Source organism: Gigantopelta aegis, chromosome 5 (assembly GCF_016097555.1).
Source record: "Gigantopelta aegis isolate Gae_Host chromosome 5, Gae_host_genome, whole genome shotgun sequence".
In the NCBI taxonomy this organism is placed as follows: domain Eukaryota; kingdom Metazoa; phylum Mollusca; class Gastropoda; order Neomphalida; family Peltospiridae; genus Gigantopelta; species Gigantopelta aegis.
This window is the reverse complement of record NC_054703.1, coordinates 15,952,606-16,024,694: the sequence shown is the minus strand read 5'-3', so window position 1 is coordinate 16,024,694 and position 72,089 is coordinate 15,952,606. Positions and strand designations below refer to the sequence as shown.

Here is a 72,089-nt window from a genome sequence, read left to right as displayed (position 1 = left end):
GTTCACTCGATAACTGATTTCCACAGGGCTCCAACAACTGATCGATTATGTACAGTTATGAGTTTGGAGATTGTCTATAAATCGCCTGAACGCTCTCCACTTGGTGAAGTCATGTTCACAATTTGGAAAATGAATTCATGATATTCACAAGCATCAAATGAATGCAGTATAAATTAATGCCAGAAGAAAAGTCTGTATGTTAAAAATGCAAATAAGCTGGGACAGTATCTACATCAAAGAAAGATGCGTGAGTTTTCTAGAGAGGGGGAGTAATGTTAACAAGGGCACTTACAGTGAGTATTCAGGTAGAGAGAGAGAGAGAGAGAGAGAGAGAGAGAGAGAGAGAGAGAGAGAGAGAGAGGGAGGGAGGGAGGGGAGGGAGAGAGAGGGGAGAGTGAGAGAGAGAGAGGGAGGGAGTGAGGGAGGAGAGAGAGAGAGAGAGAGAGAGAGAGTTTTTAAGCGTTATTAATTACTTTATTAATTTTAGCAGTAATATCATCTTAAGTGGCTCACTACCTTATTCACTTTAGTGATTTTCACTCTAAAATCGCTTCGTAGAATGGGGCATAGGCATACAGCTGTAGGATTTCAGAGATGTGATTTTCAGATTTTTACCCGATTTCAGTGCTTCTGATATACATGTATGTAAAATAAATTTCACAACTTAGCCTGAATGTGATGTGTAATTCTCAGTAACGGACTTATTAATGTATGGAGTAGTGTTTTCAGCTCTTTAAAGACCTCTTCAGCTTTCTGCTATTTTTAAATGGGTATCCAGGGATATGATTTTCAGTTTTCTATCGGATTTCTGTCTTTTCTTTTTTTTTTTTTTTTTGGTGTAAAATAAATTTCACAAAATAGATTTGATTTGATCTGAAAATGCTAAAAAAAAAGAAGGCCTTTATTTTAGCAGGGGTCGAAATTGACTGAAATTCCTATCAGACATTTGTTCTGGAAAGCTACAAATTCTGCTGACCTAATCAAAACCTGCCGGACCAATCATGATCTTAAAGTCTAAACACAAAATACTTGCCAGTCCGATGGGATGGCAGGCAAAAATGTCTCCAAGCCTGTTGTGATGTTGACCGTTTAAAAAGTCGGGACAGCAGTATTTCGACCACTGTTTATGTATTATGTTAGTCAGGCATAGAACAACTATTTAGCCTGATTCGCCCTGTAACATAGTCCTTGGGTATAGTATAGAACTTTTCATATCAGTTTTTATTTTTCAATGGATATCACATTCCAGGGGTATTCATTATCTTTGAAAAGTAGACCGCTATATATCTTCTGAATGCAGTGAGGTGTTTAACTGGAAGCTTGAAAAATAGGTTTTATACATGTAGCAGTGTTGTAAAACGTTTCCTGTAGATGTCCGTGTCGTGTTAACTATGGTACTAGGTTGTTGTCCATGTAGAAATGCAGTTATTGTAAAGCTGAGCTGTAGGGTATGTTCTCTGAACATTGAAGGGTTTTGATTCTATTTTGTAGGGCAGTAATCTGCACATCATCAAATAGTCTTGGCTGGACATAGGATTTTAAATCTAATCTGTGCAATACTTTCAAGGTTTAAATCAAAATTAGGATTCATTTGCAAAGTACTCCGGCTGGTAGTGCTGGGGTTCGCACCCCAATACCGGCTCCCACTCAGAACGATACTTACCTGTAATGTCTCAATAGGGAGCAGACACATCTCCAGGAATTGTAGAGGTGGGGTCTAGAATGGCGAGCAACGTTCACAGGGGGTAGCGTCGTGCTCCCCTGGAAAATGTATTGAACAAACAAAAAAAAGAACACAAGACATGCCTGGGAGAAAGACAACTGTATTGACTTATCTCTCACTAAGCAGTACCAACTAATCATAAACGATTTAACTACTGTCCCCAACAGACGGCTAACATGTGAAATGCGTTGCCAGGAAAGCATGCTAGAGTGTTCTAGAGTGTTAATTTGATACATATAAGCCCCAAAACAATATTGTAAGTAAACTGAACGAGAATGGGGTCTGTATCTCAAGTAACGGTCTATGCACTATATACTGGAATTGTAACAATTGTGCCACTTGTGTACCTTGTTGTAACTGTTGTGCGTATGTTTGTCACTAATAATCCTGAAATTGACCCCTTGAAATTACCTACATCGTCAGTGGTGGATCCAGAGGGTGCAGTGCATAAACACCTACATGTAGGCAATGTAAAATCAGGAAAATGTCACTTGAAAAACAATAATGTGGGGTGGTGGGTTAGAATCCCCCTACAAGTAACCTTACTACTAACAGAATTTAGCAACCCTGCAATACTCCCCCCCCCCCCTCCAAATTTTTCTGGATCTGCCACTGAAAATTGTTAACAGTTGAAAATACAGCTGCTTGTATCAACAGTAATAATCATGCAAATAAGACTTTGTAAATGTGATCTTTATACTTTGTGTTTAACACTCAAAACTTTATAGCACGCTTCATTTCAAGTTGTAACTGCATTTTCTATTTAATAGCTTTTTAAATAAACTATCTTTAGAAAATAATTGTGGTGTTCTTGTGTTTTACTGGTGGGTTGCAAAGGAAGGAAGGAAATGTTTTATTTAACGACGCACTCAACACATTTTAATTACGGTTATATGACGTCGGACATATGTTTACGGTTGCAAAGGAGCCGTGTGGTGCAGCCTAAGATGGGGTGGTGAACACTCACGTGCACGTGCAGTGGTGGATGTTATTATGCCAGTGCTGGCTCAGAGTGAGTGCACGGCTAAGCTCAATGTGGAGCATCAATCCACACACAGTTTCACCCATTTTTTTCACTGTGTGATTACGGATATGTCTCCCAAGTGTATGACCCTACATGGGCAATGAAAGTTAAAGGTATATTGCCACAGACCACTGACCTATTTAACGGCCTAACAAAGTATTACCTGAACAAAAAATAATTTGATTTGTCCCTAAACGTACTTTATTCAACCATCTTTATAATCGCCATACTCCACTTATTAATGATATTTTGTAAAAACAAAGATAATAATTGAATTATGGCAATGGTCCATAATCCAAAAACTAAAATTGCTGAGAGGGTTGACATGGATTTCACTCCCATCATGGTTCGATTAAGGTGTTGTCATATTTTTATTTGTATTCCAACAATTAATGGTAGTACTTCAAATTAAATTACACGAATTTACTGGCCAGATAAAAGAACATTTTATGACAAGAAACATTCACATTTTTAACCACATTTACACTGACTGAGATTCCTATAGTGTTTATTCCTGTTTTAAAAGCGCCAGGCATCTCCGTAATAAAACATTAATATCAATTGCGGAAATGAATGCAAATATATGTACAGATGTGTCTTTGTTGCTGAAATAGAAAGGGAAGAAAAATTATATACAAGTTATATACATTGTGCATATTGGATATTTTATATGTTTATTTGTGCGTCTGTGATGGTAGTACGAAATTTAATATTCTAAATAATAGAATGTCAGTATGTGTATTTTACACAAATGTTTCCTAAAGTTTCGCGAGTTAGTTGTATCGTATTTTAATTTCCATGTCTTTGGCGGGTATAGCTATCCACGAGTATTCTAGCAGGCCTATCCCAAATGAACTAGCTATCTAAAACTTGTTCTTTGATTACTGGTTACGTCGGCCATTTTGATTTCCAGTTTCGGCACCTATAAATAAAATCATGCATTATTTTGACGAAAATGTCAAATTCACGACTTAATACATAATCAACGAGCTCAAAATAATGAATAAGAACTTGTGTTGTTAGGTCTCACTACACAGATGCTATATGCCATTGAAACCTATGTTAAACTGCCCAACTTCAAATCCAAATTGCTAATAGAATGGGTTCTCGTTCACACTAATGACATATACCATTTTAAAGGTGTTTTTTTTTTTTTTTATACCTTTACTTATTTTTGCTCCAAAGTAGAGAACATTTCCGTCTAATGTTTTTGCTACATGGCCCACTGTGAGAGTACCATGTGTTTTTAGGCATGTCAGAGTAACCGGATCACTCCGGGCACCTGGTCTTGTAAAATGCAGCCAGAGGACATGGTATCTGAAATAACCAGTCCCTCTAATTCTTCTGTAAGTACTAACAGTGAACATGTACAACACAACATGTTACAATTAGGAACTATAGTAGACCGTGATTCATCACCTTTCCCCCGGAAGTGAACCGTGTAGGTTGGACTATACCAATTCAAATCCCATAGGCGACCATGTTAACGTTTGTGTTTAAAAACACTATATGCAATATATCAACCAAACTGTGACCCATAAATATCAGTACTACAACCCCTACCTCAAAGTATTAACTGCAGAAAATGGTACCTTTCATGGCTCATTTTCGGTGTAACCAGATGTTTCTGCAACACCCCTAGTTTCGCACAAAATTTTAGTACTTTTTTTTACAGGTACCCCATACATGTTCCAAGCACAAGGCTACTTGACACGGTGGTACTACATCAAATAAAATTGCATACATTTTTAGCCCAGATGAAACTAATTTTTTTTACAACCAACACACTCACATTTATAACCAATCACAGGACTTGTGGTGTTAACTTCTCTATCAAAACTTCGGTACACCTCGAACTTCGACCCAGCCGGAAATTAATTGGTATAGTGCAACCTGTAGTGAGAGCTTAGGTCTCACTACACAGATCACTTCCGGGTGAGAGTTCATTCATCACTGTCCACTATAGTTCCTAATTGTGACACATGTTATGGTTCACATATTCACTTCTAGGAAATGGTGAAGAATTAAAACAATATGTATGTTTAATGGTAAGCCTTCTGGCTGTATTTTGCCCATGCTATTTTGTAATATTGTGCATCGACCTTTTGGGACATGGGTATATAGCGCAAGTGACAGCCGGAGTGAATCGGTTAATGAACCACCTGTTCGGACCGGTACTACAGCCGGATGCGGTCATATAGCAAAAAACTGAGACGGAAATGTTCTCAATTTTGGAGTGAAAATAAATGCTTATATAATGTATGTTCGCAATGGTGTATGTTGTTGGTGCCAACGAGAACCCGTTCTATGGGCAATCAACGCTTGAAGTTGGGCAGTTTAACATGGGTTTCAATGGCAGATGACATCTGTGTAGTGAGACCTTACCTTTTAAAAATTAGTTTCGAATGTCCACAATTTTGTGGAAGGTGTCAAAACCTGGGTGGGGGGGTGGGGGGGGGGACACACACAGACACACACACACACACACACACATATATATATATATATTATATAACACAGAAAAAACACCGATGCTGCTACAAAATGGGGGTCGACGTGCCCCCCTTGCCCACCCTACATCCCGCTTCCTACGCCAGTGTTACTTAATAAAACCAGAACAGGCAAATTCTACTATCTAGTTCATTGACATGAACCTGGAGCGCCGAGATATATATTAATGAACTAATTCTACTCCTACACTGGTTTCTCAGTTTGTGATCAAGAGAAATGCCTCCCGCTAACATACAACAAATCTATGACAAAATATCGGTATATTTAACACACACACCCCTCTCCGACATCACGCCAATCCCGATTTTGACAGTTTGGAGCTGTGGGAAGGTTTACGGTTGTGACGTCATAGACAATGTACGCAACGTTAGCAGGTTCCATTAGACCAAATCAATTCCTATGACTTATTATCCTAAATAAGATTAGTGTTATATGACATGTCCATCACCTTGGATAAATAAGCTTTAAAATATTTTAAGTAAAAAATATGGGCCAAAATCTCCAATTGGTCAGCACAGACTTTTTTTCAAACTCTATTCTCAGCAGTGCACAGTAAATTAATGCCAAGGTCAAGGTCATTATGAACTCCCATGCCTGAGTGTAACCTAATTAAGCCATAATGACTGTCAAATAACAGTAAATGGCACACAATATAAAATAATGATAATATAGTGAATATATGCTATAGGTTCCATTAGACCAAATCAATTCCTATTTCCGATAATGTTAACGTTTACTAATAAAACTGATATAAGCAGCGTTTCAACACACCCAGGATGTACAGCAATAGAAAGTGTGGCACCTCACATCTAATCTAGCTGCAAGAAAATGGGGGGTCACGTATCATTTAAGAGATTTAATTTATGTTTTTAATAGCAACCGTCATTTTTGCTGAAAATTGCAGTTCCATTTTTGGGGGTACCCCGCATTAGTTTCAACCTCGGGTATATACTACATAACAACTATATAACAAATAAAAGTGTATTTATTTATTGTCAATGGATAATAGTATTTGCACAAATAATCAATGTCACATATTACTACCAATCACACCCACAGCTGCTTTTACTGCGTAAATATTTCACGGTGCACGTCGAACTTTGACACGGTACTCTTTTCTTTGGTACTATGCAACCAGCACATCACAGCGGTTAGTATTAAATCTATATAGTTATTATCGTTTTTGTTTTCATTGTTAATATATGTATACATCTTGAAATCTTTCTTCTTCTAATAGTCTTTCAAATTACAGTTTAAAATAGTTCATTCTTTTTGTGTTTCAGAGACGGGAAAATGTTTTGATGATACAGCAAAAGAAGTCAACAGACTGTGTGTACTCAAAACAACTAAAGACAATTTCAAAGAATGGCGTGTACTTCCAAAAACATTCAACACCAACAATCGAATGATTGTGAGCGCGCCAAAAATATTAACAAGGAAAGGACGGTGCGCACCCCCAAAAAACAACTATCAATATCCACCATCAAAGGATAGTACGCACCCCAAAAAACCCCATTCTGTATCAACAACGAATGGATGTGTGCACCAACAAATATATACAATTTCAATTAATTAAAAAGGAATGGTGCGTACCCCCAAAAATATTCAGTATCAAAAAGCAAACGAAGGCTGCGCACCCGAAAGACATTCACCATTAACAATCAAGGGATGGTGCATACCCTTACAAATATTCAATACCAATAAGCAAACGAAGGGGAGCACTTCATAAACGTTCAACATCAACAAAAGGACGGTGTGCAGCAAAATATCATCCAACATTAACAATCAAAGGTTGGTGCACACCCATAAAATATTCAACATCAACAATCAAAGGTTGGTGCGCACGACTAAAATATTCAACACCAACAATCAAAGGACGGGTATGTACCCCAAAAATATTCAACATCAACAATCAAAGAATGGGAGCGCACCCCAAAAACATTCAAAATTAATAATCAAAGAATGGGTGCGCACCCCAAATATATTCAACATTAACAAAAAAGGAAGGTGCGCACCTACAAAACAAATATACAATATAAACAATCAAAGGACAGGTGCGCACCACAAAAACATTCAACATCAACAATCAAAGAATGGGTGCGCACCCCAAATATATTCAACATTAACAAAAAAGGAAGGTGCGCACCTACAAAAAAATGTTCAACATAAACAATCAAAGAATGGGTGCGCAACACAAACATATTCAAGATTAACAATCAGTGGAAGGTGCGCACCCCAAAAACATTCAACATCAATAATCAAAGAATGGGTGCGCACACAAAAAAACAATAAACCACAATAATCCGAGGATGGGTGCACACACAAAAAAACAATAAACCACAATAATCCGAGGATGGTGCGCACCCCAAAAAACATTCAACATTAACAGTCAAAGGATGGTGTGTACCCGAATATTGCCTGAAATATTCACACACACACACACACACACACACACACACACACACACACACACACACATTTTATAACAATTTCTGTTGGTTAATAATATTGCTGTAATAAACACAACAGTGTTGTTTCTTAATCAAAGTATTTGGTGTTGGGGTTGTTTTTTTTACATTGTAATTTATAAAGGCCTTTTTTCTTGTTTAGATTAGTAGTAGTAGTAGTCGTGGACGTGGTTGTTGTTTCTTTCATGTCATGAAACAACCAGTCCGGTTGAAATGAAGACACATCCGTGGAAAGCCAGCGAAATAAGAAAAAACAAACTAGGTCGCCTTAAGATAGGGGAATAGGGTGTGGTGGGTAGGTGTCCGGGGAAATTGTAGACAAAAGGGTCAATTTCGTTCGTATTTACACATTAATTGCTGGAGAATTATTGGGTTCGGGACGCATTGTTATCGTTAGTCAATGTACCCTATGTTTGATGCGTGTTGTTATTTGGTTACCAGCTGCCTTTGTATTTACTTATAAATTTAATGCAGGGGCGTCGGAAGCGCCACGGCCCTAATCATTAATTTATATATTAATTGCTAGGCCATTATTGGGTTTCGGATGCATTGTTATCATTAGTCAAGGGATGGGATATAGGACCGTGATAAAGTGCTCGATTGATGCGCGGTCGGTTTGCGATCAATCCATTAGATTATTTCTGTTTCAAGCCAGTGCACCACGACTGGTATATCAAAGGCTGTGGTATGTCTTTTTAAGCGTTATTAATTACTTTATTAATTTTAGCAGTAATATCATCTTAAGTGGCTCACTACCTTATTCACTTTAGTGATTTTCACTCTAAAATCGCTTCGTAGAATGGGGCATAGGCATACAGCTGTAGGATTTCAGAGATGTGATTTTCAGATTTTTACCCGATTTCAGTGCTTCTGATATACATGTATGTAAAATAAATTTCACAACTTAGCCTGAATGTGATGTGTAATTCTCAGTAACGGACTTATTAATGTATGGAGTAGTGTTTTCAGCTCTTTAAAGACCTCTTCAGCTTTCTGCTATTTTTAAATGGGTATCCAGGGATATGATTTTCAGTTTTCTATCGGATTTCTGTCTTTTCTTTTTTTTTCTTTTTTGGTGTAAAATAAATTTCACAAAATAGATTTGATTTGATCTGAAAATGCTAAAAAAAAAGAAGGCCTTTATTTTAGCAGGGGTCGAAATTGACTGAAATTCCTATCAGACATTTGTTCTGGAAAGCTACAAATTCTGCTGACCTAATCAAAACCTGCCGGACCAATCATGATCTTAAAGTCTAAACACAAAATACTTGCCAGTCCGATGGGATGGCAGGCAAAAATGTCTCCAAGCCTGTTGTGATGTTGACCGTTTAAAAAGTCGGGACAGCAGTATTTCGACCACTGTTTATGTATTATGTTAGTCAGGCATAGAACAACTATTTAGCCTGATTCGCCCTGTAACATAGTCCTTGGGTATAGTATAGAACTTTTCATATCAGTTTTTATTTTTCAATGGATATCACATTCCAGGGGTATTCATTATCTTTGAAAAGTAGACCGCTATATATCTTCTGAATGCAGTGAGGTGTTTAACTGGAAGCTTGAAAAATAGGTTTTATACATGTAGCAGTGTTGTAAAACGTTTCCTGTAGATGTCCGTGTCGTGTTAACTATGGTACTAGGTTGTTGTCCATGTAGAAATGCAGTTATTGTAAAGCTGAGCTGTAGGGTATGTTCTCTGAACATTGAAGGGTTTTGATTCTATTTTGTAGGGCAGTAATCTGCACATCATCAAATAGTCTTGGCTGGACATAGGATTTTAAATCTAATCTGTGCATACTTTCAAGGTTTAAATCAAAATTAGGATTCATTTGCAAAGTACTCCGGCTGGTAGTGCTGGGGTTCGCACCCCAATACCGGCTCCCACTCAGAACGATACTTACCTGTAATGTCTCAATAGGGAGCAGACACATCTCCAGGAATTGTAGAGGTGGGGTCTAGAATGGCGAGCAACGTTCACAGGGGGTAGCGTCGTGCTCCCCTGGAAAATGTATTGAACAAACAAAAAAAAGAACACAAGACATGCCTGGGAGAAAGACAACTGTATTGACTTATCTCTCACTAAGCAGTACCAACTAATCATAAACGATTTAACTACTGTCCCCAACAGACGGCTAACATGTGAAATGCGTTGCCAGGAAAGCATGCTAGAGTGTTCTAGAGTGTTAATTTGATACATATAAGCCCCAAAACAATATTGTAAGTAAACTGAACGAGAATGGGGTCTGTATCTCAAGTAACGGTCTATGCACTATATACTGGAATTGTAACAATTGTGCCACTTGTGTACCTTGTTGTAACTGTTGTGCGTATGTTTGTCACTAATAATCCTGAAATTGACCCCTTGAAATTACCTACATCGTCAGTGGTGGATCCAGAGGGTGCAGTGCATAAACACCTACATGTAGGCAATGTAAAATCAGGAAAATGTCACTTGAAAAACAATAATGTGGGGTGGTGGGTTAGAATCCCCCTACAAGTAACCTTACTACTAACAGAATTTAGCAACCCTGCAATACTCCCCCCCCCCCTCCAAATTTTTCTGGATCTGCCACTGAAAATTGTTAACAGTTGAAAATACAGCTGCTTGTATCAACAGTAATAATCATGCAAATAAGACTTTGTAAATGTGATTTCTGTAGGAGCAGCCTGTGTTATAGCAGCAGGTTTCTTCTCTCATTCTAAAACAAGTGTTGAAATAACCAGACACCAAACAGCTTAGCTGTGACTTAATTAAAAAGTGCTGACATGTGAAAGTAACATTCCTTTCTATTCTGTTAGAAACGAGCAAAAACAACAAACTCATCATTTAGCCGATCGTTTTCTTTCTTTTCTTAACATCGCATCAGTAGTGAAATACAAAACTGGATGTATTTATTATGAATACCGTACATCATTGAGTATCGAAAAACAAAACTGATCTTGGATGGGTTTACTATAAATGCATCTTTGAGGAGGTTCACAAAACAGTGCAACTTTACAGTTTGTGTTAGCAGTCGTACATTTACAAATATCTGCTATCTGTTAAATGCACAATATTTTGTCAGTATGGAATATAAGTTCTGGTAACTTAAAGGGACAGACCCTTGTTTTTTTAACACTACGGCATATTTTTTCACTATTAGAGCCATTTATGATCACAAACAATACTTAGATAAATTTTTCTTGAGATGAGCGTCAACACCCCCCCCCCCCCCCCCCCACGATCTACAAAAGGACAAGTGCCAGAAATATTTTCTAGCTGAATCATACTTATAATTTTAGTATAATTATTATAAAATTGACTGTATTTTATTTTTGTACTGTGACATCAGTCCTTCTCTCAGCTGATGTATACTAAGTCACTCGCAAAAAAATGCATGCAGTGTTATATATACTGTGATGTCACACACTACTTTTGTTTACATAATGACGTAAACAAAGGTAGCAACAATCGTCTACCTCCCAAACAACAAGACCAACTGACCACTGAAAAGGAAGGAAATGTTTTATTTAACGATGCACTCAACACATTTTATTTCAGGTTATATCGCGTCGGACATATGGTTAAGGACTACACAGATATGGAGGGAGGAAACCTGTTGCCACTCATGGGTTACGCTTTTCAATTAGCAGCAAGGGATCTTTTATATGCATAGACAGGATAGCACATACCATGGCCTTTGATGTACCAGTCGTGGTGCTCTGGCTGGAGCGAGAAATGGCCCAGTGGGGCCATCGATGGGGATCGATCCCAAACCGCCCACTGTCTAGGGAACATATGCTAGACAGTTTATCTAGCACATTTTTCTGGCAACTTTCAACCAGTTTAGCTGAATAAGAATACAGCTTGTCATCTATGCCTAGCCGACTTTATTGTCGGTTTGCACAGTGTAACTGTTTTAAGTAATAACAAACCGTGCAATAACACAAGGATTTCAACATATTAAATATAACCAACTGAATATATTTCACTGCACACTTCAACACTTTCATGGCTACCACACAAATAGGTATTAAATGTATACTGAAAACAAACACAAGCATTATAGGTGGATGTTTTCTTTTCTCTATAAAATATTTGGTTTGTACTTGTAAATCGTTAAGAGATAATGTTTGCTATAGAAATATTTTTTTGTAAATATGCCATTATGTAATACTGTTGCCACAAACACATGTAATAATAATATCTGTATACATATAAAAGGGCTTCATATGTTAGAAAACTAATCTGTTGTTCTTTGTGCAATGTTTTTTTTCAAGCAATAACACATATACAAATACAAAGTGATAAGGATTTCATTATATTAACATTATATTATATGTATGCATGCATGTTTTCTCCCTCACCACAAACACACCACACACACACACACACACACACACACACACCTCACTGCAAACATGAAATATTTTAATTTCCACACAGTTCATGAGAATGTACAATGCAACCTGTGAAAACCAGATGTTGAATAAACCAGAGGTTGAATAAACCAGATGTTGAATAAACCAGATTGTAATTAAACTGATTAAACCGATGCCAACTATCTGCATTATCAAAAACGTCTTTCATATAGTCTTCCAGACAGGACAGCACATACCATGGCTTGTGATAAACAAACCCAGGATCAGGTATCACTGTGCCAATTAACATCTGGCTGGATCAAAGTCTGAAGTGCACCCAACTTTTAATAGTGCAGTTAATACTACCAATCCAGCTATTGGTGATAAATGTGATTGTATGTATGTGATTGTATGTATGCAATTGTATTTCATCCAGTACCACTGTGTCTAGTGGTCTTTTGCTTGAAACATATATGATGTTTAACTTGATTTCCATGAAAACCTGTATGTCAATTAAGGTTCAAGCATGCTGTCGTGGGCACACACCTCAGCCACAGGGACTTGTTGCGATCTGTACAGAATTGCAGCAAGTCTATCCATACAATACATATATGTATTTGTAGCTAGACTTGCTGAAGTGTTGTAAAGATCACTATATAATACAATATGTTCCTTTTATGAGGGATGTCTTTACAGAACTGCAGCAAGTCTATCTATACAATACATACATGTATTTGTAGGTAGACTTGCTGAAATGTTGTAAAGACCGATATATCAGTACGAGTTCCTTTACAGAACTGCAGTAAGTCTATCTATACAATATGTAGCTAGACTTGCCAAGTGTTGTAAAGATCGCTATATAATACTTTAAGTTCCTTTTATGTGGGCCGTCTGTCCAGAATGGGCTATTGGTTACACCTCCCCAGAGATGAAACCTCCACTTGGTAACTATCCCTGCAGGGTCATATCCTCCGGGGGGCAGTGGGGCACAGTGAGAATCTCACTTTTTTTTTCTTTCCTTTTTTACTCCAGAAAATAGCATACACATCTCAGGGTTTAATTTGTATAGTGTTTCATTTGTTTATAAAAAGTAGTGCACCCCCCCCCCCCCCCCCAGGATTTTGATCAGGATACGACCCTGCCCTGATGTACATGGAAAGGTGATCTGGTTTGGACAGGTTACACTGTAACCATGGCAACTTAACATCCATTCAACACACTTTAAAAAAAAAAAATAAAAAAAAAAAAATCACTAACTTGCTCATTTAAGCTCTGAAAATATTATGTACAGACATGAAAGGTATATTGTTACGTGTTTTGTGAATACAAACTTAATTATTACTCTAAGAACAATATTGAACACTAAAAGGAAAAGAAGAACATACTAACAATGTCACTTGCAATGTCAACAAACACCAGGGGGTAATGCTGCATTCATTAGAAGTGATAAATATCGTATTTCCCCCCAATTCACAAGTTGTGAAGAGCGTTTGTTTGGCGAAATAACCCATGAACACAACTTGTGAACTGGGGTAGGATTGTATATCTTAATCTTCACAACTTGTGAAAAAAAATGACGGAACAAAAATCATTTGTGGTAAATCTTGAAAAAGACTTGCAATTTTTTGTTGATATTCGTTTGTAGGCCTATCTGACAGTGATTGTAGGTTCGATATGTGGAGCAGAGTTGAATTTTAAAAATATTTCACTGCTGAATGTTTCTAATTAATCCATTATCGTTCACTTGATAACGGATTTTCACATGGCTCCAACAATTGATCGATGAGTTGGGGGTGTATGAGTTGGAGGTGTACGAGTTGGGGGTGTATGAGCTGGGGGTGTATGAGATTGGATTAAGAGTGCAGATTGTCTATAAATCATCTGAACTCTCTCCACTTGGTGAAGTCGTGTTCACAATTTTGAAAATGAATTCATGATATTCACAAGCACCAAATGAATGTAGCCATAAATTAATGCCCACAGAAAAGTCTGTATGTTCAACATGCAAATAAGCTGTGACGGTATCTACATCAAAGAAAGATGCTGGATTTTTCTAGGGAGGGGGAGTAATGTTAACAAGGGCACATACAACAAGTATTTAGGGAGGGGTGTAACATTTACAAAGAGCACCAACATGTACACGATTACAATATTGAAAACCACACTAACATCTTTGACTGAAATAGAAATAAAACAGCTAAAGAGGCAGTAAACAGAATCTGGGAACAGTATTAATATTATAGGGTATACGTCATTAAAAACAAATGTTTAATAATACTGCAGCACATTTTAAATTACAGCTATTTATTGTCTGACATATGTTGTTGTTTTTATACTGGAGAGGTATAAGAGAGAGAGAGAGAGAGAGAGAGAGAGAGAGAGAGAGAGAGAGAGAGAGAGAGAGAGAGAGAGAGAAAACCCACTGCTGCCTTGTATGTTACATGCACTATTTAAAAACAACAAAGGATCTTTTTACTATACTTTCCATACACACAACAATACATACCATGGCTTTTGATATACCATGGCCTTTTATGTAAAGAAGATCAATATATCCTACAAGCTGTTGCACCTCAGACAAGTGCTCTAACACCCGACACTGAACATCATACATATTCGTGTACATTTTATACATGCATGTAGCTATGAAATACACACATGTGTATAGATTTACAGAAACCATAAAAGTGATATTAGGTGAAAATGCATTTATTTCCACACTAACATTGCTATTAGAGTCCCCTACAAGGGAACTATTCAGTATTTAAGCTACAATATGTTTCGGCCATAAAATTATTTCTGGCTGCTGTATAATTTCATTGTAGAAGAAATACTGAGTCAATATTATTTGTTCAATTTCGAAAATGAGGGTTTGGGTTGGGGGTTAGTGATAGTTTTGGAATAAAACTGAATGTTCTGCAATTCCTTAAGATTCTTGCATATGCGCCCAGAACATATATCTAGGCCGGTTCAATATACCATGACAACAACACAAGTGAAGCTGTTATTTCTCTAACAATTGTCCTATATGAATAGAAGTTAAATGGTAAAATATATTCCATAGCAAATTTGCATTTACATCTGCGTTACACAGCTACATAAAAGAAAAGATAAAAAAATTAATGTTTTTAATCTTTGAAACAAAAGAAAGAAATGTTTTATTTAACAAAACACATAACATATTTTTATCTAAGGTTATATGGCATCTGACACATGGTTAAGGAGCACACAAATAATAAGAGAAGAAACCCACTGCTGCCACTCATGGGCTTCTTTTTGATTAGCAGCAAGGGGTCTTTTATTTACAAACAGGATATAGTACGTACTATGGCCTTTGTTACACCCATTACAGAGCACTGGCTACAATGAGAAATAGCCCAATGGGTCGACCAGTAGGGATTAATTCTAGACTGACGGCCATCATGCAAGAGCTTTATCACTGGACTACATTTATGTCTCACTCTCAATCTTTGAAAACCAAGGCCCCATGTATTGTATATATGTTGACTCAGAACAAAATACATTTTGTCACAACCAAGTAAATAACACAGATATTCATTTTTATTTTCTCCTCATCACCACCACCCCACCCCCCACCCCCGCGCCCCCATTAAAAAATAAATAAACAAATAAAAATAAATTAACAAATAAAATATATATTAAAAAAGTAAGTACATGTATATATTGTTACGATTCTAGTGATTTCTATCTTTATTTTCTATGAACCTTATAATCTTAAAATAGTTGTCTAATAGTTATGGATCATCAATAGCCTTACAGATTTATATCTGTGGGGATCAAAAAGGCTTCCGTTTTGATCCTTCAGATTACAAAAGGAAACTGAAGGGTGGGTTAAAATTTCAAGTAAACTAAATTATTTTAAGGCCAGATCTGCTGCTTGTTACACTTTTAGAGTCTGAACTTGAGACTCTAATAGTCTGGGATTGTATGCATGTGATGTCATTAAAGATTGAGTCTGGACTCTTAAAAGTTTTATAAGCACCGGCCTAGGACTGGTGCTTGTTACACTATTAGAGTCTGAACTCGAGACTCTAATAGAGTCTGACCGGCCTTGGTGGCGTCGTGGTTAGGCCATCGGTCTACAGACTGGTAGGTACTGGGTTCGGATCCCAGTTGAGGCATGGGACTTTTAATCCAGATACCGACTCCAAACCCCGAGTGAGTGCTCCGCAAGGCTCAATGGGTAAAACCACTTACACCGACCAGTGATCCATAACTGGTTCAACAAAGGCCATGGTTTGTGCTATCCTGTCTGTGAAAAGTGCAAATAAAAGATCCCTTGCTGCCTGTCATAAAAGAATAGCCTATGTGGTGACAGCGGGTTTCCTCTAAAAAAACAGTGTCAGAATGACTATATGTTTGACGTCCAATAGCCGATGATAAGATAAAAAATCAATGTGCTCCAGTGGTGTCGTTAAATAAAACAAACTTTACTAATAGAGTCTGAGATTGTATGCATGTGATGTCATTAAAGATTGAGTCACCCAGAACTGGTGCTTGATAAACTTTTAGCGTCTCAACTCAAGACTAATAGAGTCTGAGAGCCTATTGTCATGGCAATGTCAAACAAATTGTATGAATGTGGCATCGTTAAAGATTGAGTCTAGAAGCATGGACCTGGTGGGGTTTTCTGAGTTGATTTAAAAAAAAAAAGATTATTTATTTGTTTTACTCTACTGAGACTAGAGGAAAATAAAACAATAACTAGGTATACACATATGTACTATACTACCTGTATGTTGTGCTTTGCAGCTGAGGTAAATTTATGTTGTGCATTCAGATATTTTGTGATGAAGATTGGGTTGTTATATATATATATTAAGTGCCTATTCTTTGATTCCTGTTCACATGGGTTATTTAAAAATATTTAATAAACTATAACCACCAGTTTTTCAAGTTTTATAGAAACTACATGTATACAAGAAACACAATAAAATTATAAGTTTGGTTTTTTTTTTTTTTTTTTTTCGCAACCGTTATAAAAAGAAATGTAAGACAAAAGACAATGCACGATTATTGTTAGTTCTGTTTGTTTTGGTTTTTAAAATTTTATGGTGATATTGAACATTACAAAACTGATCAATTGTGACCTGAATGGACACAATTTTAAATGCACACCAACTGTTAAACTGTACAAAACAGTTCATCCCAGAAGACTTTTTACAGTTTAAACAGTGACAGCACTGGACAGAGATGAAAATAACAGTGGGGGAAAATGTGGGTAATTTTTGCAGGGTCTTAAAAAGCAGGGGACTACTGTAAGCAATTTTCACCACAGAACAAGGGACAATATTTGACAAACATTCTGAGTGCTGCTAGAGCGGCGTTCTCATTATGCGATTAGTCACACACAAATTGTTGTGAGAAATACAAATGTAGGACATGTTCTAATCGGTAGAACTCTGACATGACTTGTCGCATAAGGGGCCGTCCATAATTTTCAAAATTTTCACGAGCGTACAAACCGTACGCGGTGGGGAGTGGGTTACGGGGCCAGCGTACACTTTTTTTGAAAATGAAAAATGTCGATCAACATTTTTCATTTGGGGATGTACACTTTTAGGGGGGGGGGGAGAGGGGGGGTGGTCAAAAGTGTACTCTTTGTACACTTGTGAAAATGTTGAAAATTATGGACGGCCCCTAAGACTGATGTTGTTCCAGTATAGGTGTTCTCACACTACGATTCGATGGCATGTGACAAGTCAGTGCGACTAATCGCATAATGAGAAAGCCCCTTGAAGCAATAAAGTACGATTCGATGGCATGTGACAAGTCAGTGCGACTAATCGCATTATGAGAACGCCCCTTAAAGCAATACAGTACGATTCGATGGCATGCAACAAGTCAGTGTGACTAATCGCATTATGAGAACGCCCCTTAAAGCAATACAGTACGATTCGATGGCATGCGACAAGTCAGTGCGACTAATCGCATTATGAGAATGCCCTTCAAGCAATAAAGTACAATTCGATGGCATGTGACAAGTCAGTGCGACTAATCGCATTATGAGAATGCCCCTTAAAGCAATAAAGTACGATTCGATGGCATGTGACAAGTCAGTGCGACTAATCGCATTATGAGAACGCCCCTTAAAGCAATAAAGTACAATTCGATGGCATGCGACAAGTCAGTGCGACTAATCGCATTATGAGAATGCCCCTTAAAGCAATAAAGTACGATTCGATCGCATGTGACAAGTCAGTGTGACTAATCGCATTATGAGAATGCCCCTTAAAGCAATAAAGTACAATTCGATCACATGTGACAAGTCAGTGTGACTAATCGCATTATGAGAATGCCCCTTAAAGCAATAAAGTACGATTCGATGGCATGTGACAAGTCAGTGTGACTAATCGCATTATGAGAATGCCCTTCAAGCAATAAAGTACAATTCGATCGCATGTGACAAGTCAGTTTGACCAATTGTATAATGAGAATGCCCCTTAAAGCAATACATGTCCCCTACCGGACCCTACAAATATTCTTATCTCCCAAGTTCAAGGGCCATAAATAAATTAATCACCTAATCGACTGGCAATTTATGACTAATGGCAGTTCATGACTATTGGCAGTCCACAAGACTTTAAAATTGCACAACCACCATGAGAAAAAAAAAATGTTCACATGAATGACTGTTTCCTGAAGAAAAAGGAAAATAACAGTTTATGGGTGGTGCTAAAATTCTGGTATTGTGGAGGCTTTTCATCCTTGAAAGGTGAAAATCTGTGAAGTACATGTAACTAGAGTAGAATCGGATGGGTTGAATACACTGTAACAATCAAAGGAAAAACAAAGTCTTGAGACACACTTACACCGTGGTGACCGAATAGTTAGGTCGAACTACCCGATGGGTCGAACACTTTCTCAAGCACCGACGGGGTTCGAGCCAAATGTATATTATAAATCCACACAATTTGACAGCATAAACTGAAGAGTACATTTTCCAAACCCAACATATCCATTTCATTATTTTGAAGAAGAAACCCATGGTTTTGCAATGTAACATAGTATATATCACACATGAAGCACTGTTTCAACATCCTGTTCAATGAACGAAAGGGGGGAAAATGCCAAAGGTCAGAGGTCAGGATAGAGTATAAAGAAATGGGTTTTGACGGACTCTTTATTGCCACATTGTTGAGTCTTACTAACATACACATGAAGCACTGTTTCAACATCCTGTTCAATGAACGAAAGGGGGGAAAATGCCAAAGGTCAGAGGTCAGGATAGAGTATAAAGAAATGGGTTTTGACGGACTCTTTATTGCCGCATTGTTGAGTCTTACTCACACTGCTAACTCCAAAAACTGAAAACTGGTCTAAATCATGTTTAAGAAATGAATTCTTCAATTGATCATCACAGATTGTCTAGCTGACCAGAACTGGATCAGTAGTATCATGTGTGAAACTTGTTTAGTGGTAAGTAACTTCAAGAAGCACTTTGATGACTGTTTTGATATCAAATTTGTCTGGCGTTACACACTCATTGAACAGTTTCAAGAATATATTCAGAGATAACACACGCAGCAAGACGTAATTTGTTCCGTGCAAAATAACCACACACAACACTTTTTCAAATCCATGTAAACTGACGGCTCTCATTAGAATTTATCCAGTTTGTTACTTCGTTTATGGAAACATAATCATACTCAGCACTTTTTCAAATGCACATGTAAACCATAGAACTTATCCAGTGTGATACTTTACTTATAGCAAAATAAACATACACTGCATTTTTTCAAATACACATAAACTGACGATTCAACTTTGGCATTGGTCCACTTTGATACTTCGTTTATGGAAAAATAATCACACACAGTACTTTTTCAAATTCACATAAACTGACGGTTCACTTTGTTCAGTATAAAATGACTGCACTCAACACTTCCTAAATCCAAAGCAAAATATTTTATGTTGATGAAAACTGCCAGAAAGTCTGTAATCATCAAAGTTAAAAAAAAAAGAGAGTCTAACACGCTTGTTGGTGAGAACACCATTCGTTATTTATAATAACACACAGTAATAACACATATATGTGTGATAATAATATAAATACATACGACTGGCTGCTCCTAGGTGATGACCCAGTTGCAACAGCCATACCATCCAATGAAAAACAAGCATGATCAATTTAGATTGACCTGTGACGTACAGGTTAACCTGAAACTGACGCATAAGTTAGCTACAAGCAAAAGAACAGTAAATAAAATAAGTTTGTTGGAAAAGATGTTTAAATTTGTTCTAAACCTGGTTTTTGAGTATATGTAAGAAATAGAAACTAAATTCACGTCTGTAAGATACCATTTGTCTTACAACTCACTGTTTAAAAATGTACAGTGTGTGATTTTGAGGACAGTCCGGGAGCCCGAGACTCGCCAAAATCATATAGGACTCTCTAGCTTGGCTTGCAATCGAAAACGTTATTTGTACAAATTACACTGATTCTTCAAAATGACACAGTCAACATATATTTCAAAATCCTGGGAAAAGACAGTCTTGAATAGCGATCTTTTTCATGATTTCATGCACGACATGTAGTGTATCTTCTGTTCTACTGGAGCTACATGGCAGGGCTCGCTGGGTTGGTGGCAGGCTCTAAAGATTTGCAAACAGGGAGTCCTTATAACACTTAGATTTTTTAAACCAAAATGGCACACTGATGTATCCAACTTGCTTTTGTTCATTAGAAACATTTTAAAGACTTGCTGTAAAATAAATGGTATCCAACAGCCGGTCATGTACTTTATATAGCCATTTGCTTTGAGTTTAGAATATGTGTTTTACATAGTTAATTTGCAGTCGGTAGTAACTGTTTGAATTTATTCTCACCAGCTGTGAATCATAGAGCAATGAAAGGAAATGTTTTATTTAATGACGCTCTTAACACATTTTATTTATGGCTATATGGCATCGGCATAGTGCATTGAATGCAAATGAGTAACAATAAGTGATCATTTATATAGACAGGTACTTTGTAGTCAATTCACCACTGACAGAAAAATTCAAAGATCTGAATGGACTGAAAATTAACAGTACAAACATTGTGTAATATACTTGTCATATGAATGATCACCAACTTCTAATGTTTGTTTTTGAAATCGGATTAGATCCAAAATATTAAGGCGACTTCGACTTCTCATTACTGCTAATAACTCGGTGACTTGAGCTGACTTTTGGGAAAATAAAAATACCCATTTCGCTAGCTAGATTATGGCCTGCAACGTCTAGCGGATGTTTTCAATATGTTACGATTGACGAATGATATGGACAAATTCAAACAATGAAATCGAGCACAAACTAACAGTATAAAACATGACATAATTTAATACTTTTTACATTGATGATCACAAAGATTGTATCAGTTGTTTTCTATACACTACAACTGAACACCGACATGGACAACTTCAATGAAAGCAAAAAAATAATGGTTTATTTAATGGTGCACTCAACACATTTTATTTACGGTTATATGGCATCGGACATATGGTTAAGGATCACACAGATATTGAGGTAGGAACCCTGCTGTCGCCACTTCATGGGCTACTCTTTTCGATTAGCAACAAGGGATCTTTTATATGCACCATCCCATAGACAAGATAGCATATACCACGGCCTTTGATGTACCAGTTGTGGTGCACTGACTAGAGCGAGAAATAGAACTGAAATAAAACCAACTGCAAATTAACTATACACAATATTGTATAACATACTTTTTACATTGATGATCCCCCCCAAATAATATAATTTTTTAACTGTTATTTAACTGTTACCAATTGTTGTCAATACACTATAACTATCCACTGACATGGACAGTGATACCATCTGTAAAAAAAACTATCATGAAAACCATCTGTATATATCACAGACTTTCTACTATATTTCTTTAATACTGCAATTCACACTGTTACCAATTGCTGTCAATACACTATAACTCTCTAATGATATGGACAAACACTCAAACAGTGATACCATCTGAAAAACCATCTGTATATATCACAGACTTTCTACTATATTTCTAATATACTGTGATTCACTACCAATATGGACAGATTCAATAAAATTGACTTCAAACCACTGTACAGACATTGTATATAAAATACTATTTACATCGATGATCACCCTAGTTTTTTCACCAATAGTTTATCGGTTGATTTAGCATCTGATTTCACAATGCTACGACTCGTATTTGATTTCCCAATGCTACGACTCGTCTTTCATTTCACAGTGCTATGACTCCTATTTAATTTCCCAATGCTACGACTCGTCGTCTATATGGAAGAACTCGAACGACCTCAGCCACCGCACGGTGATATCAAACGTGGTGAAGCTGAGGCCGACGGCGATCGGTCCTTTGATCCAGTTCATACTGAGCCCCTTGTACATGCCGCGGATGAAGCCCTCATCTCGTATCACACGCGTGGCCGTTCCAATAATACTCGTATAGTCGTTGGCATGCCCGGTCACTCCTGTAGACAAAACAAAAACAACATATAATATGTGTGAGCCATAACATGAGAAAACCTACAACATAGCATGACATCAGAAACAAGGGTAAATGTGGCTCAAAGTTTTATCTTGTTTACTTTGATGTTGATGAAAAGAACAGGGCTCGAACTTAAGAATTTGTCTCCCTCAGCAATTTTTAAAAGAATTGCAATGGGTGAAACTGTCCTCCAATGGCAATTTTGAGCCTGCCTATGGCAATTGTTTTAAAAGTGACATTTGCAGCAAATAAACCTGACTGAAAGGCTATCTTGTTATATGTAGACATCTTTTAAATGCGCAAATGTTAAATATTGGCAGATAATGTACACCAGGTGTATACATTTCACCATTGTTGAGGAGCTTTACCGACGGCACAAAAGTGCCATCGGTGATGCTCTCTACCTATGGCAATTTATATCTCAACGACGGCAATTGCCGTCGGTACCGCCGTTAGGTTTGAACCCTGAAAGAAGGAAGAGGGAAATGCTTTATTTAACGACACATTCAACACATTTTATTTACGGTTATATGGCGTCAGTGATGTTGATGAAGTGCAGTCATAGATACTGTATTTTTCATCGAACCGTAAGTTGACAAAAAGAATTATGAAAAAACCCGAGTTTGTACCCTTCTAAGAAAACCATCATCTAACTTTCATCTGACATCTACTTTGTAAATATATTTATAGCAATATATACTAGTATAACGGAATAAGAAATCTCACTCAAATAACATCTAGCAGAAATGAAACTGTTTCTAATAATTTATCTTTAATTATTTTATGAAACGGTTTCCACTAATTAACAATATTATTCTGTGTCGTATGATGTTGTGCGGAATTTGAAACTGTGTGTTTGTAACAATGAACAATATTATTCTGTGTCGTATGATGTTGTGCGGAATTTGAAACTGTGTTTGTAACAATGAACAATATTATTCTGTGTCGTATGATGTTGTGTGGAATTTGAAACTGTGTGTTTGTAACAATGAACAATATTATTCTGTGTCGTATGATGTTGTGCGGAATTTGAAACTGTGTGTTTGTAACAATGAACAATATTATTCTGTGTCGTATGATGTTGTGCGGAATTTGAAACTGTGTGTTTGTAACAATGAACAATATTATTCTGTGTCGTATGATGTTGTGCGGAATTTGAAACTGTGTGTTTGTAACAATGAACAATATTATTCTGTGTCGTATGATGTTGTGCGGAATTTGAAACTGTGTGTTTGTAACAATGAACAATATTATTTAAGTAATTTACAGGGCTTCTAGAATTTTTATAAAATCCACTAGCCATGGGATCAGTGCTTTCAAAAATTTACTAGCCACGTTTAAAAATTCACTAGCCCTACTTTACTTTAAGTTAATACAGTTTTACTAAATAATAGTAATAATCAGATATGTCACCTAAAGAGGGAGATCGAGCTTAAAAACACTAACATTAGGAGGTGGGGTGGGGACAGGATATTCATATTTACAAAATAAGACTTAACTGCAATATTGAACAAAAAAACATATCACTAGCCATCGGGGATGGCAATAATAGTTAATTACTAGCCCAACATTGAATATCACTAGCCATGGGAGTGGGGCTACCATAATCTAGAAGCCCCGTCGGTCATGGCAATAGTAGTTATTCACTAGCCCAACACTGAATATCACTAGCCATGGGAGTGGGGCTACCATAATCTAGAAGCCCTGTAACTTACCGGCAGTCTGCATTCTGCGTCGTATGATGTCGAGCGGATACGAAGCCGACTGACCGAGGAGACCAGCAGTAGCACCAAAACACAATCTCTCCATAGGAGACGGGTCCTTGCCCTTGTTATACTCTGAAATATACATGTAATAGTTAATATCACACACCAAAACAAAATCTTTCCATAGGAGACGGGTCCTTGCCCTTGTTATACTCTGAAATATAACAGTTAATATCACACACCAAAACAAAATCTCTCCATAGGAGACGTGTCCTTGCCCTTGTTATACTCTGAAATATAACAGTTAATATCACACACCAAAACATAATCTCTCCATAGGAGACGGGTTCTTGCCCTTGTTATACTCTGAAATATAACAGTTAATATCACACACCAAAACATAATCTCTCCATAGGAGACGGGACTTTGCCCTTGTTATACTCTGAAATATAACAGTTAATATCACACACCAAAACATAATCTCTCCATAGGAGACGGGACTTTGCCCTTGTTATACTCTGAAATATAACAGTTAATATCACACACCAAAACACAATCTCTCCATAGGAGACGGGTTCTTGCCCTTGTTATACTCTGAAATATTACAGTTAATATCACACACCAAAACATAATCTCTCCATAGGAGATGGGACTTTGCCCTTGTTATACTCTGAAATATAACAGTTAATATCACACACCAAAACATAATCTCTCCATAGGAGACGGGCCCTTGTTATACTCTGAAATATAACGGTTAATATCACACCAAAACATTAAAATTATTAAATCATAAAAAATAATTCTGGAGAATCAATTGTCTTGTCTACTTATTCATTATCACCAATAGCTGCATCTCAATGCATGCTTTATAAAATAAGTTTTAAAAAAATAAACTTTAAAAAAAGTATAATTTAAATTTAAATTTCCAACAAGCACTGGGATGAACATAACTATAAACCAAGTTTCATCAACGTGAGATTTATAGAGCTAAAAGCAAATGGTGATGTCATCACCACTGCCAAAAATATAACACCTACATGCAGGGATGTGAGAGGGGCTGGAACACAAACACTTTACTGCGGCCGGGGTCCAGGGGCCGCTCAAGGGCCCCTGAAGGAAAATTGTTGTTTACAACCCCTGGAACTGCCAAAAATTGCATTTAATGCTAACAAATCTAAACTGGTTATAACTTATAATATAAGGTACACATCATAAATATGAAACCGTGAAACCATGCAAATGAACCTTGTGTGATCAACGGTATTGAACATCATGTTTTGGTGGGGTTTTTTTAATAGACGAAATGGAATTTAAGCGCATTTACACGTTTCCATGTAGCTCTCACATCCCCATCCCCATACATGTAAATCTCATCCTTTCACTTCATACAGGTGGGGGGCGGGATGTACAATGTAGGCTAGTGGTAAAGCGCTCGCTTGATGTGCGGTCGGTTTGGGATCGATCCCTGTTGGTGGGCCCACTGGGCTATTTCTTGTTCCAGCCAGTGCACCACGACTGGTATAGCAAAGACTGTGGTATGTGCTATCATGTCTGTGGAATGGTGCATATAAAAGATCCCTTGCTACTAATGGGAAAAAAAATGTAGCGGGTTTCCTCTCTATGACTGTCAAAATTACCACATGTTTGACAGCCAATGGCCGATGATTAATAAATCAATGTGCTCTAGTGGTGTCATTAAACAAAACAAACTTTGTACAGGTGAGACAAACTGCCAATTTAAAAATCATATACTAGTAAATACAATGCTTTTAAAGAGCCCCCGTTTTATCGGACTCAACTCGAATTCGGTTATATATTTCCTTACTAAATTTTCCAAACTGTAAATAGTATTTATAATCCAAACGTTTAATATAAAGTATTTAACAACATTGAAGAGAGAGATCTTTCCCTTGCTGATTCATTTGTATGACACAATCAGATCATACTAAAATCCATGATTTGGAATAAATAGATGGGATGGATGGACAGACAGGAAGATATAGGGATGGACGGATGAACTGATGATAGGTTAACGGATAGACAGATGGAAAGATGGTTGGACGGACAGGTGAATGGATGAATGGACGGACAGATGGGTGGATAACAGATGGAAAGATGGATGGGTGAATGGATGGATGAGTTGGTGGGTTTGGATGGATGGATGGACATATGGATGAGAAGATATATGGAGAGACGAATGAATGGATGTATGGAGGGATGGATTGATGATAAGATAACGGATGGACATACGGAAAAATAGATTGTTGGACGGGTGGGTGAACGGATGGATGGACAGACGGGTGGATGATAGGATAATAAATGGAAAGATGAATGGATGAATGGATGGATGGGTGGGTTTTGGATGGACGGATGGATGGATGGATGGGTGAACTGATGTGTTTAACGACAAACCCTAACATGCATAAAATGCTCTTAACCAATAGCAAATTTGTTAAGCTATAAAATTGTTACAATTAAAATGCGCAGCCAACACATTTTTAAATATCAGTAAATCATTAAATGTATACCTGCATGCATTTTCTTCAGTGACTCGTACGTGAAGAAACTCGTGCCAGAATACGGGATGGATCCGAGGATTGTGGGAGTGAATCCGCGATACAGCGTCCGAATTCCTTCCTCTTTGTATATCTTCCAGAATATCTCCTTCAGATTGTGATACCTTAAAAAATATATTTAGTATTAACAACTTACGAGTAATTAAAAATCAACAAGACTGTTGCAGGAAAATTGTACGATAAAAAACATATTCACAAAAAATTAATAGGGAGTGGAAAAATCTTTAGTTTACTGTAAACAGGAAAAAAATGTTTGCATATAAACAGGGTTGAAAATTAACAGTTGCTCGGCCCCCCATGGGGACCTTTATCGGCTAAGGGCGATTACGACTTTTACAAAGATAGAAATATACAGCTGTATGTAACTTTCCTACTCTTAATTATTTAGCCTGAAAACCTCCTACAAAACAAAAAATCCCCATTAAAACCCCCCCAAAAAACAACAATTTATTGTTATTTTTTTAATTAACATGAAATGCCACATTATGTTAGGTATTCACCAGAGGTATATGTATTTTAAAACATTCCTTTCTTTTATATATACATCACGTTCTAGAGCTTTTCATGTTAAGCTAGAATGTAACAGTTAGTTGTTGATTCTAGCAATTTTAAAAACATTTTTGCCATAGGCAAAATGCTCACCTACAGCAATTGTGAGCCTACAATATGTATATACAGCAATTTTGAGCCTACATTATGTATATGCAGCAATTTTGAGCCTACAATATGTATATACAGCAATTTTAAACCAGTAACCTGTAGTAAGTAGACAGAAGCTAAAAGGAAAAATTATCCAGAAGAATAAAACTGTCAAAATTTAAAGTCTCTTGATCTATGGGAGTTCATATCATAATTAAAGCCTAGATCACAGTATACGACGCGACTCAACTGGACGGTCGCGGGTCACGATCGCTGACCAATCGGTCGTGTCTAAAATCCGTTCACACTATATGACGCGACTCAACTCAACTGAAAAAGAAAGGTCTTGTTAATAGACCTCTATCACATTCCCATTGTGCATGTGCGCGAAGAGTACCGTCCCTTGCCGAATTGGACGGTATCAAGGCTATATACAAATTAGGGCACATGATCGACAGTTGTCATGAGCGTCGTGAGTACATTTAGCTTCGTAGGAGCTGTGAATCTCTAGTGACTAATGTACATATTTTGTATAAGATGTTAAAATGGCTGCAAAAAACGGTCTACTAAAGTTTACATCGGAATGGTTTAAGACCAAAAGCAATGAAACATTAACTTAGACGAAGTCTCTTGGAGCTGCCTGTCAAGGGTATTTTAACAATGCAAAATTAAAAGATTCATAAAATAAAATTAAGTTTAGTGAAATGTGTTTGCTACTTTTAATAAATTAGAATTATAGTTAAATATTCATGCGAATTTCCAGTGATGTTTAATTCTCCACATGTATCAGTATTTAAAATTTAATCAAATATGCCTCCCCTTCCCCCTAAAACCCCCAACAAAACCCATAAGTTAGAACCAAATTGTTAACAACTACGATAAATTACTCTGTTACCTTTAATTACCATTTCCAGACACAAGTTGTGAAAAAACCATTACAATGACACAGATTCCACATATAGACTGTAGGTAGTACTATACCAAATAACTTCCGGCTGGGTCAAAGTTCGAGGTGCACCGAACTTTTGATAGAGAAGTGAACACCACAAGTCCTGTGGTTGGTTATAAATGTGAGTGTGTTGGTTGTAAAAAATAATAGTTTCATCTGGGTAAAATAAATGTGCAATTTTATTTCATCTAGTACCAATGTGTCAGGTAGCCTTGTGCTTGAAACATGTATGGGGTACCTGTAAAAAAAAGTACTCAAATTTTGTGCGAAACTAGGGTAGTCATAGACGCTACCCGTTATCTCAGAAACGAGCAGCTTGACCCCCATTTTTTTCTGATTCACTTTGAGTGTAAGGGGTGGTAGTATTTATATCCGTGGCGTTTATGTCGGTTGATACGTTGCAGGTAGGAGTTTTAGATGTTACTATTGTCGTCTATGGGATTTGATTTGGTAGTATACACCCTATAGCACATATTCAGTTCATAATAAAAAATATTATGATTTTGTCATTTTATTTAATTAAACTATACTGGTTGATTAATTAGCCATCACTCGATCATGTAAGTTCACAATGACCTTGACCTTGACAATAATCTCTGTACCTGGCTCTGAATGGAGTTTGAATCAAAGTTAGCACTGAAGAAAAGTTGGTTTTGGCCTATAATTCATACTGTAAAGATTTCAATAATTTCTTTTTACATGGTATTTGACTTGCCATATGCAACTGCTCTTAAATATGGTATTATATATAGGCAACCTGAACTAAGATTTTAATAGCAATTTATTTTTATATTAAAAATAGCATGTGCCAATAGTGGGTTAATGTCTTTAGTTTCCATTAACATTGTTAATTTTTTATGTATGAAATTCTGAAAACTCAAATTTGTAAAGAAGTTGATTTTTATTGTCATTTTGACATATTTATAGGGTGCTAAGTCATATTTTAGACAAATTTGTAGTTTTATGGAAAATTTAAAGTAAATTTGAAGAAAAACTTTACCAAAAACATAATTAAATTTGTTGTCACTATTGTGCCTTCTGTTCTTATTTGTACATAACAGTAAGGTTGTTAAACATATACTTAGATCTCCAGATAATTTTTGTTTCTTAATAATCACTTAGTTAGCTCTCATGGAAAGCATTTTGAGTTTATACTAGATTCAGAACCAATTTTTTCAGATTTGATTATCTGCCTTGGATTAAGTTGATAATTTATTTTATTGTTAAAGCTGTATTACCTAATGTTACTAGCTAAATAAATTGCTGGATTACAGATTGTAGGAATACATCTAATGTACATATTGTATTCATCCGGATTAGAAACTAATGCAAGAAAATAGATGTTCGGGTAATTTTGTCATTTAAAAATAGTTTTTTTCAGTAATTAATCAAAAATAAATGTGTTAAAGCTGCATGATTATTCCAGATATCACAACTATTAAAACCTCCAACTACAGTAGGCTATAAATAAAATATAGTCAGGAATATTGGTGGCTGCCAATGGTTTTGATGGTTCATTATGAAAATCAGCATGGCCGATGGATTTGAAATTCCCACACCTGGTAACTTGAAGACACCCACACCCAGCATACAGGATTTCCTCCCAACACTAATGTTCAGGACATTAAGTCATTACTTCATACAGGTACAGTCATGTTTGTGTTTCCTTCCTCAGACAGTGTATTTTTTTAATACTGATATTTCTTTGATGTGCCTGTCAAGGTCTTCATAATCTAGGGGTCAATCAAGTGCATATGTTTTAATGGAATTCTTTAAAGGGGTAGAGGTACTCTGACTATCTTTGTTGTCTCTACATATATACCTGAGTACACACACCCAACTGAAAGTAAATATCTTCAGGAGTTTTATTTTAAAACATTTTGTTGTTTAATATGACATATTGCATTTGTACAAAACTATATGCAATATATCTGCTTTTTGAGGTGTACATTATATTAGGTTGCACTGTAGAAACAAGAGTTTCAGTGAGGTTGTCAGTTTATGTCAGAATACACCAGATCCTGGTTGTCATAAAGACACATAGCTGGACACTTTTTGAAAAATGTATGTTATCAGTATAGGTAGTACTATACCAAATAACTTCCGGCTGGGTCAAAGTTCGAGGTGCACCGAACTTTTGATAGAGAAGTGAACACCACAAGTCCTGTGATTGGTTATAAATGTGAGTGTGTTGGTTGTAAAAAATAATAGTTTCATCTGGGTAAAATAAATGTGCAATTTTATTTCATCTAGTACCAATGTGTCAGGTAGCATTGTGCTTGAAACATGTATGGGGTACCTGTAAAAGAAAGTACTCAAATTTTGTGTGAAACTAGGGTAGTCATAGATGCAACCCGTTATCTCAGAAACGAGCAGCTTGACCCCCATTTTTTTCTGATTCACTTTGAGTGTAAGGGGTGGTAGTATTTATATCCGTGGCGTTTATGTCGGTTGATACGTTGCAGGTAGGAGTTTTAGCCGTATATGTTACTATTGTCGTCTATGGGATTTGATTTGGTAGTATACACCCTGTAATGAAGTCGCCAGTATCAACTTCGCTGAGATCGCATAGGGCAAAATACATGCAGTTTTCTGCCGTCTGCCATTTTGCCTTTTTATGGAATACTCTTCAAGAGGGGTGAAAGCCTCCAAAGTATGTAACACAATTAATATGAAATCTCTACTGGTAAACAAATAAAAAAAAATAATAATAATTTTTTTTAATAATATGACATCATCACGTTTGCTTTTATATTATAACATGTTATGACGTTGTTAGATTAAGTCATATCCTTTCACCCCTCTTAGAGAGTATTCCATAAAAAGTCAAAATGGCAGACGGCACAAATTTATATGCTTTTTGCCCTATGCGATCTTAGCGAAGTCGATATAGATGACATGCTTATCATCTAGTATGTGGAATCTGTGTCATTGTAATGTTTTTTTCGAGATTTCTGTCTGGACAAAATGTCAGTAAAATCTAACGAAAAATAGAGGTAGGAGAGCAATTTATAGTAGTTGTTAACATTTTGGTTCAGACTTTAACTCACACAGACCTTTATCACAGCTCTATTTTCCCATTATCGTTTCATTAAAAAAACAGACAGTTGTACAACTACTAATCAATGTTACATGTCTATCCACAAAGTATTTATTTATGTATTAATTTATTTTACTTATTTATCTATCTTAATTTATTTACTATTTCATTTTATTTTCACTATCATTTATATCAGATACATACAACTTCACTTGAAATAATATTTGATATTTACAAAGTTTTAAAACATATATGAGCCGTCACAAGCGAAAACCTACAACTTGGCATGACGTCAGAAACCAAGTAAACGTGGCTCAAAGTTTGACATCACATTTAAATGCGGAAGTAAAAGTTGACATGCTGTTTGCGTTGTTTGTTTTGAAGAATTTAGAAGATGACATCTTCTTCTTTACATGAAGATCAGTTTGAAGTAAACATATATCTGTATGTACAACAGTGTTTGGTTACTATTTTGTATTTTGTACCCGAGAACCGTGGTCGAGATCGTTAGCGATACCATCAATACTTTGATACACATTTACAATCATTGGGAGAAGTCCTACATACCGATATGGTATGCAAGTATCACACGATTTTATAATATACATGATTATACATAACATAAAGTTCAGCAACTTTTCCAGAGTGGTAGACCCATGCAACCCGATACAATCCTAATTTGATGTTTGGTCTAACTTATGAATATTGTATATAACTTCAGGCCTGTAGCCAGCATGATTAGCAGGGGTGGGGGGTGGGGGTGGGGATCACAATTTCATGTAAATGTAATTTATCAACCGTTAGCGCCGAAGGCACGTAGCCATAGACAGTGGGGGGAGGGAGTTCCCCCAGATTTATATATATATACATGTACAGTGGACTCTGTCTAAACGGGACTCACTTCGTACCGTCGAAACAGTCCAGTTTACATAGAGGCCCGGTTTAGACAGAGTTCATCCAGAATTATGGTTCTTGAATGATCGATAACTCGCGATCAACAATGACATTTGAACCCAAGGATGGTTGGAAAACACAGTCATACAAGCCAGACTTGCAATTGATTATTTCGCAGACATAAAAATATACTTAAAGGGACATTTCTGAGTTTGCTGCAATTTTTAAGATGTTATCAACTAACAGACTTTTTAACGATTGTAATTACATATCAAATATATTTTTCTGCATAAAATATTAGTGGCTGCATATTAAACGTGTTTCTGGTCGTTCTAATATTTGTACTAGGTTAAATTTCATTTTATTTCCTAAAACATTATTAAATTTATTCGTATGTTCGAAATTACATGTATTTGAATACAAAATCCAGATCTAACGGCCTACCGCAATAAGAGTAAACTTCACACGAGTGCGATTACATTTTGTATTTGATCTTGCGACAACGTCCTGATTATTTGGCAATTGACGATCATTGTTCAACTAATTTAGCAGCCGGTCGTTCAGTCAAATCCCAATCCGGTGTAGACAGAGATAATTAATGCATGAACGTTTTTTTCGTTCTTGATTTTTGATCAGGAGTAGACAGAGTACGGATTAGGCAGAGATTTATACCTAAGAGATAAACGGTAGCTGGATGGGACTTTAGAAATGGACCGGTTTATGCAAAGATCCGGATTACACAGAATCCAGTTTAGACAGAGTCCACTGTATATATATATATACTGATAGATAGATAGATAGATAGAAAGAAACCCTTGCCAAACAATGAGATGACGCCGGTTACACTCGAGAATAATACACAAGTTGCATTAAGTTGTGGTATGCATGTAAAATGGCCTGGTCACAGAGCCACGACAAGAAACGGTTTGTTTTCAGTCGTACCAATGTATTTATAATAAATGATACATGGCATACTTCTCACATCCCACAAACAGGATAGCATACACGACGTCCTTTGATGGGTCATTGGTTGGGACGGGAAATAATTAAACGGGCCCACTGAGGAAAATCAAACTTTCAGCAAATGGAAACTCAGACAGATGTTCTTGCTATGTTATTCTGGTTATCTGGGGACAAGGACTTTTATATGTAAAATCCGATTGATTTATTTTTCATTTGAGCAGAACTACCGGCCTCGGTGGAGTCGTGGTAAGGCCATCGGTCTACAGGCTGGTAGGTACTGGGTTCGCATCCCAGTCGAGGCATGGGATTTTTAATCCAGATACCGCCTTCAAACCCTGAGTGAGTGCTCCGCAAGGCGCAATGGGTAGGTGTAAACCACTTGCACCGACCAGTGATCCATAACTGGTTCAACAAAGGCCATGGTTTGTGCTATCCTGCCTGTGGGAAGTGCAAATAAAAGATCCCTTGCTGCCTGTCGTAAAAGAGTAGCCTATATGGAGACAGCGGATTTCCTCTAAAAAAACAGTGTCCGAATGATCATATGTTTGACGTCCAATAGCCGATGATAAGATAAAAAATCAATGTGCTCTAGTGGTGTCGTTAAATAAAACAAACTTTACTTTACTTTACTTTGAGCAGAACTCTCAATCCCCCCCCCGGCTACGGGCCTGACATGGTACTTAATATGTTTGCTTCAAACATTCAAACGAAGTACCTTATGACTGCGCATAATAAACCCTCATGAGTTGATAATATAGCTACAAACTCAGGATGGTCTCTTTATTATAAAGCTGGCGGCTAGTCTAATCTGTTATAAATAAAACTTACATCTTTCTTAGGTTAAGTCATCTTGCTTCGAATTTAAATAGCTGTATATGCAATACAGTTACATTTCTGACCATTCTCAGGTCGGTAGCAACCGATTTCAAATTTCAAATTTCATATGTATCATTTAATTTTATTCCAAATACTGAACAAAAATTTAAATAACTTGGTGAAAAGAAATCCCGACAAGAATCCTGAATGTATTTATCTGTATAATGCTTTATAAATATTTAAATCATGTTAAATACAATAAATATCTGCATACATACACGCGCGCACACATTAATATTATTTCAGTCCATATCCGATATTTATTGCGTACGAATCCGAACTGATGGTTTTTGGGGTGTTAACAACCAAATATTTTTTATTTCATGATAAACAATAATTCACAAATGTCACCAATAAGTCTTGTTGGATGTCGACAGAATTTTTGGGTTCCCTACTGATAGAATAATTAATCATGGAGATATTCACATTCTTACTGCGTGGCCTCCCATTTTCTATGCCCCCCAACTTGTTCCCAGGTCTATTTTTGCGAGATCTCGCGTGAGTTCGCGGTTTGCGTCCTCAAGTTACCACGCAATGGGCACATGCGCAGTGGAATGTGAGAGAGGTCTATTATCCCCCTTTTAAAAATCTAAGACGGGTCCAACACGGCACTGGTCTCGCTACACAGATCACTTCCTGGTGAGAGTTATTGTGACACAAGTTATGGTTTACATATTCACTTCTAGGATATGATGATGAATTAAAACAATATGTATGCTTAATGGTAAGCCTTCTGGCTGTATTTTGCCCATGCTATTTTGTAATATTGTGATTTGACATTTTGGGACATGGGTGTATAGTGCAAGAGACAGCCGGAGTGAATCGGTTAATGAACCACCTGTTCGGACCGGTACTACAGCCAGATGCGGTCATATAGCAAAAAACTGAGACGGAAATGTTTTCAATTTTTGAGTGAAAATAAATGCTTATATAATGTATGTTCACAATGGTGTATGTTGTTAGTGCCAACGAGAACCCATTCTATTGGCAATCTTCATTTGAAGTTGAGAGAGAGATAGATAGAGAGAGAGAGAATGAGAGAGAGAGAGAGAGAGAGAGAGAGAGAGAGAGAGAGAGAGAGAGAGAGAGAGAGAGAGAGAGAGAGAGAGAGAGAGAGAGAGATTGAGAGAGTGAGTGAGTGAGTGAGAAAGAGGGGGGGGGGGGGGAGGGAGAGTCAGTCACAATGCGCCTGAAGTGAGTAGCAGGAATCTGAAAATAATAGGAGGGACAATTAATATATTACTGGCACATCCAATTGTTGGCATCTTCCGACAAGACTAATTTTCTTCTGATGATCATGCTAACCAGTGATGTATTTCATTCATGACACAATACTTTTAAAATGCTTTACATTCACCACTTGAGATCTCTCTAAGTAATAAGAACCTCCAACTATTCACTAGTAGGAAAAAGTATTTTAAAAGCTCCTTTTCAGATGACCTCCTCCCATAATCATGTGACCTTCTGTAACGCTAAGGCTACTACTCGAAAATTATGTAACATTCAATACATAACCTCTCCCAAGACATATTTTCACTAATATTATAAGATTTTGTATTAATGTTTGTGTGGTAATAATACCACTGGAGAGAAAATCATCAGTTAAAAAACACAACAGCAATGATTAGCTGCATTTTAATTTATAAATAAACATGATATATAACTCTTGACAAACACCTCCCTCATTCCCATGTTTCATAACACCCCTATGAAATCCCTTTCCCTCCCCACTAGAATGTTACTTAGCCTAATTCATGAACGAACCGTGGTACGAGGGTCTGAGAGATGGGACTACGGAATAAAAAAGTAAAGTTTGTTTTATTTAACGACGCCGCTAGAGCACATTGATTTTTTATCTTATCATCGGCTATTGGACGTCAAACATATGGTCATTCTGACACTTTTTGGACTACGGAATAAGTAACAAGTTAGTATTTACCGGTAAATATGACTGGGTGTTTGCCATATGCATACTTATCCACAAATAGGTTTACTCCCCCCCCCACATACACAACACACAAAATTCCAAACAGAAGATATATATATATATATATATATATATATATATATATATATATATATATATATATATATATATATATATAATTCATATAAATTTATTACATGATCTGACATTTAACAGCTGCCTTCTCCCTCAGATGCTTTCTGTTTATTAGCAATGATCTGGAATAAGGAGTTACATGGGATGGAAATCTGGGGGATATAAAGAATTTGAGACATGCTCCCTCAGCAAATGTTTGACTTTCAGACGTTCTAGTACAGCATTTACAGCCAGAGAACAATAACGGGGGAAATGCGGGCGAGAGGGCATGGGTCCTGCCCCCTACCACGTTCTGCACCTATAACTTCTTCTTTTCAAATCTGATGGTTTATAAAAATGACGACAACATGAACTGTATATTTATCAGAATTCCTTTATGGTTTCCATGGATGCTTTAAAAAATGTTTTAACAATACTGATTGACACGGCGTAAATACCAGCCTCAATAGGCCTAAAATGTTATATCTTTAGAAAATGTATAAAAAGCAGTACAGTCCACTCTACGACTCCTCTGGTGACCACAATTAAACACAGAACCAATGTTGTGAACCATTCTGAATTGTGTTCTTAATTTTAGAAAAAACCAAAATCTCACATCCCATGTTAATCAACGGCAATAATTGTTTGTTTACAGCGCCCAGCCTCGTTTTCATAGCTATGCAGGTGGCGCTACAGACTGCGAAATGGTCTATTTCTCTGTCCTGAATAAATCCGCCATTGTAACTTTTATGTCACATGATGAAATGTAGACATTCCATTGGATACCGGTAGACATAGTCTCGTGTAAACCGTTCACACTACACGACGCAACAGTCGCAGACCCGTTCACACTATACAACGGCCGTTGTCTGCGACTGAACATGTTCGGTCGTGTCAAATGCAGTCAGGCCAACTAAAAATCTGTCGCCGATGGATGGTTTTTCAATACACACTACATGAATGCGACTTAACTGTTGAGTTGAGTTGTGTCGCGTCATATAATGTGATATAGGCTTAACATGGAGGTCCACCCTGTATGGAAATCTTACTTCTCTGGCCCAACCTACAATAAAATCTTACTTTTCAGGCACATCCATCCTATAACAAAATCTTACTTTTCACAGGTCCACCCTACAATACAATCTTTCTTTTCAGTCTCATCCTATAATAAAATATTTCTTTCAGGCCCAACCTATAAAAACTTACTTTTCAGGCCTATAATAAAATCTTTCTTTTCAGGCCCACCCTAAAATACTATTTTTCTTTCAGGCCCATCCTAAAATAAAATATTTCTTTTCAGGCCCACCCTATAATAAAATATTTATTTTCAGGCCCACCCTATAATAAAGTCATACTTTTCTCTAACGGTGACCGCCATCCTGGCTCGCACCATGTCTAGTGGGTATGTACACGCGACCGATGACACTCCTGCTAGAGATCCAGCCAGAAATCTTCTACCTGGGGGAAGATGTCTGGAAACAAGAAGGAAAAATACAATAAAATACACAACTAATACAAATATCACAGATAGATACTGACTTTACTCAAAATTTCAATGTTGTGCTGTATTAGCCATTCTCAAATAGAATGTTACACCCCTGCACCATGGTGAGGTTACAACATGCGCAGGGGTCATTGTTAGCAAGACATATTTATTTTGACCTGCTAATAGCAGCCACATTTTACTTTCTATTTCGAGCCCTCCTTTCATGTTTGATCAATTTTGGAACAGCCCTTACTTCTGTCAGATTGATAGGACTCGGTAATTTTTCAGTTCTTTACACTGTTTTTATTTAAATCTTGAATTTTTATACTGATGTTGATCATCAATTTTTTTTGCATTTACCATAATTCGACACCCAATAGCTGATGTATTTTTCGTACTGGGGTGTCATTAAAGATTCATTCATTCATTTGCTAACAATGAATGAATGAATGTTTAACGACACCTCAGCATGAAAAATACATCGGCTGTTGGGTGTCAAACTATGGTAAATAAACAAATAAAGTGATGATCAACATCAATATAAAAATTCAAAAAAAAAATATGTATGGACTGCTGGAAAAATATTGCACAGGGAGAGAGGATGATTTGGGATAGTGTGTGAAAAATTAAGATCTCTGAGATGTATTTTAGAGAATCATGGAATAAAAATATAACAGAATAACAAGTTAAACAGCATATGAGATAATTGTTCATACATCGCTCTCCTGAAAATTTGCCTGTGATTTTTTTAATGATTTTTGCAAACCTTTTATTTCATCTGCTAGGTGTAGGTCTTAAAAATGGACTGCCTTTTGTTTTTTGCATGTCGCATAGAGTGTTTATTATCAGTAACGGACAGGTGGATATAATTAGGAAACAAAGCGTAATGTTTGTCATCAGTGACTGACAGGTGGATATAAGTAATAAAATAATGGCTAAGTGAGGAAATAAGGCAGAGTTTTAATCAGTGACTGGCAGGTGGGTGGAGTTACAAGCTGTCCGTCATCTGTCACTCACTTTCTGGTTTTGTCCGTCTGCAGCAGAATCTTGTACTGTTCATGAGCCATGTACTGCACAGCCGCATATGGGACAATACGAGCCATGGTTGCCGAGTTACCACGCCACAGTGCCAGAAAGCCTTCTTTGTGGAATGTGTGCACGAGAAACCTCAACGCTTCATAGAATGAAAATCTGGAGTTGCTAGCTAAAATTTGAAAAAATTCAATGAATGAATGTTTAATGACACCCTAGCATGAAAAGTACATCGGCTATTGGGTGTCAAACTATGGTAAATGCAAACTTGAATTGAAAAAATTAACTGATCTAAAATATCAGAAAAATCAGAACAACCCATAGAAAATAATACCTACTGGTCCAAATATACACTTTATTTTATGTATTTTTAAAACAGTTAAGTGAATATATGTGAGTACAAATTATAAACTTGTACCCACTCAATGTTGTTTTTGTCAAAAATTAATCCAGTAGTATAAAGGTTAATAAATGCAAAGGTAAAATATATTTAACAGGTATATGTTATTAATTGATAATACATTACTGAGTGTTTTATAAACTTTAATGTAATTTGATGATTAATTATTGAAAAAGGCATGTTTAATCTCAGGGCTGATTAAGGCAAGATGGTACTAGGCTATTGAGACACGGTACATACTGCACCATGCTAAAACAAGCTTGGAAAAACATTAGGTCAAAAATATATGCACAAATGTACTCGGTCTTCAGCCCAGTCTCATTTTGTTATATATTATATATGCTATTTGAAGATATAATGATAGAGTCAGGGCTTCTAGAATTTTTATAAAATACACTAGCCATGGGATCAGTGATTTTAAAAATTTACTAGCCACAATTAAAAATTCACTAGTCCTACTTTACTTTAGGTTAATACAATTTTACTAAATAATAGTAATAATCAGATATGTCACCCAAAGAGGGAGAGAGAGCTTACGGTAGTACTAAACCAAATAACTTCCGGCTGGGTCAAAGTTCGAGGTGCACCAAACTTTTGATAGAGAAGTGAACACCACAAGTCCTGTGATTGGTTATAAATGTGAGTGTGTTGGTTGTAAAAAATAATAGTTTCATCTGGGTAAAAAAAATGTGCAATTTTATTTCATCTAGTACCAATGTGTCAAGTAGCCTTGTGCTTGAAACATGTATGGGGTACCTGTAAAAAAAAGTACTCGAATTTTGTGCGAAACTAGGGTAGTCATAGACGCTACCCGTTATCTCAGAAACGAGCAGCTTGACCCCCATTTTTTTCTGATTCATTTTAAGTGTAAGGGGTGGTAGTATTTATATCCGTGGCGTTTATGTCGGTTGATACGTTGCAGGTAGGAGTTTTAGCCACATATGTTACTATTGTCGTCTATGGGATTTGATTTGGTAGTATACACCCTTAAAAGCACTAACACTGGGGGATTGGGGTGGGGGGTAGCATATTCATATTTATAAAATAGACTTAACTGCAATATTTGAGAGAAAACATTCACTAGCCATTGGGCATGGCAATATTAGTTATTTACTAACCCAACATTGAATATAACTAGCCATGGAGGTGGGGCTACCATAATCTAGAAGCACTGACAGTAAAACATTTCTAAACCGGACACCCATGAGTAGTGTTTCTGCGAGGAAGAAATTTTTGGGTATGGCGCTATGGAATTGAATGCAATCACAGTCAACAGGGGGTATGGGGGGACACCCCCACAAAGAAAATGGGTTACGTTTAGGGTCAGAGTTAAGAAAATCATATAGTAATGATAAAAATAATTAATTTTGTCAAAAGGTTAACTTAAAAAAAATCTGCCCAAAAATTTGAGTATGGCACCATACCTGTTTTACCCTCTGGCAGAAACACTGATGGGCCAAGTAAAAAGTCTGGTTTTAAGGGGTATCTGGTCTAGATTTGATTTATATTTGAACAGGGACTGAAAAATATATAGTTTTGAGGTATTTCTGGTTTACAGAAAGTCCCGTTTTGAAGCGTTTCACTGTACTTACCAATGATAATGCTTATGGCAGTTTTTTAACCATATGGTACTCTACAAATTTAGTATCACACATTTTGTGTTTCTTTCCATGTTTGTTATTTACACACAATAAAACAACAAAATCTTCATTGACACTGCTGTTTTAGATTTCAAAACAATTGAGACTGCAGGTTTAAAAACGAAAAAATCCTTAAAAAACACAACTTTATATTAAAAATATACCAGGGTTTTTGTCGTAGGGTTTCAAATTTTTTGGCAGATTTTTTTTTTAAAGTTAACCTTTTGACAAAATTAATTACTCTTTTTATTAATGTATGATTTTCTTAACCCTAACCCTAAACGTAACCCATTTTCATTCTGAGGGAGGCCCCCTATACCCACTGTTGACTGTGGCTGCATTCAATTCCATAGCGCCATACCCAAAAATTTCTTTCTGGCAGAAACACTGTATACCTAAAGACTTACAGCATTGAATATCAAAAATATCCTTTAGATAGCTTCAGATTTTAAAACTATCCCCAGGAGTTCAGTTTTAAATGCTGTTAATATAACAATGTGACAAATCACAAAAACAAATGTACAGCAAAGACCTACTCAATCTGGAAATGCATTTTTGTGCAATCGAGACTGCAGCATCAAAAACTGAAATATCCTTAAAACAGCAACTTCAAGTTAAAATATACTTAAAGACTGCAGCATTAAATATTAAAAAGTTTCCTTTAGGTTATACCTATAGCTTCAGATTTTAAAACTATCGTCAGGAGTTCAGCTTTAAATACTGGTCATATAACGTTGTTTTTGTTTAACAACACCACTAGAGCACATTGATTTATTAATCATCGACTATTGGATGTCAAACATATGGTCATTATGACACCGTCATAGAGAGGAAACCCGCTATAATATTTCCATTAGTAGCAAGGGATCTTTTATCTGCACCATACCAAAGCCTTTGATATACCAGTCGAGGTATATTGGTTGGAACGAGAAATAGCCCAATTGTCCCACCGACGGGGATCGATCCCAAACCGACCGCACATCAAGTGAGCATTTTACCACTGGGCTACGTTCCGCCCCTATTGGTCAAATAACAATGTCGCGAATCACACAAATGTACAAAAAACATCTACTCACTCTGGAAATATATCTTTGTGCGATCCAGTGGCGCAATCACTGTCTTGGCAACAGCACCAGCTGTAGATCCTGCCATCAGCGATGTGATGATTTTGTTATGGTTGGCAACCTGCGAGATATACGAACAATTGTTGAACCATCGTCATGGCAATATACATGTATGTATCATGTTATAGGTATAATACAAACATGATTTTGTTGTGTTTGGCATTCTATACAAACATTATGATTTTGTTGTGGTTGGCATTCTATACAAACATTATGATTTTGTTATGGTTGGCAACCTGCGAGATATACGAACGATTGTTGAACCATCGTCATGGCAATATACATGTATGTATCATGTTATAGGTATAATACAAACATGATTTTGTTGTGTTTGGCATTCTATACAAACATTATGATTTTGTTGTGGTTGGCATTCTATACAAACATTATGATTTTGTTGTGGTTGGCATTCTGTACAAACATTTTGATTTTGTTGTGGTTGGCATTCTATACAAACATTATGATTTTGTTGTGGTTGGCATTCTATACAAACATTTTGATTTTGTTGTGGTTGGCATTCTATACAAACATTATGATTTTGTTGTGGTTGGCATTCTGCAAGATACAAACAATTGTTGAGCCATCGTTATGACAATATACATGTATCATGTTATACATGTAGATATAATACAATACATGATTTTGTTATGGTTGGCAACCTGCGAGATACAAACAATTGTTGAGCCATCGTTATGGAAATATATCATGTTACAGGTATCATACAAGACATGATGATTTTGTTACGGTTGACAGCCTGTTAGGTATGAACAATTGCAAAAATAAGTTATTTTGATAAGAACTTAGTCAAGTTAAGAATGAAAAACGACACCGGGCGTGTGTGCAGTAATTTATGCTGGGAGGGGGGGAATCTTGACTGTGGTGAATGAAGTTGGGGGATGGGGTCGAGTCATGCTTCCCTAGAAAATATATATACATATTTTTTGTCATTGCTTGAACATGAGAGGGTGTGTGTGTTTCAACCCATGACCCCCCCTACACAGCATGCTGAGACACAAACTACTTCTCCTGGAAAGCAGCAAGTGATTTTTATTTGCACTTTCCCAGTACACATCACAGAATTTGATAAACTAGTCATGGGGAACTCAGAGCTCATCCATGCTTTGAAAATAGTTATATTTATCTTCCAATAAAATAGCAGCCAACAGGTTTGGAATTAATATGCTGTCACTGTAAAATGTAATATGTACTGTCTGACAATAAAATACCTCACTTTTTAATATTTTAAAAGGTTTTGTATTAGAAATTTTAAATTTGGAAACGCCAAATTTTTTGGGAATGATAATGACCAGAATAAAATTCAAAACACACAATTGATACACAGATACACAGTTCAATTCTTCTCTTTTTTTTGTAAGTCCAAATGTGAATTAAAAAAATTAGAAATAAGAGGATTAATCCAAAACGGAGTCTGATAAAAGACAGCACACTGGGTACTGAAACATCAAAAGCAATTTTCAGCTATTTTCCAATCGAATTCTATGTTCCAATTGAGTGCACTGGAATGTTTCCTATTCGGAATACTTCAGCCAATTACGATTTTTTTCGATGTCTCACAGAATAGGCCAAAGACTTCCGAGTGGCAAACAAACCCAAGTGATTTCGACTTATTGACTGACGCTTTAGATAACAACAGTTTCAAAGTGATTGTGGGCAAGGAAACTGCACATTATTATGGGACACAACTTGCCGTTTGGTGTAAAAAGGTTAGTCGTCCGATGGGCAACTAGTATCATAGAATTAAGTTGCCAGACTGAATATTAGGTCGTCACAGACAACCGGACTGTAAAAATTGAGCGCTGGGAACTGGTTGAACCATGGAAGTCCATTGAGAGCAATCAATCCTGCAAACCAAAACACCTCAGACAGTTAAACGTTTGTTTTACTAGCGCACACTGATTTATTAATGGATGTCAAACATTTGGTAACTTTGACATTAAAGAGGAAACCTGCTACATTTCACCATTTGTAGCAAGGGATCTCTTGTAAGCACCATCCTACAGACAGGATAGCACACACCACGGCCTTTGATATACCCGTCGTGATGCACTGGCTGGAATGAGAAATAGCCCAATGGGCCTACCGACAGGGATCGATCGATCACAAACTGACCGCTTTACCACTGGGCTACATCCTCAGATAGGTGCTCTACCACCGAGCTACATCGCGCCCACCTCAGATAGGTGCTCTATCACTGAGCTACGTCCCGCCCACCTCAGATAGGTGCTCTATCACCCGAGCTACGTCCTGCCCACCTCAGATAGGTGCTCTATCACCCGAGCTACGTCCTGCCCACCTCAGATAGGTGCTCTATCACCCGAGCTACGTCCCGCCCACCTCAGATAGGTGCTCTATCACCCGAGCTACGTCCTGCCCACCTCAGATAGGTGCTCTATCACCCGAGCTACGTCCTGCCCACCTCAGATAGGTGCTCTACCACCAAGCTACGTCCCACCCACCTCAGATAGGTGCTCTACCACCCGAGCTACGTCCTGCCCACCTCAGATAGGTGCTCTATCACTGAGCTACATCGCGCCCACCTCAGATATGTGCTCTACCACCCGAGCTATGTCCCGCCCACCTCAGATAGGTGCTCTACCACCCGAGCTACGTCCTGCCCACCTCAGATAGGTGCTCTACCACCCGAGCTACGTCCCGCCCACCTCAGATAGGTGCTCTACCACCCGAGCTACGTCCCGCCCACCTCAGATAGGTGCTCTACCACCGAGCTACGTCCCGCCCACCTCAGATAGGTGCTCTACCACCGAGCTACGTCCCGCCCACCTCAGATAGGTGCTCTACCACCGAGCTACGTCCCGCCCACCTCAGATAGGTGCTCTACCACCGAGCTACGTCCCGCCCACCTCAGATAGGTGCTCTACCACCCGAGCTACGTCCCGCCCACCTCAGATAGGTGCTCTACCACCGAGCTACGTCCCGCCCACCTCAGATAGGTGCTCTACCACCCGAGCTACGTCCTGCCCACCTCAGATAGGTGCTTATCACCGAGCTACGTCCTGCCCACCTCAGATAGGTGCTTATCACCGAGCTACGTCCTGCCCACCTCAGATAGGTGCTCTACCACCGAGCTACGTCCTGCCCACCTCAGATAGGTGCTTATCACCGAGCTACGTCCTGCCCACCTCAGATAGGTGCTCTACCACCGAGCTACGTCCTGCCCACCTCAGATAGGTGCTTATCACCGAGCTACGTCCTGCCCACCTCAGATAGGTGCTCTACCACCGAGCTACGTCCCACCCACCTCAGATAGGTGCTTATCACCGAGCTACGTCCTGCCCACCTCAGATAGGTGCTCTACCACCCGAGCTACGTCCCACCCACCTCAGATAGGTGCTTATCACCGAGCTACGTCCTGCCCACCTCAGATAGGTGCTCTACCACCCGAGCTACGTCCTGCCCACCTCAGATAGGTGCTCTACCACCGAGCTACGTCCTGCCCACCTCAGATAGGTGCTCTACCACCGAGCTACGTCCTGCCCACCTCAGATAGGTGCTCTACCACCGAGCTACGTCCCGCCCACCTCAGATAGGTGCTCTACCACCCGAGCTACGTCCCGCCCACCTCAGATAGGTGCTCTACCACCGAGCTACGTCCCGCCCACCTCAGATAGGTGCTCTACCACCCGAGCTACGTCCTGCCCACCTCAGATAGGTGCTTATCACCGAGCTACGTCCTGCCCACCTCAGATAGCTTATCACCGAGCTCGTCTGCCCACCTCAGATAGGTGCTTATCACCGAGCTACGTCCTGCCCACCTCAGATAGGTGCTTATCACCGAGCTACGTCCTGCCCACCTCAGATAGGTGCTTATCACCGAGCTACGTCCTGCCCACCTCAGATAGGTGCTTATCACCGAGCTACGTCCTGCCCACCTCAGATAGGTGCTCTACCACCGAGCTACGTCCTGCCCACCTCAGATAGGTGCTCTACCACCGAGCTACGTCCTGCCCACCTCAGATAGGTGCTCTACCACCCGAGCTACGTCCTGCCCACCTCAGATAGGTGCTCTACCACCCGAGCTACGTCCTGCCCACCTCAGATAGTTGCTCTACCACTGAGCTACATCCTGCCCACCTCAGATAGGTGCTCTACCACCGAGCTACGTCCTGCCCACCTCAGATAGGTGCTCTACCACCGAGCTACGTCCCACCCACCTCAGATAGGTGCTCTACCACCCGAGCTACGTCCTGCCACAGAAAACAAACAGCTGAGACGGTCTCCTCACCTTGGCGTTAATTCTGTGCTCCTCATGATGAAAATGTTCTTCTTTTGACCTCACCGTACTCCCCATGGAGGAGACCAACTCTATCGGGAGCTCAGGCGCTTTGAAGACAGTTTCTGTCACCCCTGTTCCCATGGCAATGTTATCAACATTTTTCCATTCTGAAAACAAACAAAAGAGTTACATGTTAAAGCATGTGCTACGTGGGAAAACAAAAACAAACAAGAGCAGCGTTCGAAATAAGCACTTGTCCATTTGTCTTTTTGAGCAATCAACAACATTGTTCTTGCACTTGAATAAAACTGGACAAATCAAAATACTGGTGGACAAGTCAGGTGCACTAGTATAAAATTCTGCTTATTTCTATCACTACAAGAGTACCAGTGATTGATATACCTGAAAATGGTGGTAGGTCGCTGTGACCTAGTTTTGGTATGCAACACATCACCATTCCATGTTAATGTTCTTGCATGCTAGATCTGATAATCCAGGTGCTAGTCATTTCATACCTAATTTGGTCGTTTTGCACCCTGGTAATATCGTACCATTGCAAAGTCATTTTGTACCCTAGTCATTTCGTACCTTGATCATTTGGTACCATAACTGAGTCATTTTGTACCATAAAAGTGTGTCAATTTCAGACGTGAAATCACCCCGATAGTGTCTTTTACAAAATAACATTACATTTCAAACCAAATTTTAACTGTTAACATTTTGAAAAGGCCTAATAAATAACAAAATATTTAGTCCATTATGTTGGTTCATTGGAAATAAAAAAAACGTGTTCTGAACTTCCAACTACCGTAATAAATCAAATAAAGTTTAAAAAAATAAAATAATAATAATAAAAAACACTGCATCTTTGTGGCAATATACTTGTACGAAATGACTAGCTATGGTATGAAATGACCAAGCAGTATATGGTACGAAATGGATGGTATGAAATGACCATGGTATGAAGTGACTATGATTCGATAATCCTATATGAATTGATAAAATAGATATGCTCCAGAAATTAATAGTTTATGGATGTAAAGACAAAGCCATAGTACGACCTGTATGAGAGAGAGAGAGAGAGAGAGAGAGAGAGAGAGAGAGAGAGAGAGAGAGAGAGAGAGAGAGAGAGAGAGAGAGAGAGAGAGAGAGAGAGAGAGACACACAGACCAAGAACTTGTATCAAAACAATCAAGTAAATAAGCTGTTACACATACATGTATAATCCTATGACAAACTGTAACAATATCTTGATGTTTGAGTTAACTAAAAATATTTAAAGGAATTTAAGGCATCTAACCACCATTAATTTTGACCAGTGTAATAATACATGATGCATATTATTTCCTGATCAATACTGATCTAATACATTTAAACATTTAAAGTTACATTCTCTGGTTACCATATTATAACATCATGTACAAATGTGAAATACAAGCTCAAATGCACTTTTAAAAAAGTTGTGTGTGTTCGTTATGAACAGATATCGTCAAACGTATATGCTTGATTCGTCGCCTGTGCCGCCATAGCTCGGCAAAGCACAAACGACAGCCTGTGCGTTTGCCAATTTCAAATTGTAGGGTTTGTCTCAAAAAATTAAAAGAGAAAGCTTGCACTGTACGAAGAACGTTCGGTTGAGGATGCGGTACTTATAGAGTCTTTAGTTAAAACCGGTTTGATCTTGACAACGTATTATCGACAGTCGTACCTTCCTATTTCAGAATTGATATTTTATAAAGTGTTAGTAGAACTTTCAAAGTTTAGTTTGTATACTAGTAACACATTAATCATGTATATATTTTTAAAATAAAATATACTAAAGTAGACAATGAACGTTTTCACTTTTTAATTTTATGTGTTAAAATCGACAAATTCAAATAAATATTATTTTGTTTGGAAAGGGTAAAATTGGGGGGGGGGGGGGGGGGATTGTTTAACGACATCAAAGATAAAGCATATTGACTTAATAATCATCCGACCCCATACAACCGTAAATAAAATGTGTTGAGTGCATTGTTAAATAAAACATATCCTATCCTTCCTTCCATCTGCTGTTAGATGTCTAACATTTGGTAATTTTGACATATAATCTTAAAGAGGAATTGGGTGCATGTGCAGGGGAAGGGTATTGGGGGTTGAAACCCTTACTTGCCCAAGCTTAAAAAAATTTGAAATGTATTTTTTGGGGAAGCATGGCCCCATATAAACTTCGCTCAACACAGTCTATAACCCCAACCCCGCTGAAATCCCTGCACACGTGCCTTGGAAACCTGCTACATTTTTTTTTAACAAGGGATCGTTTTTATATGTACCATCCCACAGACAGGATATCACATACCATGGTCTTTTTGTATACCCGCCGATGGGGATCGATCCTAGACTGACCGTGCATTTCCAAAAAACACCTTTTTAGGTCTAAGTAATGAATAAAAATAACACATAGTCTTGAAAAATGTTACGTAAATTGAACAGAGTACCCTCTTCCTCTACCCCTAGAGCATTACATAATTAGTAACACCCCCTTACATGTAACACGTATGCCAACAGCTGGCCACTGTCAAAATTTCTAGGCAAATCCCCCACTCACCGACCCCTGGAAAGGCGTTGTACCATACCTCTATGGATATAAATATGTTTTGGAAATATGAGATGACCCCTCAATCAAGAGAGTTAAATTTGTTAAAAAATTGCAAAATCTCACGTGATCTCCTTTGGGGGAATTATATACTTGTGATAAGCTAATGAAAACCGAGATCGGTACAAGCCTGTCAAAAGTGTCCCACTTTCAAAATGCTGGCTTTGTTTTTGACCTGGATAAGCCAGCATAGTGAAACCAATTCAGAGTGCGGTGTCATATATGCACCAAACGTAATTGGATTTTCTGTTCTATAATAAAAATATTCCAGGGAATGTAGTTTTAAGTATTTTTGTTTAGCAAATATGTAAATGTATATTGGGAAACATTAGACTAAAATTCAGTGTAAAATGTAGGTCCCCCTTTGCAAATTTAAATAACACATTTTCAGGGTTTTTTTTTCTTAGACATTGTTGGTCCCATGACATGGAATTCACACCTCCCTCTGCATTAAAAGTCCTGCATACCTGACTGTATTAATACTAAATTAAGTATAATATTTTTGGAACATGAATGTAAACAAGTCTGATTGTTTATTAAAGGGACATTCCTGAGTTTGCTGCAACTTTTAAGATGTTATCGACTAACAGAGACTTTTTAACGATTGTAATTACATATCAAATATATTTGTCTGCATAAAATATTAGTAGCTGTATATTAAACGTGTTTCTGATCGTTCTAATATATTTGTACTGAGTTATATTCATTTTATTTCCTAACATATTTTACGAAATTATTTGAAGACAAAATCCACTTTGGGCTTTTTGCAAATATTAAGACGACCAGAAACACATTGAATATACAGACACTGATATTCTAAACCAGAAAATACATTTAATATGTAAGTTTAATTGTCTTATAATCATAATGCAGCAAACTCAGGAATGTCCCTTTAAGTTAAGCAAATGAATGGTTATTCAATGGTAAAATTGTTTGGTTAAAAAATACAAAATGCATACAAGGTTTTAATAACTATGTAAACAGACTCACAAAGTTTAAAATGTGTGTATTATTGACAATAATCAATGCATTCACCAAAACATGGTAGCCGACGTTACGTCATTCATTCAAATTCATGAATGGTCACAGTAAAAGGAGGGGGAGGGAGGGGGTTACAGAAGGGTGACGTGATGTAACATTTATAGAGTGGGTGCTTCTAGCTTTGCAAAACGTTATCCATGGAAAGTGGTCTACGAAACTGTCCAGATTGTGTACCACGTAACGGCCACTACTGGCCTGTGTATAGCCACCTCTAACGAAAAGAATTGACCTTTGATCCAGTTTGGAAGAACCGTTTCACCAATACCTGATCGACGTAATAAAATGCACTGCTGCTCGTAGTGACCGATCTATAGCTGAATTACTAACTGACAGGCGGTTTATTCTGTTGACCTGTTACTCGCAAATAGCATCACTAATCACTAATGCAATGTTAATATTTATAAACACGTTTATACACATTCATGGTTGTCTTCTGCTACGAAAACAAATACGTTGTTAAGTTATCTCCCTTGTCTACATTATACAAATTAGACGCCGGATTTGATGCGGATAAGGATTATTTATTTTTAATGACGTCAATCTCACACGTCTGCAAGAGTAGAGGGTTTAGACTGATGGGCGAATTTGTTTCGGGGTATAGGGTCATACTCCCCAAGAAAATACTTATTTTATTTTTAAAAAATTGCTTGAAGCGGGAGAATGGGGGTTATGTCTAGTGTTCTCCAAGCCTGCCCTGTTTATATTTTCTGAAACAAGCTTGAGGACACTGTAGCTAGGGGAGGTTCTACCCCACTCTCACCCCACTCCTGAAAACCTGCCTCAGACACTTTTTATCAGTACGATATAAATAAATAAATAAATAAATAAAGAGATTCATGAAAAATAAGTAACTATTCAATTCATACACAAGTGTATTGCCAAAGGTAATAGCCTAAGGTACAGATACTTGACAACAAATTAACGGTTATGGGTGTCGGCAGGCCCGTAGAAACCAAGGAAAGAGGCTACTCTGTAATATAATCAGATGAAATTCTGACTTTTGCTCCATCCCACACCCCCCATCCCCACCCCAGCTAACGACCTTTCTATGACTAGAGAATGTGTCCCTCCAAATGTCGTTCCTACTGGCCTGCTTTCGCACTGTCAATTAGTCCCTCTTCACAGCCGGTTTATCTCTCATTATCTGTGTGATCCTTAGCGATATATCCGACGCCATATTATGGCATATATAACCGCATGGTCTAATTAAAATGTGTTGGGTGCGTTGTTATATAAAACATTCCTCCCTTGTCAGTTAGTTATTATTAAAATGAGATGTTCTGACTCAAAAACGTGAGAACGAATTAAAAACTTTAGACCGTGAGTTTACAATGTTCAATAAACCTGACCACACATAATTATACATGTATTCAAACATGGGTTGCTTAGCATCTATATATAGATAGACAGATAGATAGATAACTAGTTTAACGTGCTCATATACCACAAGGGTTTCGAACACGCCCATCCAGAGTCCGACCTCTGATAAGATCGGTGGCCTGACTCGGAATGGGGGGGGGGGGGGGGGGGGGGGGGGGGGGGGGGGGGGGGGGGGGGGGGGGGGGGGAGAGTAGAGTTAAAAATGGGCATCATTTTGAAATTAGCAAAAAAATTAATAGAATTTAAAAAAACAAACAAAAAACCCACAAAAAACCCGGAGTTACAAGCCAAAAATAAAAAAGAATTAACTGCTCGGCCCAATATTTATATAATTTGGAGCATTTTAAAAAGACAGTCCAAAAATAAATACTAGGAAGAAGAGAGGATCGGACTATTTAATAATAATAATAATAATAATGATGATAATAATGATGATAATAATGATGATAATAATGATGATAATAATGATGATAATAATAATAATGATGATAATAATGATAATAATAATGATGATAATAATAATAATGATGATAATAATGATGATAATAATGATGATAATAATGATGATAATAATAATAATAATAATGATAATGATGATAATAATGATGATAATAATGATGATAATAATAATAATAATAATGATGATAATAATGATGATAATAATGATGATAATAATGATGATAATAATAATAATAATAATAATGATGATAATAATGATGATAATAATGATGATAATAATAATAATAATGATGATAATAATAATAATAATGATGATAATAATGATGATAATAATGATGATAATAATAATAATAATAATAATAATAATAATAACAGCATCTATAATATAATATGCAAGACCTTTTGAACACTTTCCAGTGGCAGGGGCGTAGGCTAGGGGGGCTAGGGGAGATTCGACCCCCCCCCCCCCCCCCCCCCCCCGCTGAAGCAAATGGTCCACTTTCAGAACTAAAACATACAGGTTTATACATATAGAGTTTTCGGTGGTGCAAAAACAAAATAGAAAAAGGTCCACTTGGTTCATATTCGAATCCCCCCCCCCCCCTCCCCCCAGGTCCAGATCACGCTACGCCCCTGAATGGTTCTGGTCGCTTCTCCTCTTTTGATTCGCACTGTCGACAACCTTCTTAATTGGTTCTTACCAGATGTCGAACTTCACAAGGATCTTTTTGCGCTCGGGTCCAGTCCACTACCGTTCACACGTGATGTAAAAATTGCATACAAATACGAATTCCATAAATACAACCTCAATAGATGCTGCCATATTTGTTATTTAACATAGTTTTAAGTGATTACATGCACATCGGTGTAAAGTAAATTCAAACAAAATACATGGACATGCATAATTATGATATGTATTAATGTTCATGTAATTATGAGAAATAGGCCTTACCAGTCCCCGCACTCCTCCCAACAAAACACACACACACATCACGCGAAACTGACCCCCCTCCCCCCCCAAAAAAAAAAATTAAATTAAAAAAAAACCCCAACAAAACAACAACAACAAACAAACCAAAAAACCCCACACAACCCAACAAAAAACATACGCATGCGTGCGCAAACACACACACACACACACACACACACACACACACACACACGTGACTTATAGTCAATCCCATAGAAAGCGCCCCTTTTTATACTATGAAATGTACTACAAATTATTTATTTCTGAGCCGATTGTTTGTAAGTTGTACACAAAAATAGTATTGTTTTGTAATTCCAAAACACTTTTACTTTTATTCTTACGTCAAACCAAAGCGAAATTTTATAGAACGATGGGACGGACTATAGATTGGTTAAAGGCATATTGTCACAGACCACTGATCTATTTAATGGTCTAATAAAGTATTACCTGAACATAAATAATTTGATTTGTCCCTAAATGTACTTTATTCAACCGTCTTCATAACCACCATACTCCATTTATTAATGATATTTTGTAAAAATAATTGAATTATGGCAATGGTCCATAATTCAAAAAATAAAATTGCCGAGAAGGTTGACATGGATTTCACTCCATCATAGTTCAGTTAAGGTGATGCAATAGCTAGATTTGGTTTCCATTAGAAGAAGTTTGATCATTGAGCGCTGACCTAATTAAATTCAATGGTTAAGTAACGTTTTAATACTGGCTTTTTCACTGTCAACGCCATTTTTATTTTAATAAAACTGCAATCGCGAGCCAGTTCTCCCAGAATATCGAATTTTAACAATTTTTCTACCCGAAAATAGTTTTGTTATATTTTTCTGATTGATTTTTCCACCGTCATTTTTCATGTTTTTAAATCGTTTAAATTTCATTCCTAATGGAAAAGCTTGAGGGTTCCCTGCTAAAATCGAAGGGATTCCCAATGTCAAGCATTTTGACAGGAGGCGGTTTCATCCCAGTTCGCTAGCCAATTAATGCCTAAGATACTTGCCGAGCTATCAGTGTAAATATTTTTTTGATTGGTGCAGATTATAATCCGTCATTTTTTAATTGAAAAAAGTGAAGTTTACGAACTTTCTTACTCTCAGCGCATGCGCACTCCATATTTCTGTTGTTGCGAACTTAGTGAAAACGTCAATCTAATTAAAATTAGCTCCACTATTACATGTGGATCTAAAGACAGCCAGTTGGAGCTCATGTCCACCAATCAAAACCTTACTTGCAGAATCCTGCCAGTGATTTAAAATTAACAACACTGCGTAGTCCCCAATGTCCAGGTAACATTTCGTCTGTAAATAATAATTTAAATATTGACCAATCACACTTCGCCTTTTATAACGTTATTTGGGAGCATACAAATTCTAAAAATATCGGGCGAGTCTATTTTAGTGACCGCAGTACAGCGAACCATACCAATACGTACGGGGTGGTTATCAGTCTTCAATTTTACATTAAAAATTATTTATTTATTTATAAAATAAAATAAAACTAAATCAGTCTTCAGTTTTACATTACAAATTATTTATTTTATAAAATAAAACATGTTTTAAGGCATTCGTAATTCACACGAAACATGTCGTATACCCTCAGGATAATTCGGAATGTTTTCAAATTATTTTTAAATCACTGGCAGGATTCTGCAAGTAAGGTTTTGATTGGTGGACATGAGCTCCAACTGGCTGTCTTTAGATCCACATGTAATAGTGGAGCTAATTTTAATTAGATTGTGAAAACGTCAAAGTTTGTAAACAAATGTATCAATTTCTCGATTTTACGATTACACCCCTTCTCTGTAATGGTCTAGTCCGGCTCGGTCACAGACAGTCAGATAACTAGTCTATATTTAGACGGATGCGCGTCATAAATGATTTTTTAATCTAAAAATAGACCGCCACGCCAGCAAACTTCTTCTAATGCAACAATTAATGTAATTTTTAGTTATTATCCATTTTTAGAGAAGTAAGGTCCTTAAATCTGTGACAGTATGCCTTTAATATAGCCAGGGCGAGCGATGGTGAAGATGGATCATAAGCGTACGATAACGCAAACCCTGAAATTCGGGCGAAAATGATATAGATATTCGGGAAAAAGTACGATACCTTTTTACCATGTAGGTCTATTTCCATCATTCTACCCTCAAAATTAGTTGTAATCCACGTAAAAGTGCGTATAGTGATTCGTTTGCAACTCAATATAGCTGTTTGGCAGTAATGCTAATATGAATAAATGCTGTTATCCGAATTCGGGCATTTTCGTTTCATTTGGGCAAAAGCCAATCTGACCCCCTGAAAAAGAGTCCGTACATATATGATGTGAATGCATCTGTTCTAAATGCATTATGATTAAATATATACCATACTAGTCATACTTTCATACGTACAATTATGTAAAGCAAAATTAGGCATTTTCATATCCTCCCGTAACGTTGAATCTCCCACCCCGCTTTCCGTGACATTATGACGTAGCCTAGTTTGACTAATAGTAATGTGGATTTTCTGTTTTATTTAGTGGCGTCGTTAAATAAAACAAACTTTACTTTACTTTTACTGTTTTATTTAAGATTTTGTAATAATACTAAATAGCATGCAACTGCATTTTACGTCATAAATAAAAATTGGACATGTTTTGAAAACGCCTGTTTTGCAACTTTTGAAACTCCCTCCCCTGTAACGTTTCATAACATACCCCGTGTTCTAACCTCCACCCAAAGCGTTAAGTATTGTGTATTGTTGAACTACCCTTTAAAATTTATACTGTCGGTTTATTTTTTATTTTATTTTTTTTATTATTATTAGTAGTATTTAAAAAAAAAAAAAAAAAAAATTAATCGTCGGTTTAAATATAGTAATTAGTAGAGACGAAACCGCGAATTTATGAATTCAGGGGTGGGGACGGCGGGACGTAGCCCAGTGGTAAAACGCTCGCTTGATGCGTGGTCGGTTTGGGATCGATCCCTGTCGGTGTGGCCATTGGGCTATTTTTCGTTCCAGCTAGTGCGCCACGACTGGTATATCAAAGGTCGTGATATGTGCTATCCTGTCTACTGATGGGAAAATGTAACGGGTTTCCTCTCTGAGACTATATGTCAAAATGACCCAATGTTTGACATCCAACAGCCGATTATTAATAAATCAACGTGCTCTAGTGGTGTCGTTAAACAAAAAAACCCAATATATATATATATATATATATATATATATATATATATATATATATATATATATATATATATATATATATATATATAAAAATATGAACTCAGTGGTATTCCTTATCCAGTATATAGTTTCATTCAACTTTTTGAAAGATTTTTTAACAACAACCGATTCATAATTATTGTTACGCCTAATGCTAAATTTGGAACAAAACCAGTTGTTCATGTTTTAGGAAAGAAAAAAAATGGTAGGGATATCTTTAAAATCTGATTTTATTTGCTTAGGTTTATCGAATTTTTGTCGTCGCTTGTTTCTGTTTTTCACTGTTGTATGTTTGTATTTTCAGGCACGTTTCTTCAGTCAGCAAAAAATAGATGGTAAGATATTTTGTAATTTTTAGTCACATTCTTGACCCAGTCTGCCCCTCCCCTATTTGTTCTGCCATTGACAGGTTACCGCTTTATTAAGTTGAAGTTTTGTGTAACGACACCGTTAAGACTAGTCTTAGAGGAAACAGTTGACTGCATTTTTGCATTAACAACAATGCCAAAGATTCTTTTATATAGGCATACACATTCCCAGACAGTCACAATGCAGTCCAGTTTTACTAGCCCGAGTACTCTGACTGTAAGAGAGCTAGACGGACATTTGGACATAAACACGCTCTCATTACAGTCAGAGACCAACCTATGTCTTTTTTTGGCAATTCCTGACTACCAAACGGTAGGCAACGAGTCCCGCTCTAATACCACAACAATCCTATGTTTGACATCAAATACCTTTACATCAATCATTTTCGAGTTAAGTGATACCAAACAATCCACATATTAATCACTAATACACATACTACAGAAAGAAACTCGACAGCACCCACATTCAGCTACGCTTCGTGACACTCCGTCGCAACAATTACAAAGCTCGGCGATCTATTTCGAGACTGGGCGATTCCGCCTTGTGCAGCAGTTACAGGGGTCGTCTCATAAGAGGAGGCAGTACGTAGCACATACTTTTGCCGTATCCTGTCGATAACACCCCAAATGTATCCTTCAAATTCAAAATGGAATCAATAATGTGTAATTGTTTTGGTTTAATGACGTAATGAAATCCAAATTCATCCAAAACGGCATTAGCCAACTCTTCCATGTTGTAACTTCGCTTGATATGAGACGGCCCCTGTAACTGCTGCACAAGGCGGAATCGCCCAGTGCGCGATCACGTGGTCTACGTCTCGAAATAGATCGCCAAGCTTTGCAATTGTTGCGACGGAGTGTCACGAAGCGTAGCTGAATGTGGGTGCTGTCGAGTTTCTTTCTGTAGTATGTGTATTAGTGATTAATATGTGGATTTTTTGGTATCACTTAACTCGAAAATGATTGATGTAAAGGTATTTGACGTCAAACATAGGATTGTTGTGGTATTAGAGCGGGACTCGTTGCCTACCGTTTGGTAGTCAGGAATTGCCAAAAAAAGACATAGGTTGGTCTCTGACTGTAATGAGAGCGTGTTTATGTCCAAATGTCCGTCTAGCTCTCTTACAGTCAGAGTACTCGGGCTAAGTTTTACCAATATTTGATATCATATGCCATAATCCATCTGGACCACGCATCATCATCATGATATGCCTGGTGCCAGTGGTTAGGATGGGAAGAAAGCCAGTCAGAGAAGATGTTTACCGAGGGTTTGATCCTTCAACTCGAGCATTTCACTCTACCAAGTGAGCCATGAGAATGAAAGTTATAGATTTGTGTCCACTGCCCGCATGCTGTGACAGATACCGCTGACAATTTTCATTATTTGCACAAATCGTCAATAGTGGTAATGTCTACGAGGTCCTTTGCGCCAAAACTGCCATCTCCGTCATAAATTCTGAAGTGTAGCCCAGTAGAGCATTGAATCCTTAAGCAGGAAGCAGTATATTTCAAACATTGACAAAAATTGCTGAACTCTTGATGTGTCAACCTCATTTGGACTCAATAAAAATAATGAAAAATGAAAAAAACCCTCATGTGTTTTTAAAATTGTTCTGACGCAAATCTATAACTTTCATTCTCTTGGCCTTATTCATTACTGTTCATAATTATTTGATAGAAACACAGGACTAGCTCTGACACTCGCCAAATTCGCCAGTTGCGAATTTTAAAAGCAGTTGGTGAATTTTGTTTTAATTTGGTGAAATAATACCATGTAATAATTGACATTTTAAAGAAAATAACTTGATTTCTGCAATTTTTGAAGTTTAATAGAAAATTTGGTGAAATATTTTGCTCACCCAGAGCAATCACTAATACACACACTACAGAAAGAAACCCGACAGCACCCACATTCAGCTAAGCTTCGGCAAACTCTGGAAGACGGAATGGCTGAGTGGGCGATCATGTGACGCAACGTCACGATATAGGTCGGCGAACTTAGAATTCTGCTGTCCGGAGTTTGCCGAAGCTCAGCTGAATGTGGGCGCTGTCGGGTTTCTTTCTGTAGTGTGTGTATTAGTGATTAATATCTGAATTTTTTTTAATCAAGTAACTCGAAAAACGTCAAACATAGGATTGTTGTGGTATTAGAGCGGAAATCTTTGACAACTTTTTGGTTGTCGGCAATTGCCAAAAAAATACATAGCTTGGTCTCTGACTGTAATAAGAGCGTATTTATGTCCAAATGTCCGTCTAGCTATCTTACAATCAGAGTACTCGGGCTAATGTCCGTCTAGCTCTCTTACAGTCAGAGTACTCAGGCTAATGTCCGTCTAGCTCTCTTAAATCATCAGAGTACTCGGGCTAACCCAGAGCTAGCCCTGGAAAGAGAATAGTAAAAAGTGGGGATTGGAATTAGAGAATACTTATTGTCCTTTCCACAGGGAATACCTTTTTTCATACTGTGGAATTTACTACAAGTTACTGGCCTCGGTGGCGTTGTGACAGGCCATCGGTCTACAGGCTGGTAGGTACTGGGTTCGGATCCCAGTCGAGGCATGGGATTTTTAATCCAGATACCGACTCCAAACCCTGAGTGAGTGCTCCGCAAGGCTCAATGGGTAGGTGTAAACCACTTGCACCGACCAGTGATCCATAACTGGTTCAACAAAGGCCATGGTTTGTGTTATCCTGCCTGTGGGAAGCGCAAATAAAAGATCCCTTGTTGCTAATCGGAAGAGTAGCCCATGTAGTGGCGACAGCGGGTTTCCTCTCAAAATCTGTGTGATCCTTAACCATATGTCTGACGCCATATAACCGTAAATAAAATGTGTTGAGTGCGTCGTTAAATAAAACATTCCTTTCTTTTTTTACTACAAGTTATTAATTACAGGCCTCTGAGAATTGACAATCTGCGTGACCCATTTATCGGTTGAATAGAAATAAATCCAAGTAACCCATTAGCTTTTTGCCTAACTAGTTATACAACCTCTGTAATTAAGAAAATGTCCACAGCAAAAAAGCCATGCCATTGAAAAAACCCCTGAATAATAGTCCAAGGCAAAAAAGGTTTGTAGAGAATTAAAAACTACACAGCATTGCTGATTGCCGTGGGCAATTGAAGTGTTTCTACTAGAGGGTAAAACAGGTATTGTTTTGAGATATTTTATTGATAAAAAAAAGAATCAAAAGCAGAGCGTACATGTATATAAGTGCTCTCCTAAACAAGATGGACATCAGACAATATTCATAATCATATATATCTAAAGCATAATAACAATGTTTAATGGCATAAAATATTTAACATAATTAATAATTTTTAATATATAGTAATAAAAGGTAGAGAGTAGAAATGGGATAGTCGCGAAAAATATGATAGTAATGACCCTATTGTTGGAGCTGACCTTATATGGTATGGCACCATACCCAATTTTGTTTACGTATTTTATTGTTTGAAAGTTAACCTTTTGACAAAATTATTTACTCTTATCATTCATTACTGTATGATTTTATTAACCCTAACGCTAAAATTAACCCATTTTCTTTCTGCGGGAGGCCCACCATACCTCCTGTTGTCTATGGTTGCATTCAATTCCATAGCGCCATACCCAAAAATTTCTTTCTGGCAGAAACCCTGGAAGTGGTTGTTATATCCAAGTAAATGGTGTTCCAAATTTTGCGCGGACAAAAAAATAGGTTATGTAAAATTAGATTCGCGCGAGCAACATGCAAATGAAATGATCATTCTCAGAGGCCTGTTATAATCATATTTGTTTTCTTTGCAGAATTTATGGACTTCTTTTTCTTTCATTTTTGCAGAATTTATGGACTTCTTTTACTTTCATCTTTGCAGAATTTATGAACTTGTTTTACTTTCATCTTTGCAGAATTTATGGACTTCGTTTACTTTCATCTTTGCAGAATTTATGGACTTCGTTTACCTTCATCTTTACAGAATTTATGGACTTCGTTTACCTTCATCTTTGCAGAATTTATGGACTTCGTTTACCTTCATCTTTACAGAATTTATGGACTTCGTTTACCTTCATCTTTGCAGAATTTATGGACTTGTTTTACTTTCATCTTTGCAGAATTTATGAACTTGTTTTACTTTCATCTTTGCAGAATTTATGGACTTCGTTTACTTTCATCTTCGCAGAATTTATGGACTTCGTTTACCTTCATCTTTGCAGAATTTATGGACTTGTTTTACTTTCATCTTTGCAGAATTTATGAACTTGTTTTACTTTCATCTTTGCAGAATTTATGGACTTCGTTTACTTTCATCTTTGCAGAATTTATGGACTTCGTTTACCTTCATCTTTACAGAATTTATGGACTTCGTTTACCTTCATCTTTGCAGAATTTATGGACTTGTTTTACTTTCATCTTTGCAGAATTTATGAACTTGTTTTACTTTCATCTTTGCAGAATTTATGGACTTCGTTTACTTTCATCTTCGCAGAATTTATGGACTTTGTTTACCTTCATCTTTGCAGAATTTATGGACTTCGTTTACCTTCATCTTTGCAGAATTTATGGACTTGTTTTACTTTCATCTTTGCAGAATTTAAGGAATGCTTTTACTTTCATGCCAAGAAAGGTCAGGTCACAAATGAAGCTGACCTCAGCATAATAATGAGGTCGCTGTTCTACAGTCCAACCAAGGAAGAGGTGTCCAAGTATTTCAAGAAACATGTTTCAAGTAGGTGTCGTACTATCCAGGTGCTGATCCCAGGTAGAACAGGGCTCGAAATATGGAAAGAGTTTGACCCGTACTTCTCTATATCAAAGTCTCTAAGACTAACCCTAAGCCTAACCTTAAAACTAACACTATTCATTGAAAGGGGGTACGGGTCGAACTCCTGCTCAAAATATAGATAGAGGATTCGCCACAAGTGTTTTTTAATATGTAAAATATCAGTCAAGTTTATGTTAATCCAGGGCTTCTAGATTATGGTAGCCCCACTCCCATGGCTAGTGGTATTGGTTTAAACAATATTTATTCCCAATTATAATGCTGGTTACATGTATATCAAGGCCTCTCCCTAATGGCTAGTAGTATTCAATGATGGGCTAGTGAATAAATACTATAGCCTTGTCTGATGGCTAGTGAATTTTTTTTTATCAAATGTTGCATTTAAGTCTATTATGTAAATATGAATCTCTCCACCCCCCCCCCCCCCAAAAAAAAAATTAAAATTATAAAAAAATCTATGGATTTTTTAGGTCTATCTTTACTAATAAAATTGTATTTATATAAAGTAGATCTAGTGAATTTTTATTCGTGGCTAGTAAAATTTTTAAATCACTGATCTCATGGCTATAAGTGGGGTTTTATAAATAAAATTCTAGAAGTCCTGGTTAATCGGTATTTGGCTCTGCCAAGACAAATACCGATTAACTAGACAAGGTTGATATTTTACATATATAAAAAAAACCATGAGTAGCTAATTCTATTTATCCTATAACACTTCTAAAATAACGTTTTATTTTGATATTTAGTAAATCTCCGAGACAAATACCGATTAACTAGACAAGGTTCATATTTTACATATATAAAAAACCCATGAGTAGCTAATTCTATTTATCCTATAACACTTGTAAAATAACATTTTATTTTGATATTTAGTAAATCTCCGAGACAAATACCGATTAACTAGACAAGGTTGATATTTTACATATATAAAAAAAACCATGAGTAGCTAATTCTATTTATCCTATAAAATAACATTTTATTTCGATATTTAGTAAATCAAATTTCAGAAATGATCTCAACGGTAATGTGATATAGTGTGATGCCACACACTTCAACTAAATCTCATCAAAACATTACACTCAATTATACAACTATTACAAGTCTTGTTGGCTGTAAACAAATGACCCATTGATGTTAAGTGGTATCATGTTTATGAAGGTTCTCTTCTGTACAGATATTTAAAAAGCGTTTAAGGGACCATGAAAAATATCTGGTTTTGAGTGGATTTTGGTTTATAGAGGGTCTGGTTTTGAGGGGATTCCGGTTTATAGAGGGTCCGGTTCTGAGAGGTTTCACTGTGTTTCATTATGTCTGTTCCAATAAATTGATTCAACAGTGATGTACGGCATCATTCAGTGGTCTGAACAAATATCCCAAGGATGATTTACTCAAGCTCATTTTCCTAACCTCATCAGACATGGGAACCTGGCAAAAAAAAATCCTGAATAAATCTCTGACAAATTGATTTCGCACATGGCAGGTCATGCATCTTTAAAGCCATGTTGTCACAGACCACTGACCTATTTATAGATGGGCGTATAAGTGGGGAAACTCCTACAATGATTGCAAACTGATAGCCTTTGGTATGCAAGACCGTAAAAGCATGTTGTCACAGACCACTGACCTCTTTAATGGTCTAACAAAGTATTACCTGAACAAATATCATTTGATTTGCCCCTAAATGTACTTTATTCAACCATCTTCATAACCACCATACTCCATTTATTAATGACATTTTGAAAAAATAATAAAATTATGGCAATGGTCCATAATTCAAAAACTAAAATGGCTGAGCGGTGAGAGGAATGACATGGATTTCACTCCATCATGGTTCAGTTGAGGTGATGCGATAGCTAGATTTGGTTTCTAGACTTAAGTTTTATAAGCTAGTTTTTGGTTTCTAACAATTAATGTAATTTTTATTTATTATCCATTTTTAGAGAAATTAGGCCCCGTGCTTATAAACCTTAAAGTCTTGGCATGGGCCAAGGTCCTTAAATCTGTGACAGTATGCCTTTAAAATAAAGACCATGGAGAATGTACTGTGATGAAATTCCAACTAATTTCTATTGTGTGTGTTACGAGTTTGTGACAGACTTGTCTGTGTTGTAGGTGACGGCCGCATCGACTTCGCGTCATTCCTCGACATCATGCACGAACACAGCAAGGTGGAGAACTGTGCACGGGAACTACTGGCTGGATTCACGGCACAGGACGTACACAAACGAGGATACATCCCCGGCGCCGAGATGAAACACATCCTCATGAACCTCGGCGAGAAACTCAGTAGACACGAAGGTAAAAGAAAGAAATTGAAAGGAATGTTTTATTTAACGACGCACTCAACACATTTTATTTACGGTTATCAAGGGTCGAATTTTACGCTATTCTGCAAATAGTAAATTTTGAAACAGAATAGTAAAACAATTCTTCCAATATTCCATCGTGAAAGTGAAAATCGCCTGCGACTATTCCGCTTACGCTTTTCCTTCAGTCCAGATACATTTTTCTGCAGAACAAATCCTCGTGCTACTAAGACCTTTCTCATGCACTTACCGGTACAAAATAAACGTCTTTTTGATTGAAACTAATGTTTGGAGTGAGTTCGTTTGTAATTCCAGCTAGTACACAGTAATGCATAGACTGGTATATAAACAATTGTTCGTTACGCAGTGTTGTACAGGGCGACGTAGCACAGTGAGGAAACTAGTGGTACATTAATAATTGAAGGGATAGTACATTTTTAGATGGAATAGTGTTTTTTTTAAATTAACTATTCCTTTGGGATAGTGGTAAAAAAAAGTAAATTTCAACCCTGGTTATATGGCATCAGGCATATGGTTAAGGACCACACAGATATTGAGAGTGGAAGGTAAAAGAAAAGGTTAAAAGTTTGTTTTGGTCAACAACACCACTATAACACGTTGATTATTAATCATTGCATGATTGGCTATTGGATGTCAAACATTTGGTAAATTTGATGTGCAGTCAGTGTTCTCGCTGCTCCATTTAAGCGAGGCGGCATGCCCTGCTATTGCATTTTGCCACCCTCCTTTCACGTTATCCGCCCTCCTTTATTTTTCTGCGCCCCTCTTTATTTTCCAGCACCCTACTATATTTTCCAGCACCTATCTCCGTTAATTCCAAATGCACACTTTTTTTCCACACATAAAAAAACCCCACAACGATCAGTCTGCACACTGGACATCAAAGGAAACAAGCCGTGTTGTGTACGAAAAAGCAACTGACGAAACATTTACGACAGTTACCATAACGTAATTTAATAGTATTTTTAACAGCCTCTATTTTGTCCCATACCTGTATTCATTTGTATGTTTAATACACACAATAAAAGTTACATTTTATTTGAGCAATGAAAACATTTTTATTTTTTATGGATTCGGCAATCTCCAACTGAAAACTCCCCACTTATTTGGCGCCAAATTTGTCACGTGATCAGAAGGGTCACTCTACCTTTTGTTTCCACTAACTGTCGTCTGATATTTTGTCCTCAGTTACAGATATAATTGATTATAACTGACGATTTTTAATTTCTGTCATTCTGTTTATTCAGCAGTTCTTATAACATATGGTAAACTTTTCATTTTGGGGGGATATGACCGCTTATAAAATCAACGGAAGTGGTAGTGTTTAGCATTAAAATCATTCATCTTGGGTGCCAAATAATATATACACCGCCACTACAAAAACGAAACTATTTTTTATCAGCTGGCGATATTTTATCACAGCGATCGATTCATTCGATGAAGATGGAAATAACAAAAAATGTTTTCGACATTAGGGGATCACACAAACGTCTTTTTTTTGTTTTTCATATATCTTGAAATCTTTATTAAAATAATAATATTAAAACTTTGATCGGTTCAGCAAAACCGGAACTGCCAGTGAATATCAGTCCGATAACATCTTCGGTTCAATTAAAAGACGAGTCTGCTTGTATTTTGTAAGGTAAGGTAAACGGTTTAACGTGCATATATACCACAAAGGTTTCACGCACGCCTGTCCTGGGCTTAATCTCTGGCCTTTGCCAGTGACTAAGTCCAGGACAAGAGGGGGGGTGGGGGGGATTGAGTTTGAAGTGGGCGGAATTTGGAATAAGTATTTAGTAGCGTCCAGCGACTGCGCGGACCGACTAGTAGACACCGAAAATGGGCCGTGTTCTGACTGGCTGAATTTCGATTCCTTCGGATCTAACTAGAAAAACCTAAGTCTACGGAGAATAACTGCACCTAACATCATGTCCGGACTAAGAGTTTAAACCCAAAAATAAGTTTGACTGCTCGGCCGAAAAGGTTTTAAGGTGATTTGAGCAATTGAACGGGCGCCAAAGTAAAATGCGTTGGACTATTTATAAAAAAATAAACATAAGAATTTGGAAGCTCGATCGAAAAATGTTTAAAGTCCAACTAAGCCCAAAAAGGAGGTTACCTATCCTAGTTAAGGTTGGCGCAGCAGGACTCATGGCGAGTTGATGGACTGTTCAGGCTTGAAGTTGGGGAGTCCTTCAGTCAAGGCCTGGATGTTGCGGTCGATGGCTCCTGGGTAGATGTCTCGTAGAACCATCTTTAGGATGCGGTGTATGGTCCCATTTGACATCGATGGCATCAGGAGCCCCTGCCTGTACAGTCCTTCCTGCTGGGCTGTCACGTAGAGTTTGTCGGAGTTTAGGGCACCTTGTAGCTGGTACTTCCCTTGTCCGGTTGGAAGTTGGCGCCAGTGATTGTCGTTCCAAGGTCCCTTGAGGTGTTTGTTATCGGTGAAGTCACCGATAACCGCCCCTGTGTACTTGGTTGGCAGTTTGTCGCAAACGAGAATCCAATCGGATTCATCAGACGTCTTCGGTATGGTGGTCGATGACATCTTCCTCCTCTTGAATTCTCGCTGGTCTGCCACCGTGTCTGCAACAACAACTACCGGAGGTGGTGGTGGTGGGCTCGCCGGTGGGTCATGAGTGACCACGTGGCCCGTGTCCATCTTTGGCGGTTCCTCAACAGAAGGGACCGCCACTGTCAGTGGAGCTGACAGCTTTGGTCCCTCCTGGATGGTTCCTGGCGAGTGCTTCGGTCGAGTTGGTCGAGGTTGTGCAGACTGAACCGCCCCTGGTGGTTTAGCCACCGAGTTTGGATCACCCTGCGCCACTCTAAGTCCCGTCCTCCTCTTCGGAACAGGTGGGACCGCCCCTGGCGGTTGAGCCGCCAAGTTTGGTCCCCCCTGTGAAGTCTTGGGTCGCCTCCTCCGTCTTCTGCTGGGTGCGCGGTTCTTCCGGTCACTGCCATATATGAGCGTGACGGTCGCAGAGTCGCCATTGTGTTCGATCTTGTACTTGGACAAAGGCCCAAGCGATCGCAACACAGCCCCTAGGGTGGGGGGGAGAGTAATCTCCACGTTCTCCAAACACAACTTCATCTCACGAGAGTCAGTGCAGAAGTCTTGTATTTTGTATACACTTTTTGTAATCAAAATAAGGAGTATGTCTTTCCAAAAAGTCTGTCAACACACAACAACATGGTAACCACCAAGCTCTCCCCCCAACTTTTTTTTTTTTTTTTTGAAAGGTGTGGTGCTGCGCGGCCGCCCTCCTTTAATTTTCACCCAGCGAGAACACTGGTAGTCTTACAGAAGAATAGAATAGAATAGATGTTTAACGAAGGAAGGAAATGTTTTATTTAACGATGCACTCAACACATTTTATTGACTGTTATACAACGTCAGACATATGGTTACGGACCACACAGATATTGAGAGAGGAAACCCGCTGTCGTCACTTCATGGGCTACTCTTTTCGATTAGCAGCAAGTGATCTTTTATATGCACCATCCCATAGACAGGATAGTACATACCACAGTCTTTGATATGCCAGTTGTGGTGCACTGACTGGAACGAGAAATAGCCCAATGGGCCCACTGACGAGGATCAATCCAAGACCGACCGTGCATCGAGTGAGCGCTTTACTACTGGGCTACGTCCTGCCTCCGAAGGTAAAAGAAAACGTAAAAGTTTGTTTTGGTCAACAACACCACTATAACACGTTGATTTATTAATCATTGACTATTGCATGTCAAACATTTGGTAAATTTGAATAGAATAGATGTTTAATGACACCCCAGCACGAAAAATACATCGGCTATTGGGTGTCAGACTATGGTAAATGTAAACAAATAAATCTCACAGAGGAAACCCGCTACATGTTTCCATTAGTAGCAAGATATCTTTTAGACAGGATAGCACATACGATGGCCGTTGATATACCAGTCATGTTGCACTGGCTGGAATTATAAATAACTCAATGGGATGATTAACGGGGATTGATTCTAAGCTGACCGTGCATCAGGTGGCAAATTATGTTTTAATTTGGCAAAATAATTTCATATAGTCATTGCTATTTTGTGCAAATAATTGCTTAGTTTCTTCAATTTTTAAAATTTAACAGATAGTTTGGTGAAATTTTGAATACCTAGACATATTTTGCAATGTGCATTATATGTACGGTACTCCAGAATATATGTTAACACAAACTGTATCCCTGATACTAAGCCTAATGTTGGAGTTGAACAAACAATCACAGGCATCGAAATAAGTCGAGAACGGTCGTTCAGGTTACCGGGAGGTTACCACATCTTAGAAAAATTTCAACGTTTCTCAACGTAAACCAGGCAATGCATTCAGGACTTTTGCGTTTCATTATCTCGTCAGGAATTGTATCGATGTTCGCGCGCAAGTCACTCCGCGTTTAAGCAGCGTCCACTAGATGAATTTATGTCCGCGTTTTGTTTTCTCGTACAAAATTGCACCGATGTTCGTGCGCACTTGTGCAATTGCAAAGCAATTTTGGCAATCCGCGTTTAAGCAGCGCCCACTAGATAAATTTACTTCCAGATTTCGTTTCTCGTACTGATGTTCGCGCGCACCGTTACAATTTCAGAACGACCGCGTAGTAGTAACAGGAATTCAATTCTAACTTTAATATAGTTGTGGAAACCTATAGGTTACCAGACTGTATTTTGTGGTAACCTGTAAATGGGTTACCAGACACAATGCTTATTTCGATGCCTGAATCAGGACCCAGTATGTCTGCTGGAATACAGTATGTACAGAATGTGTTTAAACTGTTACAGTCTGGTCAGCCATAATTTACTTGTACAAGTGAATCTTTCTTAATAGGATGGTTTTTTTTCACAATGCCTTGAGATATTGAGCTGAAATTTTGTATATAGCTTAATCATGTACGGTTACAGATCAAGTTTGACTTCCATGGCAATTTACCTATTTTTCACTTGGCCCAGCTCTTGAATGTAGGAACTATGAAAATGTGTTTTCTGGACTTTTCTTTCATAATGTCTCAAGATATTGAGCTAAATGTTTGGGTATAACTTTATCATGCAATATTATGAAACAAATTTGACTTTCATGGCAATTGACCAGTTATTTTTGACAGAGTTATGGCCCTTGAACTTAGCAGATACAAAAGCAGTTTGAGCATGGTAGGGTACATGCAGGGCCGTAGCTAGCAGGGGGGCACTTGTCCCCCCCCCCCCCCCCCCAAAAGTCGGTTTATGGAGTTTTAGACTATTAACTACTCAATTGCCCCCCCCCCCCCCCCCAAAACAAAAAATCCTAGCTAAAGCCCTGACATGTATTGCTTTAGCAGTACTCTCAGAATGGTTGTTTAAAAAAAAAAAAAATTAACATGCTTATTTTTCTTTTCTTCCAGTTGATTCCCTGTTCCAGTCTGTTGGGTTGTCTCCTCATGGTCAAGTTCCGTATAATGACTTTGTGAAGGCCATGGCGACTCCAGTCCCGGACTATTAATAGATCCACAGCCATCATTAAGACATGCTTTACGTAGTGATGCAGTACATGAACCACCAATAAAATCAACTAGCAATCTATAGTTGGTTTTTCGTAGTTGAAAAATGTCCACAATGAACACACCAGTGATAATCACACAACAGCTCATAGAAGAGTTTAGTTTGTTTTGTTTAATGACACCACTAGAACACATTAATTTATTAATCATCGGCTATTGGATGTCAAACGTTTGGTATCTTTGACATATAGTGTTAAAGCGGAAACCCACTACATTTTTCCATGACAGCTCATAGATTTACAGGTCTGCGAATAAGTCATTATGTCCTGATAGTAATTCCAGGTAAGAAGTTTTAAATAAAGAGAAGTTTCACACATTTAAAAAATAAACATTATAACGACACATACTTACTGATGAAAGGTGAGTGCAGAAACACTTTCCATCTTTGAGTGAGTATGAGGTGAGTGAGCAACTACTCACATCATGAAAAGCCTGGAATCGGGAGTTTTAAGTTGCTTGCGTAATCGCTATATGCATCTTAAAGTTTTGCTAATTATTTCATTGTTAAATAAACAAGAGGCTAATTGAAAAATTATTTTAAGTAACTCATTTGTTTATACATTGTTGAGCTACGTGAAACTTGACTTCGTTATGTTAGTCAGACCCACTACATTTATACTTTAACCCGGTCACAGTGACACCATCCAAAACTGCAATCTATAAAACTAGCCAATAACCCATACCTAGTTGAGTTTATAGCTGGTTTATGTACTGTTACGGGTTGCATTATACCAAATGGAATCCCACAGGTAACAATGTTAACATGTGGCTAAAAATCCACATATTTCAAAATATACAGGGAAATACAGTATAACCAGTATGACGTGTGTCATGATGATTTCACGTGCACAGCGAATGACATAATTTTTGGAAGTGATGTTATAACTTAATGTGGCGTACCCAGTCTATGCTCTACTGTAAACGCTTACTAAAATGACATCATTTCTTATCTTAGTTACGTTTGAACCGTGTTTCCATGGTCCTTGTTACTCATAAAAATAATATGGATAATAAAGAAATTATGACCCTCTAATCGTACTGATTTTACGAAACGTGTCTGAATTCATGTATTACTCTCGGTCTCGCTCGGGCAATACAATAATCCTGACACACAAGCTTGTATAATAATCTCTATGTATGCAATATATCAACCAAAATGTGACCTAAAAATATGAATAAAACAACCTCTCTCTCTCTCAGAGTATTAACCGAAGAACGGGGAACATTTCATGTGTCCTTTTTGATATACATGTAATTGGGTGTTTTTACAACACCCTTAGTTCGCAAGGGTACTTGACACAGTATTGCCAGATAAAATTAAAACCCTGTCAATTTATTAACAATGACGGGACTGGTGTCATGTTCACTTCGAACTTTGACCTAGATGGATGATATTTGGTATAGTGCTACCTATATAAGGTTATTTAAACATTGTATTTTCCAACAAGTACTGTGCAAATGCTTAATAAATTCTGACATTGTAAATATTCATTCTGTATTCATGCAGTAGCTATCTATTAAGTCTATACTGATGCAAAAAGAAACTATACCAAGAAAAAATTGATTTAGTTTGCTCTATAATTTGGATAATGGAAATAAAATGGTGAAATATCTTTCTGCTTTTATGAAATGAAATATTGTTTTTAATATGCCAAAATATATGATTCTCAAACTCTTAAACATGCAACAGATTTAAAAAAAAAAAAATTTCAGTAGTCTGATTATTTGGTATAGTTTTTTTTGGACGTCAGTATATAATATATGTTGTATATATATCGAATGAATTTAAAATATGCACTATTTTTAGATAAAATTTATTTTAAGGATTAATACATACACCAATTCAAAAGCAACGTTTGCTTAGATTTCTCGCTTGATCGATTATGCATACAGATGTTGTGTTGTGTTGGTTAGAATCATCTGGTTAATTATTGAGAAAGTGTTGCAAAACATTCCATGATTGTCATCAATTATAATTATTGTTCGTGAACATGTTCAAAACGAGACCATTGTTAAAACACAATTCTAGTTCTTACCCCTTTCAGTCATTTCTGTTAAAAAATATTGTTACCTAGCTACTGGAAAAAAATGACGTCATTTCGTTATCTCCTAGTTACGTTTAGATTTTTTTTTACATGGTCCTTGTTATGCATGTAGTCACTGATAACGTAGAGTTATCTAATTATCGAAAGAGTAGTAGTATCTATACATTTAAAGATATAGTTATCTATCTATTTAAAAATTATTGTTGTGCTTTTGAAATTACTTCAACAGCGTCGGAAGCGTTACGGCCAGGAACGTTTTTCGCTTCCTATGGTGTTTTTCGCTTTCTATGGTGCTCGCATAGTATAGATCTCATCATATACATAGCTTTCATGGCCGTACCCACTTTTAATTGCTTCCGATGCCCCTGTCTTGGCTACCAAAAGTTTTGAAAAATAATGTTAAGTTACCTAAATTGAAAAATAATTTCATTCCGATGTGTGTATTTTACTGAATGTAATGTAAAACTAGTTTATTTATGATCATACAGATTTCATGAATTTGATGTGTTTTTACAAACATGATTTTGTTTTCTACCTATTACTTATTGATATACAATTGGTTTAATTATATATTCATGTATATATATATATTGTTAATAATATAACTTGGGAGAGGCAATAAAACAATATAAACTAAATTTTGTTCATTCTTCAATGTTTTGTCTTGTCTTGTCTTCTTTATTGTATTTCATACCAAAATTCAGCCATGAATGACCATTACAGCCAGGCGCGTGTGCAAGAATTTTATCGGTGGGGGGGGGGGGTCTAGACAGTGGCGAGCAAATGTTATAGGGTTTGGGTCAAGCCATGCTTCCCCCAGAAAATGTATTTTAAAAAATGAAAACATTTGCTTGAGCAGGAAGGGGTTTCAATCCCAGAAACCAACCCCCAGCACACGTGCCTGAAAGCATGCTGTCCAGCTTAAGGAAGAAGTTTGTTTTGTTTAACAACACCATTTTAGCACATTGATTTAATTAATCATTGGCTATTGGATGTCAAATATTTGGTAAAAATGTATGCAATTTTATTTGATGTAGTACCACCATGTCGAGTAGCATTGTGCTTGGAACATGTATGGGGTACCTGTAAACAAAAGTACTCAAATTTTGTGCGAAACTAGGGGTGTTGCAG

General features: G+C 37.4%; 2 protein-coding genes across 2 annotated transcripts; one reads left to right on the top strand and one right to left on the bottom strand.

Moving 5' to 3' along the window:
- Positions 1 to 19,335: 19,335 nt before the first annotated feature.
- LOC121373442 (mitochondrial coenzyme A transporter SLC25A42-like) lies at positions 19,336 to 50,295 on the bottom strand. The gene is made up of 8 exons (XM_041500101.1): positions 50,134 to 50,295; positions 46,202 to 46,359; positions 41,890 to 41,998; positions 38,759 to 38,945; positions 37,611 to 37,727; positions 26,806 to 26,957; positions 24,287 to 24,409; positions 19,336 to 22,554 (listed from the first exon to the last, which is right to left on the bottom strand). Exons 2-8 carry the CDS (start codon positions 46,331 to 46,333, stop codon positions 22,343 to 22,345), a joined length of 1,032 nt encoding a protein of 343 aa, XP_041356035.1. The 5' UTR covers positions 46,334 to 46,359; positions 50,134 to 50,295; the 3' UTR covers positions 19,336 to 22,342.
- Positions 50,296 to 56,026: 5,731 nt separating this feature from the next.
- On the top strand, positions 56,027 to 71,596 carry LOC121373311 (calmodulin-like protein 4). Its single transcript, XM_041499870.1, has 5 exons — positions 56,027 to 56,103; positions 56,203 to 56,233; positions 60,834 to 60,971; positions 63,138 to 63,323; positions 68,758 to 71,596. Exons 1-5 carry the CDS (start codon positions 56,101 to 56,103, stop codon positions 68,853 to 68,855), a joined length of 456 nt encoding a protein of 151 aa, XP_041355804.1. The 5' UTR covers positions 56,027 to 56,100; the 3' UTR covers positions 68,856 to 71,596.
- Positions 71,597 to 72,089: the final 493 nt, after the last annotated feature.

Excerpts from the sequence above, each read along its gene's own strand:
- LOC121373442 (XM_041500101.1), bottom strand. The coding sequence starts at position 46,333 with ATGGGAACAGGGGTGACAGAAACTGTCTTCAAAGCGCCTGAGCTCCCG. Across the intron at positions 37,728-38,758 it reads CAGACGGACAAAACCAGAAA|ACATCTTCCCCCAGGTAGAA; the intron begins GTGAGTGACAGA and ends TCTTGTTTCCAG. Across the intron at positions 24,410-26,805 it reads ACTGAAGAAAATGCATGCAG|AGTATAACAAGGGCAAGGAC; the intron begins GTATACATTTAA and ends TGTATATTTCAG.
- LOC121373311 (XM_041499870.1), top strand. Across the intron at positions 56,234-60,833 it reads CAGTCAGCAAAAAATAGATG|AATTTAAGGAATGCTTTTAC; the intron begins GTAAGATATTTT and ends TCATCTTTGCAG. Across the intron at positions 63,324-68,757 it reads GAAACTCAGTAGACACGAAG|TTGATTCCCTGTTCCAGTCT; the intron begins GTAAAAGAAAGA and ends CTTTTCTTCCAG.